This window comes from Quercus lobata, chromosome 2 (genome assembly GCF_001633185.2).
Source record: "Quercus lobata isolate SW786 chromosome 2, ValleyOak3.0 Primary Assembly, whole genome shotgun sequence".
Lineage (NCBI taxonomy): Eukaryota > Viridiplantae > Streptophyta > Magnoliopsida > Fagales > Fagaceae > Quercus > Quercus lobata.
Window position 1 is genome coordinate 74796588 of NC_044905.1, and position 71315 is coordinate 74867902.

The 71315-nt window shown below is 37.9% G+C and overlaps 6 protein-coding genes across 8 annotated transcripts in view; 4 read left to right on the plus strand and 2 right to left on the minus strand.

Annotated features, from left to right (window-relative positions):
- Positions 1 to 4074, minus strand: part of LOC115976598 (pescadillo homolog) — a 6702-nt gene extending 2628 nt beyond the window's left edge. Inside the window, exons 1-8 of the mRNA XM_031097989.1 lie at positions 3917 to 4074; positions 3712 to 3797; positions 2993 to 3241; positions 2767 to 2892; positions 2509 to 2593; positions 2301 to 2411; positions 746 to 839; positions 287 to 573 (exon numbers count right to left, since the gene is read on the minus strand). Of these exons, the coding sequence (XP_030953849.1) occupies positions 287 to 573; positions 746 to 839; positions 2301 to 2411; positions 2509 to 2593; positions 2767 to 2892; positions 2993 to 3241; positions 3712 to 3797; positions 3917 to 3985 (1107 nt within the window). The 5' untranslated portion in view covers positions 3986 to 4074. The remainder of the gene's footprint in view (positions 1 to 286; positions 574 to 745; positions 840 to 2300; positions 2412 to 2508; positions 2594 to 2766; positions 2893 to 2992; positions 3242 to 3711; positions 3798 to 3916) is intronic.
- A 10990-nt stretch (positions 4075 to 15064) lies between these two features.
- LOC115978261 (denticleless protein homolog) lies at positions 15065 to 20210 on the plus strand. The gene is made up of 17 exons (XM_031100285.1): positions 15065 to 15244; positions 15336 to 15448; positions 15524 to 15632; positions 15821 to 15885; positions 16280 to 16318; positions 16910 to 17006; positions 17121 to 17217; positions 17372 to 17435; positions 17515 to 17591; positions 17725 to 17803; positions 18220 to 18299; positions 18542 to 18626; positions 18722 to 18790; positions 18870 to 18937; positions 19013 to 19061; positions 19248 to 19746; positions 19853 to 20210. The coding sequence occupies exons 1-16, from the start codon at positions 15178 to 15180 to the stop codon at positions 19620 to 19622; spliced, it is 1533 nt and encodes a 510-aa protein (XP_030956145.1). The 5' UTR covers positions 15065 to 15177; the 3' UTR covers positions 19623 to 19746; positions 19853 to 20210.
- A 13182-nt stretch (positions 20211 to 33392) lies between these two features.
- On the minus strand, positions 33393 to 39273 carry LOC115976599 (mitogen-activated protein kinase kinase 3). Of its 2 annotated transcripts, none has more exons than XM_031097991.1 (11): positions 39129 to 39273; positions 38715 to 38826; positions 38252 to 38506; positions 37295 to 37513; positions 37052 to 37189; positions 36711 to 36878; positions 36175 to 36288; positions 35624 to 35731; positions 34914 to 35005; positions 34252 to 34647; positions 33393 to 33720 (listed from the first exon to the last, which is right to left on the minus strand). In XM_031097991.1, the coding sequence occupies exons 2-10, from the start codon at positions 38814 to 38816 to the stop codon at positions 34287 to 34289; spliced, it is 1557 nt and encodes a 518-aa protein (XP_030953851.1). In that variant the 5' UTR covers positions 38817 to 38826; positions 39129 to 39273; the 3' UTR covers positions 33393 to 33720; positions 34252 to 34286. The 2 variants fall into 2 exon arrangements, with proteins under 2 accessions (XP_030953851.1, XP_030953850.1); XM_031097990.1 differs by having other exon boundaries at positions 38715 to 38829.
- A 10719-nt stretch (positions 39274 to 49992) lies between these two features.
- Positions 49993 to 52155, plus strand: LOC115978263 (LOB domain-containing protein 25). Of its 2 annotated transcripts, none has more exons than XM_031100286.1 (2): positions 49993 to 50321; positions 51288 to 52155. In XM_031100286.1, exon 2 carries the CDS (start codon positions 51301 to 51303, stop codon positions 51808 to 51810), a length of 510 nt encoding a protein of 169 aa, XP_030956146.1. In that variant the 5' UTR covers positions 49993 to 50321; positions 51288 to 51300; the 3' UTR covers positions 51811 to 52155. The 2 variants fall into 2 exon arrangements, with proteins under 2 accessions (XP_030956146.1, XP_030956147.1); XM_031100287.1 differs by having other exon boundaries at positions 49993 to 50280.
- A 7891-nt stretch (positions 52156 to 60046) lies between these two features.
- Positions 60047 to 60625, plus strand: LOC115970578. Its single transcript, XM_031090188.1, has one exon. It carries the CDS (start codon positions 60047 to 60049, stop codon positions 60623 to 60625), a length of 579 nt encoding a protein of 192 aa, XP_030946048.1.
- Positions 60626 to 70948: 10323 nt separating this feature from the next.
- LOC115978368 (oleosin S1-2-like) overlaps positions 70949 to 71315 on the plus strand; it is a 743-nt gene continuing 376 nt past the window's right edge. Inside the window, exon 1 of the mRNA XM_031100389.1 lies at positions 70949 to 71315. This exon is cut by the window's right edge and continues 376 nt beyond it. Within this exon, the coding sequence (XP_030956249.1) occupies positions 71013 to 71315 (303 nt within the window). The 5' untranslated portion in view covers positions 70949 to 71012.

A 71315-nucleotide genomic window follows, 5' to 3' on the forward strand; every position in this document is an offset into this window, starting at 1 on the left:
TGCCTAATTCCATGCAAAAGCAGTAAAATGATTCAAAAACAGATACACAATCGTTCTTGAATGTTAAGTGAACTTCCAGGCACTAATTGAACACGCTGATGCCAAATTTTAACAAAAAGAAAATAGTGGACAACTTTTTGTTTCACTCTTTTATGCATGCACATGCATAGTGGGCCCAGACTCCTCACTCCCATCTTTTATGTAAAAGCCCAAAAAAAAAAAAAAAAAAAAACACAGAAAATAGCTAATTATCTCTTTAAGGTCAATAATGAATAGCTAATCTGACCTCGCGGCTCAAGAAAAATTTCAGATTCCTAAAGAGTTTTTTACACTCCCTTGTATCATCATCCTCTTCAGTATCACCAGCATCATCTTCAACAAGGCGCATCAACGCACCAGGTTCATTGGAAGGAAGTTGATGTTGAAGTTGAGCTAGTCTTAATTCGGATTCATCAGATGCTGTCCCAACCTTTTGGGTCTCAACTTGCTCGGATCCAGATGTACTAGAAACTTGAGGATCCACCACAGAAGTTCTAGAGTTCACATCAAAGTATCTAGACAATGCATAAAGATCTGCATGATAGATTAAATACAAAAGTGAATTAATAATCTAAAAAAGAAATAGACTAGAGCATGAACTACCTACAAAATTATTAAATTATAAGCTCAATGCACAGCTTCATGCTGCTAAAATCTCTGAATGAGAACATGGAAATTTCTGTGGACTGAACAGTGAAAAGCATACCTGACGCTAAAGCTTCCAACCGAGGATCAAGAATGGGTGGATACTTTACATTTATCGAATGATAAAGGCGATAATTAATAAAGGCAAGGAGAGTCTGCACCCAAAACGAACAAGCACAATAGAAAAATGAGAAGAGGGACGTATTAGACATAAATCTGGTGAACAAGAGATCATTTTGTCTTGGAAGATTAAAAAGGAAAAAAAGGATTGGAAATGTAAAATATCAGCATCCAACATTAATCAAACTTTCTGCTTGAAAAAGCTGTGTCTCTAACAATTTTTTTCTGCTTTAGTAATAATAAGACATTGGTGGGTGCATGACTTCAACCTCTCTTGTGTTTGTTTCTCTTGGTTTAGGGGACTCCTTCCCCTCTTTTTATAAATAAATTAAAACATAAACATTTTCCCATAAGTAACAAAATTTTTATTAGAATAAAGGAGATACCTCATACACAAAGCTCTCCTCAAAAATTAAAAAGAAAGGAAATGAATAAAATTTACAATAGAATGCTTGTCATTTGTGTCAAGGCAAGGGCACAAATAATCTCAAAAACGCTGATTTCAACTAAATAACAAATAGCTCCACACCATTAAATGTATGATTATTTCTCTCCCTCTCGATTGTCCACATTAAACAACAGGGTAGTATTCCAAAAAATATAACTTCTGTGCCCACCAAACTAGTTTATCCATCCTCAAAGTACTCCAAACAAAGAAAATAAAAGACCCCAATTTATGGACAACTCAATGGTGCATAAACAATTGATCCACAGTTCCACTACAACACCAACCCACCAAGTTCATACCTCTTTGAATAAGATTATCACCTGTCAAAACCTTATTGCTCTAAATGCTTTTCCAGGGAAATTGCATACCATTGGAACATCCTAAGACCTCATGAAAGGAGTGTGAACATCAAAGTTACCATTGTTGTTAGGCCTCCACCACAACCAGTCAAGGCCCTCACCACTATGGATGTTTAAGACATCATCACGCACAGAATCAATTGAATCCAACTTCCAATCATAGAAAGCTAGTAAAAACTTGAAATTGCATTGACGAGTACCCTGGCTAAATAATAGTGAACAGAAGCATCTTTATCCACTCAAAGTATAAATACAACTCTTTCAATGCTAGTTACCCCATCATGTTTCATGCCAAAACCTCACTCTTATACCATCCCTGAATGCATGATACTTCTTAGCCTACAAACCCATCCCAACCTCCCTAGATACTTCTCCAAAGGCTACAAAATAGCTCAATTGTCCAAAAAGCATTCGAGTATTTCATTACCTCAAAAAAGCATTATGTCATTACCATGACCAGCGGTGTTATGAAATGACAAGCAATATCCATTAAATCAATAAATCAATCCAGTCCATCTTTTCTTTTCTTTTTCTTTTTTTTGGTGTTTGTGTGTGTATGTGTGTGTGGGTGGGGTGTTAATTATCCATCACAAGCGATATCATGAAACCTTTTTTCCCTTGTAAGTGCAAATTTATGACATGAACAACAAATACAAGAAAACAAAACATAGGAACCATAAAAACCGAACCTCATAAACTTCCAGGAAATTTAGCATGACGTTGAAGTCAACATCATCTGGCATAACTTGCTGCAGTGCATGAGGGGTCAACCACGTGATCTTTTGACCTTCAACCTCAGCCTTCAAGGACAAACAGCACAGAGATTCAGCTATAAACAAAAATAATTTTCATGTGACTAACGGGACTACAGCAATACTAGACAATGAGCAACAGTACCTGATAATATATGCCTTTCACAGATACAAAGGTTTTTCGTAATTTATGAGTACGAGAGATGTATGCTTGCCATTCATGACTCAATCTGGAAAATAAAAATGATTCAAAAAGTAGATAAGTACCAGTGAGATTGTAAGCCTATATTGTAAAATTATTAAACCACTTTTTTTGGGCGGGGGGAGGGGATAGGATAGCTAGTATATATCCAAATGCCATTTCCACCTCACCCACCCCTCTTTTTTAATATACATATACTACCTTCGACATTTATGAATGCGCTGCACTTCAATTTTTTCCCTCTCCAATGCTGGTAGTGCTGCAAAAAGGTGCACCATTGTGAGACAATCATCCAAATCTCTAAGCGCATCAATGTACGTCGGATACCTACAATTCAAGCAAAGATTATGACAACAAATGTCAGTGATTTTTATCAGAAGCAACCTTTAATCATATCTTTCAAAGCAAATGGATAGAATAAACAAACCTCTCCCGTATAACTTTATCTAGCTTATAAGTAGGTGCGCGGGTTCGCAAACGTTTAGCAAGATCAGGGTTCTTCTTCGCCTCAGCTTTCTTTACCTTCTTCTCATGTGCCCTCTTGTCTCTAAATATCTCAAGTAAAGGCTCACGCTCCAAAAATGAAATATCCTTCACGTGATAATAAGTGTGGTGATTTCCTTTCACCTTCTTCTTTGGCTCCCGGGGGAATATACCCTTGAGAATGCATAGTCTCCTACAAATTTTCAAGCAATTAAAATAGTGAGTTCATAGTCATAGACAACTGCACTTTTCCAACAAAGTAAACAAAAGCTACATCACTGCCCATGACAATAGCACTTTTTTTAATTTGTTACACATTCAATACCCGCCATCTCGTTACACTGCCAGAAATAATTGCTTTCATTTTCCATAATAATGAATAATACAGAACTAGCGGAAAAAATTACAGAGCCTTGTAGCTCAACTGGCACCTCCTCATATTTCAGAGACATCCAAGGTTCAAATCCCCATCCCCATTGTAACTATCTTATTATCGAAAAAATGTGTGCAAATTTTATATTATTACCTAAAATCATGGACTTACAAACCTAAATACATAAAATGCAAAACACACAAATAAACATAAACTAACATATATACATTTGCACATACACATAAACACAAATATACAAAACTTTGAATGTGTGTGAGAGATTGAGGGACCTGAAAAGTGGAAGATTGACTTGGAGATGCTTGACAGCTTGAGACCTAGTGACATATTTAGCGGCGTTTCCTTCCTTCTTCTTTCCCTGGAAAAGCAAAAAATTTTGACGGAAAAAAGTGTGAGAAAAATGTATAGATTTTTATCGTATATATAAGAAACTTTTTTATTTTATAATAAACTCTGCGGTGGAAATAGGAAACTTACGGCAGGCCTGTAGTGTTTCTTTGCCTTTGGCCTTGAATTTTGCTTCGGCTTTGAGTCGGGTTTCGCCATTGTTTTTACAGTGAAAGCTCGCTGAGAAACAGGGAACGAGAAAGAAAGAGGGCGCAATGGAGGCTGTTATGAGAGCTATGTATTTTAGTTTAGGGTTTTAGGGGCGGGGCGGTTTATATTGGATCGGGTTGTACCGGTTTCATTGTGACCCGCTTTTGAGGTAGTCAAAGTTCAATTCACGTTCCTTCGCTGCTTTATATAAGAGCAACGTACACTAAAAAATTTGACATCGCTTATATGGCAAACTTGTAGTAGGACTTATTATTGACATTATTTATTTGCTTAAGAAATGTTTTATCCATTATATTTTCATAATAAATTTTAAGTAGCACATTGTTAGGAGTTATTATTTTTAGGGTAAAAAAGTAATTTCAGTGGTAGGTTCAAATTTAAACCAATAATAACTAACTACCTATGATTTGTTGTGAAAATATTGTAGACATAACCAGAGGCGGAGCTAGAAATTTTGGTTTAGGGGAGCCAAGTTGTGATGCTAATATATTAGTTAAGACAAACCTCTACACACACATGTATATAAATTAATTTACTAAGAGAATTTATCATTTTCTAAATTTTAATGAGTATATAAAAGTCATGTATTTCTTCTATTAGACATGTACAAAAATTTATCATTTTCTACATAGTTTAATTTGTTAAACCTCTTAAATTATATGATTTTAATATTTTTTTTTTTCTTTTAAGAGCACCATTGAAATAACTCAAAATTTGGGGGGGGTAACTTCAATTTTTACATGCTACATTTTTTAAAATGTAAATAATATACATACTATAAATTAATTTTTTAAAATTTTGGGGGGGCCTTGGCCCCCCCACCTTTGTGTGTGGCTCCGCCACTGGACATAACACTTTTATACTTACTTACCATTAAAAATTTGTCATATCAATAAATATCAATTATTTTTGTGTCTATAAACTTTCAATAAAACAAAAAATAACAAAAATTCAAATAAATTGTGATAAAAACCTATCTATAGATTTTTAAAAATAAAATATATTATTGAATTATAAGGTATTTATTTTTAAAAATTCAGGAAAATTATAAGATCCTTGCTATATTATATGAGAATTTGAAATTATATAATAATCATAAATTGCAAACCACAAATATATAATAATAACAATAAATCATTTAGTTATTGTGATCAAAATATTAAGAATCATAATAATAGCAACATTTATGTTTTAATCCTACTTACTATAAAGCATTTAAATTCTAAAGCGTGTCACCAAATTTCTTACTTGACATTAATTACATGTTTTAATTTCATGTACCAAAACTACTACCATCTACAAAAGGCATACATTAACATTGTTCCATCATACTGAGCTCATCCATTATTGCCTTATTGGTGCCCACGGGCATATATTTTCTCTTGAGCTCATCCATAATTATTTTCTCTTTAATCAATTAAGTGAATTCATCCATCATTAGTGCACATAGGCATTGAATCAACGTTGTTATTTCATGCAAACCTATAGTGAAAATAAATTCACTAGTGCTGCCTCGGTTTGTTCTTGCATTAGTTATAACTACTATATCATACATATCCTTAATCTATATATATTATATATATATAACCAAAACCTCTGAAACTCCCACAATTTTCCACGTTAGCACAATATTAAAAAAAAAAAAAAACCAAACAAACAAACAAGCAAACAAACAAAATATAATTGCACTTTTCTAAATCCCAATACTTTTTCTTACTCTCTTCCTCACCTCTTTAGACTCTCAAATCTCTGTCTTTGTTCATAGCCGGAAGCACTCCCGCTCTGTCACTTTTTGTCCCAACTTCTCCTGGGTGCAAATACAATCTCTTCTGTTTATCTCAAACCTGATATATTGGAAGAAGTATGGGCTATCTCTCCTATCTCAGTCTCTTCTCTTTTTATTATGTGTTTTCTTTACTACCGTTAGTTTCTTTTTCTTCGTTTACTATATGTGTTCCTCCATCTTCTATTTCTTCATTTCTTCTCTGCCTCAAATATGTTTCTCTTTGTGACCGCTTCTCTCTATTTCTTTTTCTTTTTCAAATTTGGTTGCACTGGCCCTACAACTTTAGACATTCTGATACAGAGACCCAGAGATTTGAGGGATATGGTGATTGGGGAAATTCTTCAAGGTGTTGGGGCTTTAAGTGTAAAAGATATAATGTACATCCAATTGTACATGAATTAATGGGCTCAAACAAAACTTCCTTGGATAACTAAATCTCTAACCTCGACACTAACCATGTTAGAGGGTTCAGAGAGGCCAATAATTAAGCATCAACATGCATTGATGGTGTTGGCATCTTTTATTACAACTATGGCCTTCCAAGCTGGAATAACCCCAATCGGAATATGTGGAGGATTTAAAAAAAAAAAATTTGACTGAAGACGATAGCATGTGGAGGAGTTTAAAAAAAAGGAAAAAAATAAAAAGAAAAAAACATTAAAAGGTTGAGAGAATAAGTGGATGAGAATAAAAGAAAGGTTAAAAAAATATTAGTAGGATAGTTAGGGTAAAAAATATATAAATGATGCTAAAGATATAACAAATTTCATCACTTAATCTCTAGAAACTAATGTCACCAGTTATAAAAAATAAAATAAATTTATTATGATAATGCCATTTACCAATCATAATTATTGTCACATCAATTCACAAAATGTTTTGTTATTAATTTGTTGTATCTTTAGCAATTTGTAAAATAATTAGTTTAGTGTGTGTATGTGTTATATATATATATATATATATATATATATATATATATATAGCGATGATATATATCATTCCCTTAGGTAAACCGAAATCGTCTCTAATACAAAATTGACTCTTGCGATGTACACCTTGTGTTTGACAACATGTCTCACTTATGCATTAGTTTAAGTCAACTTCATGGTTTGTACGTCTTGGTTTAGTTTCCATTGGTCTTTTTTCTTTTTTATTTTTTTCTTTTTCATGTGCATTTAGGCATACTAGGCCATCAACATAATTTGTATTTTTAGTACATTAGAACTTTAATCATAAAAACCAAAAATGCAACATTATAATAGTAGTCTTCTTACAATGAAATTTTTATGAATTTGTTTTTTTATTAATATACATTTGCAAGGACAAAAAAAATATTGGAGGAAATTATAAACTTGATAACATTCAAACATTAAGGGGTAAGATTATTACTAAGTGAGAGATTGAGAGAAAAAATTCTTTGAAAAATATTAGTTTAATTTTTAAAAAATCTCTTTAAGTAATTTTCCCGTGCATAACACGGGTTAGCAACTAGTCTATTTAATATACCTTAGAACAACTCTTTTATTTTCCAAAACTCATTACATGACGTCTACATGTGTAGTATATCCCATTTTGCAACCCTTTATTTTTCATATTTGTTCACTTTTCTTAGCAGTCGGGGTGAAATTAAATTTTATGTAAGTACACATTCTAAATGACATAAAAATAAAGTTGTAAATTTGGTTCATGTAATGTTGAGTTATGATATAAACACAAACACATATAGTTATCAGTATCGTACGCTATGCGATATGTATCGTATTGTGTGTAAAAAAAAGTTTCGTATCATAATGCTATATCGTAAGTGTTCATTAGTCGTACGATACAATGTGTCATATCGTATCATATGATATATAGAACAATGCTTTAAAATTGGTTTTGTTGTTAAAATTTGTAATTTTATTTGAATCTAACAAGTTGTTAGACTTGTTTTTAATACAAAATTATTAGTTTGCTTAATTTAGCTTAATAAAATAACATGTTTCGAATATTTATTTTCCCCTCTATTTCTCCTACAAAATTTGGACCACATACTTACATTTCACTTTTATATTTACAAATTTTATTATCTATACTATGATTAACTGAAAATATAAATATTTTTTATTTTTGTCATTATTGTTATAAGTCTAATAAACTAGAATGCCAAGAAGGAATTTTTTATTATTTATTATTAAAATAAAATAACAAAAGAGACAATAAATGTTGATTATAATGTAGAAAATTTAAATGTGTAAGGACACGATTTGTAACGAACCGTAACAGTGTTGGGTCCGCATGTAAAAAGGCCCAAACAATATCATTTGTAGAGCGTGGGTTTGAAAGGCTAGGCCTTGGTCACCAGGCAGTGGGTTTTTCGTGGTGTTCATATATGGTTAAGTCATTCTCGCCCTAAGAGTCTTTCTCTTGGAGGCGGACTGGGAGGCTTAGGTTTTTGGTCATTTTTCCCAGCCTCTCTCCCCGAATTGCTTACTTTTCCTTTTATACTAGTCTGTCTTCCTTATCCAACGTCCACGTGTGGGGTTCGATTTTTCAAGACTGATACTTGTCCCATCAGCCCATACCCAGAGTGGTTGGAGGTGGTTGTAAAAACTGGAGAATATGGCTCTGTCAGGTGCAGAGTATTGAATGGCAGTAAAGGCAGCTTTCCCTGGTCGTTATATTTCCCAGCGTACCCTTTTCGAAATGACGTAGATATTTTAGATCTTTTCCCAAGCTGTGTCTAGATCGTTTTTTTGTCTTTCCTTCCTGTGAGATCTCGGACCTGCCGAGGACCGAATTGTCCTCGGCTGCGCCACAATACTATTTTGTACTTGTATTACCGATCCTGGGCTATAACCCTTCTCGGCTCGGGTTTCAGGCCCCAATGAGTAAATGGGTCAGGGTCACAAATTATTGGGCCCCACAATAACCTCTCAAAATCCTGCTGCCCGACCTTATGGTCGGAGAGGAGGATTTTGATAATGTCAAGCCTTTTATTATGGCTCGTTTAACTCTGTCTTTCATTAACACTGGCGTCTTTTCATCTACCCAGGAAACATACGGGACTACGAGACATTACTATGAATTCATTCACAATGCGTCTCCGTCGTTTGATTATCCGAAACGCGTCTTTAATGACTTCCATTCACGAGACTATTTAATTTCAACGGTTCGTTGACGATGTGGGGAAGTGGAACGGGTGCATTTTCGTTTACAGATCTGCTTGGAAATCTGGACAGATTAAATACCCTCCGTTTTGTTCTTCATATAAGAAGAAAAGTAGGAGGCTATTTCTCTCATACAGTGACCCTTTTCACCCTTCTGAAATCTGACACCCTTATCCTCCTTCAGAGTTTACTTTACTCGTTAGTTACACCTTAAATCGTGATACGTTCGAGATAGGAATAAGTAATGGAGGAATCGTACATCTCCCAGAAACACCATATTCTTATGAGACTCAAAATGGCTCGGTCAGGGCAGGGATGGTGGAGACTCAAGATCCTTCTTTCCTTCATTTCAGCCAAAATCCGAAGTAGGGGCTTGTTACGTCAAACTTTCGGCGTGACTGAGCTGGGGTCACCCATTATCAGTACCAGCCGCTCTCCTATGAGCATAACTAACATGGCACCAGCGTGTTAGGAGTCAGGACTGACGCAGGGACCAAGCGTCCCTGCTTCTTCCTCTCTTCCTTCACTGGTGCCTCTTTTTGCCTCTCTTTCTTATTCTTTCCACCGCCAGATCCATCCTAGCGCTTTTCCTTCTTCCTCTTCTTCTCCTCTCTCTTCTTCTCCTCCTTCTTTCTCTTCGTCTCCTCCCTCTTCTTCTGAAGAAGGTCCTTCTCTCAATATGGGCGTTACTAGGGCAGAGTTTGGAAAGACTTCGAAGACGAGAGAAAAAGACATCGGACTGTTTATTTGTTATATTGTTGTTATTTTTCTTTTATTATTTTTGTAATCCACATTCTGTATAGGCTTATTTAAGTCCTTATTTGTACGTTGTAATATCTCTTTATATTAATAAAAATTGTTATTGCTTTATTTCATATGTTCTATCTCTTTATTTCCGAAATGATTACGCCGTGAATAGATATACAATCTCGTAAATTCTTTTTATTTTTACACTTTGACCGACGTCTAGGACCGAAATCCTAGTTAATAAAAAAATCTTGTTTTGTGTTCATAGAAACTATCCGACTTAATAATACTGAATCGAACAAGTGATATTTAGGGCTGAAACCCCTATTAGGAAGAAAAATAAAGGACATTATGATGAGCTTATTGAGTCGGCCTGGCACAATACCGCCGACCTTAGAGCACAAGACTTAGGGTTGAAATCCCTTTATCAAGGAAAAAGGCGCTGTTATGGACTTACGAGTGCTGTTCGATACTAAAATGCAGACTTGAACTAATGACACTTAGGGTCAAAAACTTTTGCTAAGGAAAAGTTATTATCATAAATTTAATCAAAGTGGCTTGGCACAACACTGCCGACCTGTGAAAACAACACTTACCCCAAAAATAGCCGAGATGACAACTGAATGCTAAGTGTAGTGCAGGAGGTAATCATCCGAAAACATATAACCCGGAAATGAACAGCCCCTCCAGGTTGCTGAGTAATAGGGTGTTTTACCATCTTCCTAACAACTATAATAGCTTTAACCTTTTATGGTATTTGAGCCGAGGTTGAGCAACTTAGAATCTTTATTAAGTAGCTGGCCTTACCATAGGTTTTCTCTTCTAAGTAGTTGGTTTCCCCATAGGTTTGAGTCTGAGGACCATACAATACCTTGGTTCTGTCCAAAACTCAGTTTTCTCTTCTAAGTAGTTGGTTTCCCCATAGGTTTGAGTTCGAGGACCATACAATACCTTGGTTTTGTCCAAAACTCAGTTTTCTCTTCTAAATAGTTGGTTTCCCCATAGGTTTGAGTCCGAGGACCATACAATACCTTGGTTCTGTCCAAAACTCAGTTTTCTCTTCTAAGTAGTTGGTTTCCCCATAGGTTTGAATCCGAGGACCATACAATACCTTGATTCTGTCAAAAACTCATTTTTCTCATCTAAGTAATTGGTTTCCCCATAGGTTTGAGTCCGAGAACCATACAATACCTTGGTTCTGTCCAAAACTCAGTTTTCTCATCTAAGTAGTTGGTTTCCCCATAGGTTTGAGTCCGAGGATCATACAATATCTTGGTTCTGTCCAAAACTCATTTTTCTCATCTAAGTAGTTGGTTTCCTCATAGGTTCGAGTCCGAGGACCATACAATACCTTGGTTCTGTCCAAAACTCAGTTTTCTCTTCTAAGTAGTTGGTTTCCCCATAGGTTTGAGTCCGAGGACCATACAATACCTTGGTTCTGTCCAAAACTCAGTTTTCTCTTCTAAGTAGTTGGTTTCCCCATAGGTTTGAGTCCGAGGACCATACAATACCTTGGTTCTGTCCAAAACTCAGTTTTCTCATCTAAGTAGTTGGTTTCCCCACAGGTTTGAGTCCGAGGACCATACAATACCTTGGTTCTGTTCAAAACTTAGTTAATACAGATAAGTAGTTGGGGGAAAATAACCCCTCGGTTATGGCATAAGATCTTGGTTTTGAGGGAATTATCTCCTCGGCCGAGCCCCTATAACCATCTATGCGGCTGACGCTACAAAGCGCAGCCCCTAGTAAAGAAACATAGCCCCTAGTGGAACTTTACGCTGGAACACAACAACCGGCCACTAGAAATGACAAGGGAACTGTCCCGACTTACCGTCTATGCCAACACACAAGCCTTTCCCACAGACGGTGCCAATTGTAAGGACACGATTTGTAACGAACCGTAACAGTGTTGGGTCCGCACGTAAAAAGGCCCAAACAATATCATTTGTAGAGCATGGGTTTGAAAGGCTAGGCCTTGGTCACCAGGCAATGGGTTTTTCGTGGTGTTCATACATGGTTAAGTCATTCTCGCCCTAGGAGTCTTTCTCCTGGAGGCGGGCTGGGAGGCTCAGGTTTTTGGCCATTTTTCCCAGCCCCTTTCCCCGAATTGCTTACTTTTCCTTTTATACTAGCCTGTCTTCCTTATCCAACGTCCACGTGTGGGGTTTGATTTTTCAAGATTGATACTTGTCCCATCAGCCCATACCTAGAGTGATTGGGGGTGGTTGTAAAAGCTGGAGAGTATGGCTCTGTCAGGTGCAGAGTATTGAATGGCAGTAAGGGCAGCTTTCCCTGGTCGTTATATTTCCCAGCGTACCCTTTTCGAAATGACGTAGATATTTTAGATCTTTTCCCAAGCTGTGTCTAGATCGTTTTTTTGTCCTTCCTTCCTGTGAGATCTCGGACCTGCCGATGACTGAATTGTCCTCGGCTGCGCCACAAGGCTATTTTGTACCTGTATTACCGATCCTGGGCTATAACCCTTCTCGGCTCGGGCTTCAGGCCCCAATGAGTAAATGGGCCAGGGCCACAAATTATTGGGCCCCACAAAATGAATAAATAAATTTGCATAACGATGAACATGATGATAACATCGACTTAGATGGAGTTGATTAGGCAATATGATGAAAATAAATTATTATTTCGGGTCATTTGTAATGTATTATTAATTTGAATGTGTATATTATAAACAAATTCTAATTTGATTTATTTAGTTAGCTTGTTAAATATTATTACATAAGTGATGAATAAATTAGTTATTAGATGAATACTATATTCAAAATCTATAATATATATACCCTTTATATATGTATTAATTGTTTGTGTATCTTATGATACACGATACAATTTACATATACAAGATACATATATAATATACCCTATATATATAACCAAAGCTAAGAAAAAAATTTATAATTTCAATTAGATTTCAATATGAGTTTAATTTTGTGTCATGTGTTTTATCTCGAATTTTTAATTTTTGTATCAAGTGAGTTAATTTAGTGCAAAATACAATGAGTTCTATGTAAATGAATTATAAAAAACCAATCATATATCTAATTATATATCTAAAATTAGAAGAAGAAAGAGTTTACAAATTAAAAGATTATGTTTTCCAATGTCATTTGTCTGTCTAGCCAAAAATAATTCAAATTTATCAAATTTGTATATAATATTATGAGCAAACATTATATATTAAGTAGAAACTTATCTGTATAATGTGTGTGTGTGTGTGTGTGTGTGTGTGTTTTATTATTTATTTACTGTATTTGTGCATGTGCATGAGGTTCTAATCTAGCTCATTAATATTTGTATGGTTCTTACTTATGGGTTCCTTATGTTTATGTATAGTTCGATTATATCAGCTATCATTGTTTTCCATAATCTCTTTAGTTACTGTGGGTGCTCGAGGACCAAGGAGGAAGCTGAAGGGTCGCAGCATTGTCCCGAGAATCGAGGATGAAGTCAAAAGGTCACAGCATTGACGTGGACCCCTGGTGATACTGCAAGCCACGGGCCTAAGGGAGGAAGCCACCTGAGGAGGAGAAGAAATGAGTCATTATACTCTATGGTATTCTAAGTGGAAGCTATAATCTGAAGAGAGTGGAAGTCAGTAGGCAGTATGGAATCTTTTGACTTGATGTAGCCTGTTGCATTCGCATTAAATGATAGACAACAGTTTTATCAGCCACATTGATGAGGAAGTGACCTGAACAATGTAAGTCACAGCTAAGTAGGTTCCTTCCACCACCTGCTTTAGATGTGAAAGGTAACAAGTGTCAAAAAAGGAGGGAGGTGAAGTATAAATGGATAGTGAAGATCTGATGAAGGTAGAGGTATATAAGGAAAGGAGAAAACATTGGAAAGGGGATCAAAAAAGAAGAGAGAGGAAAGAAATAGAAGAAAAGGCACTGGAAGAAGAAAGTGAACATGACCAATTTTATACAAATCCAGTCTCCTTATGAGCACCTGTATAGAGCCCTATACTTATGTGTTTCTTAATTAAAACGAGATTCTTCCTTGTACATGTCCTCAGGTAGAGCCCATTGTTGTTTTTATTTCCCACCTCTTATAAATTTTATTGATTTAGGTCAGGTTTGAAAGGCACAACCTATTGTTCTAAGTGGGCGTGGGTTACAGATTTTTGGGTCCTTACAATTACATATCTTGTTCATGTCTAGCCTACTTTGTGTTTTGCTTGAATGCAAATATTTCATCATTTGGAGTCATTCTCTTTCAAAAATTATGCTTTGATATTTTAGGGTATGATGGTACATTAAATTGACCATTGTATAATAGAATACCATAGGCCGAGTGGATGCCTGACACATATTCTCTTAATAGCGTAGGCCCTAAACCTAGTATTTGGGTTGTTATTTTTTACTTAATTATCATTTTACTTTTATTTTAGTAGAATGCATGAAATTACTATTTGCATTAATTTATAAATATTTAGTAACAAATATTTTTTTAATTATTACTATTTTGAGAGGAGGGGTGAGCTTGTTGGACTAGGAGCTTGGTTTTAATGTGGGTCTATTACTGAGTGAGAAAAACGAAAAGAGGAAATAACTAATAAGAGTCCATTTGGTTGGGGTGAAAAATGGGAAGGGTGAGATGGATTATAGGCGTATTTGGTTGAGAAGAGAAAATGGTGGAGTTTCATAGTTTTTTCCTTGGGTCCATAAAAATTAAATCTTGCCAAAATGAAGAGAAAATAGGGAAAACAAAGGGGACTAATTGAAATTAACAATCTACCCCCACTTCCCTTAACATTGTTTTTCCCCCTTTTTTTTAAAGCCCAACTCAATTTTTTTTTCCCCTTAAAAAATTTCTTAAAACAAAATTTTAACAGGAACAAGAGAGTAAATCTATACAAACAACATTTTATATAATCTAATTTTATTTTCAACTAAATAAAAGAATTTATTACCCCTTTACTTTTCCCATCTCCTAGCCAAAATACTAGGAAAGAAAACTAAAATCTCTAATTTCTTCTCACTTTTCCATACCCTCTCTATTTTTTATCCCTTACTTTTTTATCTCCAATACTTTAATGGGAAGAAAAAAAAAAGTGATTTCTATAATAAAATTTATCAAAATTGAATTATTTATAATATACGGGTGAGAAGAAGAATTATTTATAATATACAATCGCGCCTAATTGATGGAATGATCAAATATATCATTTATGATAACTCAAGGGTCAATAACACAAAACCGAGAATATATTATAAACCCTTAAAACTAAAAGGGTGTTTTTTTGCAATTAAACAAAAAATTAACAAGAGAAAGAAAAGAAAAGAAACCCGCGCAGTGAAAGCTTGAAATTTAAGTTCCCGCTCTGACGTTCCTCCCGCCAATACTCCGCCCCAGAAAATAAAAACTAAAAACCATCTCACTAATGCTTCCTCCTTCACCTCCTCTCTCTCTCTCTCTCTCTATCACTCTCTCTGCACAGACTCAATCAGCTACAACAACAACAAAGACTATTGCAAATGCAGACCTCAAACTCACACTCCATCTTTCACAACCTCAGATCCAGAGAGCTCAACGGTTTCAGAGGTCCCCTATCTCTCTCTCTACATGCATGTAATGACCCTCTCACATTTTGCATATCCATAATATATATATATATTTTTTTGGTTTGGTTCAGTTCGAAAACGAGCTCACATAAGCGACGTCGCAATGGGCATCAATGAGATCGGAGCGGTGGCGGTGGAGCACCGCGGCGAGGAGACACCGCCATTGGCTATCTCATTCTGCAAGGTAAAAAAATTTGGGTTAAATAGCTTAATTATATTTTCTATACGTAGATCCAGACTAATTGTATGCAAATGGCAGACCAGTAAGAACTCGCATATCCTTGCGGTTTCCGATGAGGACGGGTACGTGAGCTTGTTCGATACTCACCGCAAGTTATCATCTTCTTCATCCCATCAAGAAAATGCAGGTCTGGTTTTCATCTTAGGTTTTTTCATTGTTGACACAATTAAAACTTTAGGGATGAAAATTTAACATTTTAACACTTGACAAATGTACATAAGCCCAAATTGTAGTTGGAATTAATTTTTAATTATTGTTAATTTATAGAAAATATTGATTTTTTTCTTTTTCTTTTCTTGCATAACTGTTTTCCAGACAAAGCTAGGGTTTGTGATTGGGTTGCGCATCATAATGCGGTGTTCGATTTATGTTGGATTAAGGTACTTCCAAAACTACTTTGTGATTTTGTCTCTCTTGCTTAAGGAACAATTATCTTTGTTAACTTACAATTAAGCCCTTTTAGAGCAGATTTTTGATTGAACATTTCACTTCTTCTTGATATGCTAAAATTGAGCATTGGTTATTATCACCATTCATTCTTCTAAATATATCCAGATTGTTAAAAATCCACACATTTTCAATTATGTGTAAGAAATGGGAAATGGGAATTCTGGGTTCTTTAGTAAATTTCAATGAAGGTTAAGCAAAAATGAGTTTGGAGTAAACTAGAATGGCACTTGTCGATTTTACAGTTTAGCATGATTGGTTAAAGAAAAAATTATTTGTTTGTTGTTTTACAATACTAATTTCTTTATAATTTGACTGATTTTGCAGGAAGACACTCAAATTCTGACGGCTTCTGGTGATCAAACTGTAAGTATTGAACTTTATTTAGATTTGTTGCTTTCATTAGCATGTTCAAATCGTTGAATGGACATTTGAATTTGTTTGAACTTTAGCACAGGCTTGCTTATTTGCAATTCATGCCTTCGAGCATGTTTTGCTTGACTTTGTCCGTGGTCATATTTTTTACTCAAAATTTTATTGTCATGCTAGTTATGGGCTCACAGAACCTTAGGCTATAGTTAGCCTAAATTCACTCTGTGATGGTTATTTAATGGGCACTCATTTTGTGATCCGCAATTCATGTTCTATGCTTTAAACTATAGGCTGGATGTCAAGATTTTAGTTGGAAGTTAGGTTTGAAAGTCTAAAACCAAAAACTTTTCAGAATCACTTTGTGATATGGTTCAGTTTAACTCATCATGAGAAAATGTGATACATAACACTTATCAATATAAACAAGTTGAAGCTTAAATATTGTAAATGACAAAAAATAGAATATGGAGCTGGGTTCCCTGGGGAAAATAGTGGTATACTTAATTTCAAACCAATTTAAGTTTTCACTTGTAGTATAACTATTTTCAGTTTCTTAGCCAATTATGTTCTTTGGAATTTCTGTAGATGAAGGTATGGGATATCCAGGAAAGGAAATGTATTGGAGTGTTGACGGGGCACACCGGAAGTGTGAAGTCTATGTGTTCTCATCCAAGTAATCCAGGTAGGCTTCTAAGTTCATTTGTATATCAATATCTTATATTCACTTCAACTGGCTGCTACATATTTTGAAATGATGAACCCTTCTAACTTTAATAATTTTTTTTTTTTTGGATAGATATTATTGTCTCTGGTTCAAGGGATGGGTCCTTCGCTCTTTGGGATCTGAGATGCAATTTTAGTTCCAAAAGTTGGAATAGGGAGCTTTGTATAGGGTAAGTTATGGCTTCACACTTCCTTTGATCCAATCAAGTATTTTACGTTTGTGATCCAAACATTAGCAGTTTTTTATTTTTAATTTACTCTTCATTCAGCACAATGCTATTTTGCCTCTTATTTATTTTTTCTTATTTTTCAATTATTTCACAGTTCAACTGCCATGGTAAAAAGAGCACATCTTTCCCCTCAAGCAAAACGCATCAGGCGGAGCAAGGTTTATTGCTGATTTTGTTTCTCCTTGGTCACTTCACTCACTTCTTCCATACTCTTTATTGATTCTTTAATTCCTTCAGGCAGCTTCTATGAGCATTACATCTGTCCTTTATCTCAAAGACGAGGTTTCCATTGCTTCTGCGGGAGCAGTGGACAGGTATGTATATAGCACTTGCATTCATACATGATATTAAAAGTTAGTTCCCTGATCAGAAATTATATCTATATCATACTAATGCTTTGAGATTTTTTGTTGTTGTTGGTTTCTTTCTGCGGTTGGTTCATTTCAGCATTTTGAAGTTCTGGGATACCAGAAATCTGAAAAGTGTGGTCACACAGACAAGTCCTCATCCCCAGTCAACTGCAAAGGTTATTTTTAAATGTACTGCAAATTTATCCTGTAATGCCTATTTCCATGGAGCAAGCAACAAATCAATTGTCATATATATTCAACCCTGCTCTCCACCTTAGTAACTTAGGACTGATTTCCAGTGTTTGTGATTTAAACAGTTAACTTTTGGTCAAGGAATTGTTAAAATAGTTGGAAATCTAGATATAGCAGAATAAGTAACATTTCTTCTGCAATTATTCCATTTTTTTTTTCCAGCTGGGCAAAGGGTTTTGGGGAATTTGAACCCTGAACATACCCCACCCAAGGGGGTGGATGTGTCAGTGCACAGGCCAACTGGCTCCAATAATTCCATAATTTGAAATTTTGTTACAGATATTGGATAATTTGACATATTGTTATCTTGATGTTTTCTGATTCTTTGTTCTCATTTCAGGAAAGAAGATTACATGGTATATCAAGCTTGTCCCAAGATTTAAATGGAGTGTTTCTTTCAGCTTCATGCATGGACAATAGGTATTCCTTCTGTTTTGACTAGCCTCTATTTTTGTCATTAACTGATTTAGCTACTGTTTCACAGAACATAAACATAAAGTTATAAGCATGAGCAGAATGTTCTATGTGCAAGCATGAGATAAAAGGCAGCAATTCCGATCTAAAAAATTTACCCTTGCTGTAAACAGGAGGATCTAAGTAAATATAAGAGCCTTATTGGGGAATACTGAACGTCTTACATTTTATATTCTTGTTTCTTTCAGAATATACTTGTACAACGTACTTCAGCTTGAAAAGGGGCCTTTGAGATCATTCTCTGGATGCAGGATAGAATCTTTTTTTGTAAAGGTGAGAACTGCTTTTTTTAAGCCCAAGAACCCTGTTCATTTGAAATTGATGGCCTACAAATTTACATATCTTCCATATGATTTTTGCAATTGCAGTCAGCAATCAGCCCTGATGCAGCTCACATAATCAGTGGTTCTAGTGATGGCTGTGCCTATCTTTGGCAGGTTAGATTTCTTACCTATGAAGGGCTCCTTGTTTGATTTTGATTCAAATTAAGTTAATTGGCAAACTCATTCAAACCAGGTGAACAAGCCTCAAGAAGATCCCCTAAAATTGGAAAGCCATGATGGAGAAGTTACAGCAGTAGATTGGTAACTTTTAAAACTTAATGCTGCTGAATTGAGTTTTCACTGACAAAAAAGTAAGTTCTAAAATTTCTTTTGCAGGTGTCCTTTTGAGGTTGGGAAGATGGCAACTTCTTCAGATGATTTCACGGTGAGCAAGATGAATATTTAAATTAAATACAAGAGAATGATGCAATTGTTAATCTATTGCAATTTTTTTTTTTTCTAGTTTTTACTATTTAGTGATATATTATTTCCTTATCATGCTTGCTGGAATGTGTCTCCAGCATTTTACCTACACTCCCTATGCCTCACTGTGCACATGTTTATTTGTTAGGTTCGAATTTGGAACACACAGAGCAGTTATTGCTCAAGCACAAGATCCCCATCTTCCATTCGAAGGAGAGTAATGGCAATCCCTAGTGCAGAATGTAACAAGCTTATGAATAACGAACCAAGTTGTCTTAAAAAGGATCCTGACAGTTTATTTCCTTCCAATGAAGTATTAGTCCAAAGTAGCTCATCCAACAGAATCACGATGCCCACAATCAGTACTCCTGAGAGCCAGAAGAAGAAGTTATTCCCAGGTTCTGATTTAAATGAAGCCTTTGAGAAAACCCCAGAAGCTGCATTGAAGAGCCCATCTTCTGTTTTGAACCCTCCTTCCTCCATAAAAAGAACAATCCGAGACTACTTTTTAGCGGCTTCATAATTTATTGGTTTATACCTCTGGTTTAATTTTTATATACAATATGATACTGAAGCCCACATTTTACTGCTGGATCAAGGGCTTGAGAATAGAGAAGCAGGCGCATCACTCTTTTCCAGATTGTAGAGTAAGTCCAGTTTTCATCTTTTTTAACACATGCACACGTATTTATACATATATGGAATTGTAAACTTGGAGGGGAAATTTCATCAGGTTCGCTTTTGTTTTTGCAGGGCTGTATTGGAAATATTGTAAAGCAGGATACAGGAGGGTTGTTAGACCATTACATCTCATCAATATTTACCTCGGAGTTCATGCCAATTTGGCGTTGGACAAATATTTGCCAAACTGGAAACGTGTTCACTGTGCTTATAAAAAATAGAGCATTTTTGGAGCAGTTGTTTAAAATCTTTGTTGCTCATTCATTGGCATGAATTTATCATGTAAAATTTTTTGTTTTTTTTTTTTTTATTTAAGGCTGTAAAATAGTGAGTTGAAAAGTGATGCCTGCATAGACTGGTTGCCAGTTTGAAATTCTGAAATTGTGAATGAACTGCCGGCAGCATCCAGCTTCAAGGCTTCATTTTGCCACTCAGAATAACTTGTGACCCCCACCTCCTCCCCCCCACCCTCTTCCCTTCTTTTTGTTGAGAATTTGAACTTTAGGAACCTGAAAGAAAAATTTAGGATTTTCTCCATAGTTTTTTAGCTGCTTGAATAAGCTATGGATAGTGTATAAGGCATGGCTTGAACTTGTTCTGGTTTAACATACCTTTGCAGAGATGACATTCACCAGATCTTTTCTTTTTTGCTGCCTACCAGATGGTCCAGTCCAGATCCTTATATGTTAGTGTATATGTTCTAAAGCTATAATGAGAGGTTGAAGGTATGTCACCGTTTATTCAATGGGCTTGTAACCATTTGTCTCAATATAAAGTAACTCAATGTGGTAATTAATTAAGGGAGTAATGTAAAAAATTGAATTTTGGGTCAAAATCAAATCATTTATTGTTCTAAATTGAAACAATTAGTTCTTGAATTTTAAGAAATATCTTTATCATTTTATTATTATTGTTTTGTTAATAGGATTGGATGAACAATACATCATGTGTTTTATGTGTGATTCTTTAAATATAATATTCATTTAATAGTAAAGTTTATTAAAAAAAGATATATTTTTCTTTACCCTTCCCTCTCTGTTGCCCACAATTCCACCAAAACTACCTAGTTCGGCAGCTAACCATCACACAAATTTGGCCCTCCAAACGATACTGCCACCAAGAAACCCCTTACCTCATAATTTTCTATCACTTTCTTGAGAAAAATTCAAATGCATTTCTATTGTAACCAAAAACTTAGTTACTAACATAAACCTATCGAAATTAAACTCATAACAAGAAGTTAATTGGACATCAATTTTGTGAAGCCTAGTTTGAGATTGTTGATTACAATTTTGGCTTTCCTTTGATGCAAGTTGTATCCACTTCAATGACTTGTGGGAGTGGGACTAGGGTTGTAAACAAGCTGAGCTTTGTTGAGTAGTGCATATTTAAGTTTGGCTCGTCAAAAAAAGTCAAAAAGTCAGCTTGGCTTGAGCTTGTGATAAGTCTAAAAATAGTGTTTGAGTTTGAGCTCGTTGAAAAGCTAAAAAGTTTGAGCTTGGCTTGATTAATTAGTCAAGCCAAGTTCAAGCTTAATATCAAGTTTAAACTTGAGCTCAGGTCAAGCTTTTGAGTTTGAGATCTTAAAAAATTATATTATCAAAGATTTAAATCTCTAAAATTAAGAAAAAAGAAAAAAGAAATACTCATTTTATCATGCATCTTGTTCTACTTATGATTAGCCATTATTCAAATGAAAAATTTACATAATTAAATTTGTGGTTGCACGATTTTCCCGGCCCAAATTCTACTGATCAGGCCTTGGCCCAAAGCGCAACCCACAATAAATATTTGTAGAGGATGGGTCAAAGAACTTAGCCTCAGTGAGCCTATTCGGTCTGATATATGGACAGTATTGTTGCAGAAAATAAAAACACAAGAATGGATTTCTCACGTATGATTCTATTTCTTCAGTTCCTAATACAGTTTTTTCCTCCTTTTCTTTGAGGGACTCCACTACATTATATAGTTCTCCTCCTCTCATCTTAACCTTACACTTGTTGATCATCTAAGCATCTACTTGAGCACCTGTCCCATCAGACGCCCTCATCACTCCTTTTGTGAGTTGCAGAGGCCAATGTGGTACTGTTCAGGGGTCTTTTCCTCATTAATGCGGCCAAGAGGGTGGTTGGGGCGCAATTAATGTGGTGGTGGCAGCTTTCCATGAGATATTTTGGATTTTATTCATTTTATATGTTGGGAGGATGAACTGAAATGGTTGGGGAGAGTTCCTCGTCTGGGCTTCGTGATGTCCGAGGAGGAGTTACTCCTCGGACAGGTTTCCTTGGCGTTATTGGGATTGAGTAATACTTCATATGTGGTTTCTCTTCAGACAGGACGCTCCTCGGACGGGCCTGAATTTGGAATAACCCATTATTTTTGGGCCGGGCCCCACAATAGCCCCTCAAAACTCTGGTTTTTATCTCCTTCCGAGGAGAAAAGCGGGGTTTTGATGTTAGTGAGAGGATGGAAATAAGGAGAGCTTGGGGCGCACGTGCGGATCGTTACTTTTGACGCGTTACAATTTACGAGGCGCGGCCATTAACTTCTGGAGGCGTTATATTCCCTTCATCCAACGGTGTGGCGTGGATCGAACGGCCATCGTTTTTTCTCGTATTTTTAGGCAGTAGTGATCTTTTCTCTCTCCTCCCGGCTATATAACACGTCAGAGGGGTTCAGTTCCTTCTTTTTATCTGCGTTTCATAAACCTCAAAGGACTCCAGAGAACTCCATCGAATCCCAGAGATATACGAACACTTGCGTCCGTTACGCCACCGTAGCCGTTTTTTGTGAAGCGTTTCGTCCAAGAGAGATTTCCAGGCGTTCCATTGAGCGTTTTGTGAAGGTACCAGTACATTTCGTTCATCTCGCCGTTTCAATTCCCTCATCGGACTCTATTTTTCTTCTCAGTCTTTACTTTCGTTTCCCCAGTTCAGTTCAGATGGGTAGATTTGAGAAATTAGTGAAAACTCCAGCCGCTATGGAGGCCTTTAGGGCTAAATACCACATTCCCCCGGGGGTTGGGCTGCAGTACTGTCCTCTTGAAGGAGTATTGACAGATAGAGGTGAGGGAGAAGTCGTTATCCCCATGATTGCTTTCATAGAGGGAGGGATGACACTTCCTATGCGTAGGATTACAAGGGAATACCTGTTCAACCATAGGTTGACGCCGTATCAGTGTGCCCCGAATATGTTCAAGATACTAGACTGTGTAGATGTCTTAGACGAGCGGATGAATCTAGGCCTTACTTGGCACGATGTGGCTTATCTGTACGAATGTCACCGCCTCGGGGATGATGGGTATTATCTTAAATCTCGGAACGAGGACGGTAGGTTGATCTCTTGTCTCCCAATATCCAATAAGACCGTGAAGAATGACTTCCTTATTGCTTCTGGGGAGTGGTTCGGCGGTATTCATTGTCCAACTCGGGCAGGAAACCTAGGTGCGGCATTTTTAGGATCGGTCCTTTTTGGGAAAAGATTTAGTATTGAGGGGTTATTTTTCTTGCTTTCTTTGTAATTGGAAAATTTCGTGAACTAACCCCACTTTTCTTGGTTGTTTGCAGATAAAATTCACGTCGCTCCTCGGCTAAACTTTGTGAACGTGTCAGCGTTGAACTACCTTCTTAGGTCGGAGATTTACGTTTCCGAGGACGGACAGTTGCGTGCGGCCCATCTGGTTCTGGGCTATCAATCTCTGAGCAGCTCTTTCTAGGCTATCGGTCACGCTATAAGGGCTGGCAGTCCGAGGTTGGCTAGGATTGACGTGTCCAAGGACGGGTTCCTAGCTGAACACGATCTGCCACCAGTTGTGTTGCCCGGTGTTAGAAATCCCTACTTAGCAGAGCAGCTACCTCCGCCAAACGAGCCTGGTGTTGCCGTTCAGGTTGAAGAGGAAGCTGAATCATCTCGTCTTTCCCTTGAGGAAGAGATAGACGAGTTTTACTTTGAGGAGGAAGTTCAGCAAACCCCCTTGGTGGAGCTTTCCGATCCTGAAGGAGAGCGGGACCGACATTTTGCAGTTGGCGTTCCTTCAATCGTCATCTGCTCGGACGATACTTCGGATGAAGAAACAGAGCCCATGGCAGGAAAGGGAAAATCCCTAAAGGAGCTGATGGCCTCCCGAGGGAAAGGTCAGTCATCGAAAGGTCAGTCACAAAAGGGACCAACTTCGTCACAAGTCAAGGCCCTCCCTCCTGTGGCCCCTCAGGACACCTCGGACCTTGGCCTTAAGGTTAACCCGGACCTAAAGAAGAAAAGGCCGGCTGACACTCCTGAGGAGGGCGAGGTGGTTGCCCAGCCGACCAAGCAGCAAAAAACCACTTGCGCGCCAAGGAGTAGAAGGGGCAACTCCTCGGAGAGTCGGGACGAGGAGAACCTTGCGGAGGTACGCGCTACCCCGCGTGTATGGAGCCCCAAGTTGGAGCTGGATGGGGTTGCCATCCCCTACAATGCTTCGGTTCGAGAGTACAACCGAGGCCGGGCAAGGTACGTGGCCGATGCCTTAGAGCAGCCCTTACTCCTTCCTCGAGACATGGAGGCTTATAGGCGGTTCTCTCAACCCGAGATCTTCCTATCCCTTAAAAGGGATCTCGCGATGGTGAGTAACCCTTCTACTGTTTCATTAATTCATCTGGCCTTGCTAGATTTTTTTTTTTTTTTTTTTTTTACAGCAATCTTGTTTCGTTCGTAGATCACTCAGCAGGTATTTGTGGCTGAGGAATTCTGCCGAGGTAACCGTAATCGGGCTGAGGCTGAGACCCAGGCTCGGACGGAGATGGAGAAAACCTTGGGGTCCCTCAAGCACGATCACCTTAAACTCACGGACGAGTTCAAGGAGTCGGAGAACCGGCGCAAAAGTGCAGAGGCTGGTTTGAAGAGTGCCGAGACCCAGGCGGAGGACCAGCGCAAAGAGCTGTACTCGACACAGATTAACCTCGCCACCGAGAGGCAGGCAGTGCAGGATCTCAAGACTGCTCTGCAAAAAGTCGAGGATGAGCTGAGGCGGGTCAAAGAGGAGGCCCAGCTGATCCGAGAGTCTACAGAGGCTGAGAAGAATGCTGCTCGCCAGCTTGGGGCCGAAGAGACGGAGGCCAGGCTATCCGAGGAGATCCCCGAGGTGTGCAGGGATTACTGCAGTATTTCATGGGCTCATGCTCTCGATGCTGCAGGAGTTCCTGCGGATTCGGCACTAAGACTGCCCGAGAACATCTTCTATTCTCAGGAGATCCGAGAGAATCCTGAGGACGCCCAAGTGGCCTCAGAGCAGGACCTGGCGGTGCCTGATGCCGTCCTTGTGCCCGATATGGCGAAGGATCCCGCCGCAGACTCTACCATCGAGGTTCCTCCCCCTCAGCCCGAGCAGAAAGAAGATCCTCCTGCTAAGGCTTAGCCTTTCAGGCTTTTGATCTTTGTACTCTTTCCCTTTTTTTTTTTTTTGAATGAGAGTCGTCCTATTTTTCCATTCTTTTGTAGGGACCTCTCTTTCTAATGTACTAAGAATATTAATATAAAAATGTTCGTTTTGCTTACTATGGATGTATGTCAGTAGCGCTCTTTTTTAAACATTTGCAACGATGTAGATACAGGTAAACGATCAAAATAAAATGGGTTTTTGGGCTGCGCATTTGAGGGTTGCGATGGTGCCAGACTGCGCGCACGCATTAAAATGATTTCCTTTAAGTAATAATCTCCCAATCTATCGTAAGTAATAATTTCCCCTAAATCTGTTGTCCGAGGAGCCATGCAGGACTTAAGTTCTGTTTAAAACTTATGAATAGTTGCCTTAAGTATTAATTTCCCCTAAGTCTGTTGTCTGAGGAGCCATGCAGGACTTAGGTTCTATTTAAAACTATGAATAGTTGCCTTAAGTATTAATTTCCCTTTAGTTTGTGGTCCGAGGAGCCATGCAGGACTTAGATTCTATTTAAAACTTATAAAAATTGTCATGAGTGTTAATTTCCCCTAAGTCTGTGGTCCGAGGAGCCATGCAGGACTTAGGTTCTGTTTAAAACTATGAATAGTTGCCTTAAGTATTAATTTCCCCTAAGTCTGTGGTTCGAGGAGCCATGCAGGACTTAGGTTCTGTTTAAAACTTATAAAAATTGTCATGAGTGTTAATTTCCCCTAAGTCTGTGGTCCGAGGAGCCATGCAGGACTTAGGTTCTGTTTAAAACTATGAATAGTTGCCTTAAGTATTAATTTCCCCTAAGTCTGTGGTCCGAGGAGCCATGCAGGACTTAGGTTCTGTTTAAAACTTATAAAAATTGTCATGTAGACCAGCAAGCAGTGGATAGTCACGAGACAAAATGTGGGCGAAGCCATTTTCATTAATAACAATATCTTCTGAGGTTATTTACATTCCATGGTCGAGGTACAGTTTTTTCATCCAAATCTTCTAGGTAGTAGGCGCCTATTCCGGCCACGGATGTGACTCGGTATGGTCCCTCCCAATTGGGCCCCAGCTTGCCCCAAGAGGGGTTTTTTGCGCTGCCAAGAATCTTCCTCATCACGAGATCACCTGGACCCAGAGGCCGCAGTTTGACGTTAGCATCATACCCTTGTCTCAGCTTCTGGTGATAATAGGCCATATGAATCATCGCTTTTTCCCTTCTTTCTTCGGCTAGGTCCAGACTCCGTTCCAATAACTCGCCGTTATCGTTTGGGGTAAACGATCTAGACCTTAGTGTGGGAAAGTTGTTCTCGATTGGGAGCACGGCCTCAGCCCCATAAGTCATCGAGAAGGGGGTCTCACCGGTCGATCGTCGCGGCGTCGTTCGATAAGTCCATAAGACGTGGGGGAGTTCTTCTACCCATCTCCCCTTTGCCTCGTCCAATCTCTTCTTCAGTCCGTTCACTATGACCTTGTTCACGGCTTCGAACTGCCCATTTCCTTGAGGGTAGGCGGGGGTGGAGTATCGGTTAATGATTCCAAACTCGCGGCAATACTCCCTAAAGTTCTTACTGTCGAATTGCAGACCATTGTCGGAAATGAGTGTACGCGGAGTCCCGAAGCGGGTGATGATGTTCTTCCAAATGAATTTTTGGGCGTCCACGTCCCTAATGTTGGCCAAGGGTTCAGCTTCCACCCATTTAGTGAAGTAATCAGTTCCGACTATTATGTATCGCTTGTTCCCCGCAATTTTGGGGAAGGGTCCAACTATATCAAGGCCCCATTGTGCGAACGGCCATGGGCTAGAGAGGGGGTTGAGAACCCCTCCAGGTTGGTGGATATTCGGGGCGAATCTTTGGCACTGGTCGCACTTCTTAGCGTATTCTTGGGCCTCTCTTTGCATGTTCGGCCACCAATACCCTTGGGTAAGTGCCCTGTGTGCCAGCGACCTTCCTCCGGTGTGACTTCCACAAATCCCCTCGTGTAACTCCTCAAGTAGAGATTCAGATTCTTCTGGATGTACGCAGAGTAGGTACGGTCCAGAGTAAGAGCGTCGATATAATTTGTGGTCCTCTAATAGCCAGAAACGAGGAGCATTCCTTCATATCTTCTCGGCTTCCAATTTTTCCTCCGGCAAGACGTCGTTTTGAAGGAAGTTCTTTATGGGGTCCATCCAGCTGTGACTCTTTCTGATTTGATGGACTCTGGCCGGGCTTCTGCTGATGGGGCTTGCCTGGGCTAGATCTTCAACCAGGATCATTCGCGGCAGATTATGCGCCGAGGACGTGGCGAGAGTGGCCAGCGAGTCTGCATGGGTGTTTACACTCCTGGAGATGTGCGTCAGATTGAAGGATTCAAAATTCGTCTGTAGCCGCTTGACTTGTCCCAGATACTCTTGCATCCTAGTATCTCGAGCTTCCAGCTTACCCATCACTTGTCCGACCACCAGTCTGGAGTCCGAGAATGCTTCTATTATTCTACCGCCCAATCTTTGAACCATCGTCATCCCTTGAAGTAAGGCTTCGTATTCAGCTTCATTGTTCGTGGCCGAGAACCCGAGCCTCAATGATTTTTCAATGGCAGCACCGTCCGGGGATATTAAAACTATCCCAACTCCTGACCCTCTCTGGTTAGCTGCGCCATCCACGTAGACCTTCCATTGCATGGTCCCAACTGCTGAAATCGTACCAACCGATTTTCCATCCATGTCTTTCTTCTCGGTTATTGTTTCTATAGAGGGCTCAGCAAACTCCGCTACCAAGTCTACGAGGACCTGTCCTTTGATGGAGGATCTGGGCATATATTTAATATTAAAGGCTCCCAAGAGCGCACTCCACATGGCGATCCTACCTGTATAGTCAGCGCTTCGAAGCACTGCTCGAAGGGGAAGCTGAGTTAGAACGATGACCGTATGCGCCTGAAAGTAATGAGGAAGCTTCCGGGTTGCATGCACTATCGCCAGAATTGCCTTTTCTAAAGGAAGGTACCGTACCTCGGCCTCATGTAATGATTTGCTCACATAGTAAACTGGTCGCTGCACCCCATTATCATCCCGTATCAGTACCAAGCTTACAGCATGGGGAGCTACAGCGACATATGCAAACAGCACCTCATCTGCCTCAGGGCTGGACATGATGGGTGGTCGAGACAGGTAGTCCTTAAACTGCTGGAAAGCCTGAGCGCAATCCTCCGACCATTCAAACCCTTTCCATTTGTTTATCAGGAGGTAAAAAGGCCGACATCGATCCACCGATCGCGATATGAACCGGTTTAATGCCGCAATCATGCCAGTGAGCTTCTGCACTTCCTTCGGATTCCGAGGAACCTGTAGGTTGTTAATGGCTTTGATTTGGTCGGGACTTACTTCTATTCCCACGTGGGTGACCATGTACCCTAGGAATTTCCCAGACCCGACCCCGAATGAACATTTGGAAGCATTCAGTCGCAACCGGTGCTCTCTTAAGATAGCGAAGATTACTCCGAGGTCATTCACGTGCTCGGAAACCCTTTTGCTCTTCACAACCATATCGTCTATATAAACCTCAATGATCTTGCCCAGCTGTGGCTCGAACATCCGAGTCATCATCCTTTGGTAAGTTGAGCCCGCGTTCTTCAGCCCAAACGACATCACCTTATAATGATAGTTTCCGATGGGCGTCATGAAAGCCGTTTTCTCTTGGTCATCCAGCGCAAGGGGTATCTGATGATAGCCCTGGAAGGCGTCCAGGAAGCTCATTCGAGGGTGGCCCACGGTTGCATTCACCAATCGGTCGATTCGGGGTAGGGGGAATGGGTCCTTCGGGCACGCCTTGTTCAGGTCCGTGAAGTCCACGCAGACCCTCCACTTCCCTGTCTTCTTTCTTACCACCACCGTGTTCGCCAGCCATTCGGGATAAAAGACCTCTTTGATAGCCCCTGCCCTTTTCAATTTCGCCACTTCGTCTCTTACGGCACTAGCGTGTTCCTTCGAAGGACGTCGGGGTGGCTGTTTCTTCGGAGCTAAAGAGGGGTTGACGTTCAAGTGGCGACAAATGAGGCTGGGATCAACTCCCGGGGCGTCGTAGGCGTCCTATGCGAACACGTCGACATTTTCTCTGAGAAATCCGACCAGCTCCTCTTTTTCCTGAGAAGGTAATTCAGAGCCGACCTGAAAGAACTTCTCTGGGTCATCGTTGATAGCGATCCTATCTAAACTTTCACACCTTATCTCCTCGGCCAGCCCATCGCCTTGCCTTGCCGAGGGGGTTGGTTGCTATAAGCTCTCTGGGGCCGAGGACTCGATTGGGGGCCGATGTAAAATGGCGGCCACCATACACTTCCTGGCCACGGCCTGATCTCCTCGGAGCTCTTCTACTTGTCCTTTGGATGGGTATTTCACTTTTTGATGAAGTGTGGAGGTCACGGCCTCTAGGGCGTGGATCCATGGCCTTGCAACTATTGCGGTGTAGGGTGAATAAGTATCGACCACGATAAAATTCACCTCCACCACTTCCGCCCCAGTCTGTACGGGTAGTCGGATTTGCCCCTTTGGCGTAACAATCCTTCCCTCGAAGCTGAGAAGGGGGGAGTCATAAGCTGCCAAATCTTCTGGCTTCAGGTTCAGCCCCTTGTATAGATCAGGGTACATTATCTCTACTGCACTTCCCGAATCCACCAACACCCTTTTCATGTCGAAGCCCCCAATCCTCAGCGTGACCACCAAGGCATCATCGTGAGGTTGAATAGTTCCTCTCTTATCCTCATCCGAGAATCCCAGTACCAAAGAGCTTCCCTTTTTCGACCTTTTGGGTTCCCTTTGCCTGCCCTCGGAGGGGAGCCGATCAACAGCTAACACCCTGGGGATGGGTGGCCCCGTTCTTCCTGGTGCAGCGAGGATGACATGTATCGTCCCGGTGGGGGGTCTTAATGACACGTCCTTTCGAGGCTCTTGTGTTGCTTGGCCGGGATGGCCACTTGATGGGTGCAGTAGGTGACGTAACTTTCCTTCTCGAACCAACTGATCTAGGTGATTCCATAGATTCCTGCAGTTCTCAGTAGTATGCCCATGGTCTTGATGATAGTGGCAGTACAGGTTCTGGTTACGTTTGGAAGGGTCTCCAGCCATCTTTTCCGGCCACCTGAAATAGGGCTCATCCCTTACTTTCTCCAGCACCTGTTGTACTGGCTCTCTGAATACGGCATTCACTGTTTGTGGGTTGCTCTGCCCAGCCTGTCGCGAAAAATCTCTCCTCGGCTGACCAGGGTTGTGCCGTTTCGACCTGAAATCATTTGCTTTGGGTGGGATAACCTTCTCATTTCCCCTCCCTTGCAGCTGATCTTCCTCCATTCTTTTGTACTTGTCGATCCTATCCCTCAACTGATCAACGTTGGCAACCGGTTTACCAGTGAGGGATTTCCTTAAGCCATGGTCGGTGGGGAGCCCGCTTTTGAATGTGCTGAGAGCGACAGCATCATGGTTGTCATCCAGGTCGTTATACACTTCCCAGTATCTATCCGAGTATGCTTTCAGAGTCTCTCCCTCGTGCATGGATAAGGACAATAGCGAACCGAGGGGCCTGGGGACTCTGGTGTTGGTGATAAAGCGGGAGCAGAAATCCAGAGTGAACTGCTTGTATGAGCTTACAGAATTTGTCTTCAGGCCGTTGAACCACCTCATCGCCATTGATCCCAAGCTGGACGGGAAGATTTTACACATAAGGGCTTCATTTTGCGAGTAGATCGCCATCTTTTGGTTAAATTGACTCACATGCTCTACCGGGTCTGCTCGACCGTTATAGATGGCGAATGCCGGTTGGTTGAACCGTCGAGGCAGCTTAGCCCCTTCAATTCTATACGTGAAGGGGGACCTTGAAACCTGGTCCAATGCCTTTTTCATGGCATCGTTTCCCGAACCCTTGCTGGATGTGCTCTCATATTTCCGCACAGGGCGTGGTTCCTTTTCGTAGGAAAAGGTTTCACTTGGGGGGGGTCCTTGACCTCCGTCGGTAACTCGCATCCTCCGCATTAGAGGACTCGTCTGAGTCTGAAGGAGATCGTTTTCGCTGTACCCGTCGTAGCTTCCTCTTCAGATCATCTATCTCTCGCTGCATGGCCTGGTGACTATTTCGCCTCTGGGACACGTGACTACCTATCTGAGTGTGACTCTGGCTTGTCCGGATAGTATGCACACTTCCCTCACGATTTCCCCTGTGGCCTGGGTTAACGGGGTTATTTTGCCTCTGGGACTCGGCGGGTTGTGTCTGTTGGGAGTTAGCCTGGTGAGGATTCTCCTGGTGCGGACCTAGTTCTGCCATGCTTGACCGTTGTGCTAGCTGATGCCTTAGTTCTTCCCACAGACGGCGCCAATTGTGGTTGCACGATTTTCCCGGCCCAAATTCTATTGATCAGGCCTTGGCCCAAAGCGCAACCCACAATAAATATTTGTAGAGGATGGGTCAAAGAACTTAGCCTCAGTGAGCCTATTCGGTCTGATATATGGACAGTATTGTTGCAGAAAATAAAAACACAAGAATGGATTTCTCACGTATGATTTTATTTCTTCAGTTCCTAATACAGTTTTTTCCTCCTTTTCTTTGAGGGACTCCACTACATTATATAGTTCTCCTCCTCTCATCTTAACCTTACACTTGTTGATCATCTAAGCATCTACTTGAGCACCTTTCCCATCAGACGCCCTCATCACTCCCTTTGTGAGTTGCAGAGGCCAATGTGGTACTGTTCAGGGGTCTTTTCCTCATTAATGCGGCCAAGAGGGTGGTTGGGGCGCAATTAATGTGGTGGTGGCAGCTTTCCATGAGATATTTTGGATTTTATTCATTTTATATGTTGGGAGGATGAACTGAAATGGCTGGGGAGAGTTCCTCGTCTGGGCTTCGTGATGTCCGAGGAGGAGTTACTCCTCGGACAGGTTTCCTTGGCGTTATTGGGATTGAGTAATACTTCATATGTGGTTTCTCTTCGGACAGGACGCTCCTCGGACGGGCTTGAATTTGGAATAGCCCATTATTTTTGGGCCGGGCCCCACAAAATTTATTAATTCATTATTCATTGTTTATAACTTCAGCAATTGTTTAAAATATAATTTTTACATTTACGTTAGATGATGAAGAATTAGAAAAATACTTATCTGTAACTATTATGAATGAGAAAATACTAATATGTTTCATAACTTTACTTTAGTTGACTGATAGGGAAAGATCATATGTGATCCACTTAATTAATTAATTAATTTTTAAATGTAACTATAGTCTAAAATGGTTCTTAGTCAGTTTAGAGGGAATAAAAAATTAAAGTAATGGGTAGTGGTCTCATGTTGGCCATGTCATTATTAAGATATGTGTAATGAGTATATTTAACTAACACATATAAACTTATAAATGAGTCTATGCTTGAATTGTTTTGTATCAAGCCTACTAATTCACGAGTTTGTTCGTGAACAAATTTTTTTGTTTGGGCTCAGTTTGTTTATTAAACGAGACTAAAATTAAAGCTCAAGCTTGGCTTATTTATAAATAAACAAACATGAACTAACTTTTTATCAAGCCAAGCTCAAGTTGTTCATGATTGGCTTGGTTCATTTACAACCCTATGTGGGATATTTATTTGAACTCAGTGAGGTGACAGGGGAATCTAAACTAGTTTAGCTTATTAAGGGGAAAAAGGAAGAAGATAGGATCAATAAATTTTACTTTTTAATGAATGTTTTTATTAAAATAAAGTATTTTCCATCCAATATTTGCAATAGATATTTCTAAAAGTTTAGGAAGTTACTATTTCAAATTGAAAAAAATAAGGGGTTTGATTTTAATCTAAAGTCCTGAGTCCATTCTGCATTTTCCCCTTTGATTAAAGTACGATTTGAATTTTGAAGGATATGGGGTTGACTACTGCTATGTATATAGAGATGTTATCAGCTACGGAGAGTATGCATACTCTATAATCTAAAAAATGCATGGAAAGTGAAGCATTTGTGTTTTTGCCGGCTAAATATGTTACTGTGACAACATCCAATCCAGTGAAAATCTTAGCTGTAAGTGAGCTTGGTTATAAGCTAGACCAATTTATTCATACCCTTTTAGCTTAATCAAGAAAACGTGAAGCTAAAGAGCTTGCATTGAGAAACTATTGTAATAAAGATCAAATTGCTACAAAAGCTTTGGAAACATATCATTACAAATAAATAGTGTTAATGACACATTAAAAATTAGCTTAGATGAAAAGAAAACTAAAAAACTTTGGATATATTACATTACAGTGTTACTGATGCATTAAAGATTTGTTAAGATACATATTTGCAAGGAACACAAGTAAACAAACTTACAAGGAGCAAAACAGGTCGGATTGACACTAATAAATGTTTTGGCAGTATACATGGTTTCACTTTGACACTATGCCAACCCAAATAAACGTAAGTTTTTTACAACCATATAATACATTTTCACTACATGAATTAATATGTAATGACAATAATTTGTGTCTATGAAGTGGGACTATACACTCTGGAGAAGAGTTTGTTAGCTTCATCTTGTAAGTGTCACGGTTGTAATATCTGTCCACAAATATAAATTCCAAGTAAGTTTAGAGAAAGGACTACAAAAATGCAAAAAAAGAGAATGCAAGGCAAATATAAAGCATTTGAGTTTGCAAAGGGACTTAGCTAGAATTGAACCCCTAATCATCTGCTTTAGAACAACCCTAGTGACTAGAAAGTTTTACTTGATGCATCTAATAGACTAACACCATTTGAGGGGCCATGATGATAGCAGCAAGCAGTAATAAAAAATAAGTATAGCTAAATAAGTTTTACCATAACTATATACCGTACACACACATAAGTTTCATGGTGGGGTCATGGAGAAGGCATTTCTCACTGGTAGCTACTAGCTAGCAATATAAAGAGGGAGCTGACAACATGCTGAAACTGTTTGTAATAATTGTATAGTACTTAACAAGGAGAATTTTCACAAAAGAGGAATACATTCACGCTCAAAATAAATTTAAAATCTGCAATGGCTACAAAATTGTAGAAGAACATTCAGAAAGTCATATAAGCTTGTGCACAACTGATGAATCCACTAACCTGGGAGGACAGGATCCTTGATGTTAGTTTGTTCTCTACTGGGTAATATACAGCTCCTGTTTAGCAATGAAGTAACGCCCAATGTGACTGCTTGGTTCCATTATGAACTGTTCACGGAACGTTCCCATTCTCTTACTAGATAGATCAATGGAGAGATCTTTGAAATTTGGTAAACCCTCTACTTGTACACCATCTCCACAAATAAGGAATTGATTCCCAACAATGAAGGATCCTGATACCCTAATGGCAACTCCATCTTGACCATGAGCACGACACTGAAGTTTTTCCACAACATGCACAAGTTTTTCAGGAGGCCAGTCACCTGCTAATGTACTCCGGATGCTTGACAGAGCTGTAAAAATATCATTTGGACCAACAGAGTGTTTGCCAGAGAAACTAGAAGAATAAAAAGCTCATATTAGTGGACATGAAAAAGCCAAAACATACTACACAGCCAGTTTCTCATTTTAAGTTTAAAACTGACTTTCAACAATACTACATTTGCTGAGTTGGAGCACCTCATCCCAGACCTCTTTGAGAAAAAAGTTTGTATGGACTGACAATGTTTGAACTATTTACACCTTCCCTTTTCAGAACCAGCAACTTTTGCTTAAACAAAAGAAAAGGAAAAAAAAAAAAAAAAATCTCGCATAGTTCAGTACCTGAAAGTTGAACCTTCTTTGTATAAGGTCTTTATGTGCTGCAAGTGTTCATCAGGTCCATCAAAGAGTAAGTAATAATGTATCGTCAGCATCTGATCAGAAAACATGAAATGGAATCAATATCCATGGAGCATAAGCATGAGTAATTAGCTCTGTTTATTATTCAAGCTTCCATCTAAGTGCTTCAAATACAATAGGTCCATGTTCAATTAGAGCCATTTCTTTTATAATGTAAACCAAAATTCAGGCCATTCAACATAATCAGATTTTGAACATGCCATTTCTTCTTATCAAGGTCTGCAACCAGATGAAAACATTCTATAGATTCAAACCTTAGTTATCTACACAAATAGAATTTAGGTCGATTAGATAATAATGGAACACTTGATATTTCTGTCATTGTAAATGATGAAGAATAATTTGAAAATGAGGTAGAGGAAAACTTTAATCAAATTGTCAGCTATCATGAAAACAAAAACTTAATTAATGTTTTGGGTGCAAGATTAAGGTTGGAAGATGATGCCATCTTCAGCTTTGCACTCAAAGCAGCTGCATACAGAAGTTCTAGCGTCTGAAAGTTCTCAAGCATAATAGCCCACCATTACACATACCACACTCAAATCCATCAGTTACTAATTTTCTCATCTGGATAAATTATTGTTAGAACATTTAGATAGAAAGTATAGAGATTAAAAATTTTCTATACTCACATCTGCCAAGTCCTTCATTCTTTGTGTTGGATCAAAAACGCTTTGGACAAATGCTGCTAAATCTACTCTGGAGTGCTCATACTTCATAATAAAGGGGTGTGAAAGTAACTGCAGTTGGAGAGTACTCATAAATCAGTGTTGAATTGAGCATGTCTTTACTTAACAAGTACCTCAAGATGTTAAAAAAACATTAAAAAAGAATGAAAAGTGGCACAATGATTTTCAGAATCATGTCTTCAAATACATTAGGCAAGGATAAGAAGTGGCATTCTAATTGAACAAGGAGGAGTCCAAGTCAATAATAAGAACTAAGAACTTTATATCTACAATGGCAGATACATGTTCTAAGTGAAGGGAGAATCAAAACCATCCCTTGATAATAATCAACAAAGGTTAATTTTTTTTATAAAGTTAATAATTAAACTAAAATTTACCAAAACTTAGATTTTTTCTTTCTTTTGAAATTACAAAATAGTAACAATTAAAATCACCAATTTATGATTCACTAGCATTGGCATGTACCATGTCACAAATTTCTGCCATTTACTCACCTGCTCTGCTGTTGGCCTTGCATCTGCATCCTTCTGCAAGCAAGCATCGATAAATGAGCAGAACTCTGTTGAAAAATTGAGTTTTGATGGTGATGGAGATGGGTCATCCAAGATCTGCCAGACAAAGAAATTTCAGTTGCTAAACAAAGAAACGACACATAGGCAATAAAATGCATAAGAATGCAAAATGTGTCTGTAATATAGATGGAAGCACATTGTCTTCATTATCAAAAAAAAAAAAAAAAATGAAGACATTGTGCTCCCCTTTTATGATACATTCAATGTCTTCATTCTTTGATCAATGAAAGTATTACAACTGCTGAAATAGTATGTTTGTTATATTGGATAAAACTCTTGTGAAGCAGACACAATTTTTTTTTTTCCTTTTTTCTAATTTTCACACCTGCTAAGGATTTAAAACTATAACTATATTGAACCCTTTTAAAATAATGAGCATGGAAATTTTACGAAAAACAGTCTATTCGGAAACAATTTCTAAGCACTTTCATTTATCTTTCAATCATGATTATCCTCACCTGTAACATAAGATTGACAGGTCCTTCATTAGCTGAATATGGGAATTCTCCTGTACCACATTCAAAGAGAGCAAGACCAAGGCTCCAAATATCAGCCGGATAAGAATAGCTCTCATTTCGAATTCTCTCAGGTGACATGTACGTAACAGTTCCAACAAAAGTAGCACACTGACATATTACATTGAGAGATAAGTAATAAATCTACAATTTGAAAATCATGTAAAAAAAGTAACTAGCAAGTAGAAAACACGTATCAAATTGACATGTATTAAAAGCAAGAAGCATAGAACAATAAAACCAGCACTTATATTTCTTGAATTGATGTAGAAAGTATCACTAACCATTGCCATCGAATTCTCTAAGCCAGCACTTATACCAAAATCTGTTATTTTTGGCTCCCCCTTCAGATTCACAAGCAAATTTGCTGGCTTTATGTCTCTGTGCACTAAATGTCTAACTCCATGCAAGTAGCTTAACCCCTTCCAGGATGAAAAAGAAAATGTTAATAACAAGAATGCTTATCTTCTGATTAGATGGGAAGTTTATAATGAGAAAAATCTAGCTGGAATTAAAGATATTCTTACATGAAGGAGCTTTTGAAACATAGACGAGAGGACAGGTTCAGGTATTCTTTTCTGCAATCTTAAGATATCTGCCAATGACCCTCCATCCATGTACTCCAAAGCTATGCTTATTTGCCCAGAATCTGGAACATAAAATGCCCCATGGAATTCTACGAGACCCTGATAACAAGGAGCTTCACACAATGTCCGTATCTCAGTAAGAAGCTGTTGCCTTTTCTCCTAGTAAGCACAAGGGAGTACTTATGTAAGACCATGTGATAAGAGAATAGTACAATTTACCCCATACTACTTTTTTACGCCGAACTTTTCTTTTAACCCTACATTGCTTGTGTTATGCACCATTTTAGTCATGGGTATCTGGATCAAGATTTTTAAAGTTTGTTATTTTAGAAAAGATTATCTCAATTTAAGATCATTAGAAGAGGAATAATATCTATACACTAAAGTAGAGGCAAGTAGACAAGTTTAATGATAATCAACCTAAAGTTGGTGTGCCTTCTTGTGCAAGGCAGGACATGTAGATCATGAGAACTCAGAGATGCGACTAGTGCAAAGCAACTTTAGGTACTTCAGAAGAGAGTAGACCAAATTAAGAATATCCCTTATAGTTCCATAAGAAAAAGAAAAAAGAAGAAGAAGAAAAATATGCTCTCTTTCTTCATGGAAATATTCAAATAACAGACTAATGAGCCAAATATGATCAAATTTAGCCCACAATTCCCTATAATTTCCTTTTGCAATGAAGAAACCAACACATCAGATGGCCAAATTGTTTAATAAACACACCTCTAGACTGCCCCGGATTGTGATTCAATAGGTAAATCAAATGACCAATTTCTTTATCTTAATTCATGACAAACAAACTCTCACATCATTATATCAGTACAAAGCAACAAGACATAGTTAGCAAGCAATACTTTCTTAATTCATCCCCAAAAGAAAAATTTTAAAAAATACCTTCTCAAAGATATTTATCTTCTTCAGGGCCAAAATTCTATGATTAGGAATATGTATAGCTCTCTGAACTACACTGCTTGCTCCACTACCGATTGCACCAAATATCCTCATCTCATGTGAAGCACATTTGTATGTCTTTTCACTACCATCCGTCTCATCCACCGGCGAAGACGTACACTTTTGCAACCCAAGCTCATTAATATTGTACACTCCATACGATCTACTCAACAAATTAACAGTCCCACCATCGGATAGCTTCACAGAAACCACAAATTCATTAAAAAAAAAAAAAAAAAACTCTGGCTCAAATGGAACTTCCCGTGTTCTTGGGTTCAAAACCCATTATCTAGTGTAACTTAACAATCAAATTAAAAAAAGAAAAAGAAAGAAGACCCTTTTGTATTCTTTTGAAATTTGATTTTAAAAATTATCTCAAATTTTCTCTTCCAATGCAAAAACTTACAGTGTAAGAATCACAAGGGTCCAAAGTTGACCCGGCTGAGAAGCCCTTTTCAGCATCAAACAATGGCGCAAGCTTTTTTCTTAGTTCCTCCAATCCAGACATGATGATTTTGCTACTGCATTCATAAAATAATAAATAAATAATTCAACATGATCTTATTTGGCTTAAATTATATAATTTTACGCTAGGAAATAAAATTAACCTTGATTATTAATCATCTAAAAGATTGAACAAAGGATGTGTACTAAGCAAGTGAATCTTGGAAATTAAAGACCTTGGGTTGTATTTATAGAATAAAAGATTCAAATTTCAAACTCAACAAAACCAGAGCTATATTTATTCCCATTTAAAAGAAAAAATAATAATTAAAAAGAAATTAAATTACAAAAAAGAGAGAGTTAGTGTAAAACTTACAGTGACAACTGAAAGTTGCTACAATTCCAACGGTTTTTTGAATGAATCTTTGACCCTTTTTGCTATCATTTGTTTTCGTTAATCGTTAAAAACTTAAAAGTTTTTTTTTTTTTTTTGACAAAGAAAAACTTAAAGTTGTAAAGTGTTCGACCTTCGAATCCAAGTTAAGTTCGGAGTTGGAGATGGATTCTATACAGTTAGGTTGTCGGTAGTGTTTACAGTTGCCAAATCATATACCGCCACGTATTTGGAATTTCAGGAAACAATCCCTATACGACGTCGTAGGTTGAGTTTTTAGATTTTGAATGCGGTGGTACGCTATTGTTTGGGCCGAAATATGATGTAGCTGCTCGGTTGCTTCATTTATTTTTTTATTCCTAGGCCCAAATAGCCAATAGGCTATCAGTACTCATAAATATATATATATATATATATATATATATATAAAAATGAAAAGGGAAAAAAGTTTAGCCCATCTTTGTCCGATTCAATTCATCCTCATACGTATTATTTGAGTATTATAATACTGCATAAAAAGTTATAATTTTTGCTACAATTATTTTATATGACATATTATAATTAGTTTTTTTTTTGCTATTTTTTTTAATTCCTAAGCCCAAGTAGGACATTGGTACTCGTAAAAAAAAAAAAAAAAGAAGAAGAGAAAAAGCATAGCTCATCTTTGTACAATTCAATTGATCGTATGTATTTTTTGAGTAATTATAATACTACATAAAAAGTTATAATTTTTGTCACAACTATTCTACACGACAAATTATAATTAGCTGCTTGTCACTTTTACATGGACTCATTATTTTTTTCCATTGCTCACAGTTTGCCTTGTGAATAGTTGTCAAAAGTTGTAGTTTTTTATTTTTTATATATTTTTTAATGAGGTCTTATAATTTTTAATGTATTTTTAGTCCTATAGTTTTTTAATGAATTATGTGATTTGTTTATTTAAGACTCTCTTTTGAGATATTCAGATGAAGAGTTCATTAGACTTAAAGAAAATGTTGTAAATTCGGGAGCTCAAAATTCCTTCCTCCACACTATTGGTTTATGAAAATGTTTGGATATTGCTTATTGTTGAAAACTGAAAATACTGTAACAAAATAATTTTTAAATGTGTGAATAGTACTGTGAGACCCAATTTTAATTTTTTTTTTAATTAAATAAAGTATTTGTGGGTCCCGTAAATAGTGCACATGACACTGAAAAACACACAACACAGCTGAAAACACTTTTCAGCCCTATCCAAACGTTCACCAAATATCTTTATATATACTACTAAATTATTACTCTATTCCCCAAAAGAAAATGACTTGAGAACGAGAGATGGATAAATACTTGCGGACTACATCGTTGAAGATAGCATCATCAGTTAAGGTGATGGCACATTATCTTCAATGCTCATATTCGTACTGTTTAGTTCCCCATCTAGACAAAGAATATAGGTTTAAATTATTTTGGTGATCATTTATTGAAGGGAATGGCATCCATGAATCTAATCTTATATTCGATTGCATCCAGTTTCCTATATCTATAATAAGCAATATTGATACCAAGACTTATCTCATTTTCAAGACTTTTTTAGATAATTCACCTCAATTTCAAGACTTCGAGTTAAGGTCTCTGAGTTCCAAACTATTATTTATGGACTATCTCACGTAATCCAAAATGAAAATTTATACCCAAATCAACTAGGGTCTCTATTTCTTCCTCAAAAAAAAAAAAAAAAAACTAGGGTCTCTATTTAATTTGAGAAGATGAGAGAATGATATTAGGGTGAGAAGAACACCACAAAATATATCGTTTTTCATTCTTGGGCTAATCCTTTCTCTCCATTTTACAGGTATTTGGATTGGATTGACCGTACAAAATTCATGCTTCAACAATTTTGTAGAAAAATGTTTTTTAACAATTAAAGTATAGCACAAAATGCCCACTACGACTGATTTTTGTTTGGCTTGACTTGTCAACCTGTAAAGCTATAATTATACCACATAAATATTAAGAACTATAAGAAGCATGACAGCTGAACTTTCTTTGGAGGAAGTTGGATGTTGAGTTCATAAGTGCCCAAGCTATCTTGAAATTAAAGTTAGACTACTCCCTTTTAGATTTGGGATAGACTTGGATTTACACCTGTGGGGACACAGTTTGGAGCCCAAGCCCGCACTTCATGAAATCTTGGTCCAAAAAAACCCAACACAATGAATTTTGTAGAGTATGGGTCAAAGAACTAGGTTTAAATAAGTTAAGCAGAGGCTTGCATGGGATTAAAGAACACACAGACAAGAACAAAAGCTATTATGATGAAATAACCTCCGGTCTGAGGAGACTTGGAATTTAATTTATGAATACAGATCACTACATTAGGGTTCTTTTGCATGCTACAGTATTCTCCCCTCTTTTTTCTTGTCCCTCCCTCGTCTGTATTCATAAATTAAATTCCAAGTCTCCTCGGACCGGAGGTTATTTCATCATAATAGCTTTTGTTCTTGTCTGTGTGTTCCTTAATCCCATGCAAGCCTCTGCTTAACTTATCTAAACCTAGTTCTTTGACCCATATTCTACAAAATTCATTGTGTTGGGTTTTTTTGGACCAAGACTTCATGAAGTGCGGGCTTGGGCTCCAAACTGTGTCCCCACAATTGGTGCCGTCTGTGGGGAGAACTTGGGTGTTAGTGAATGCGACGGTTGAGCATGACAGGATCAGGTCCACACCAGGATCAGGTCCACACCAAGAAAATCCACTCCCAAGTAGGCAGTCGCATATCTCAAAGGCGAAACAACTATCAGGTCATGCAGCGAGAGATAGCCGACCTGAAAAAGAAGTTGCGCCGTGCACAGTAAAAGTTGCCCCCACCACATTAAATATACTGCAGCTACTTTTCTGACCGCATTAATGTGGAGAAGACTCCTGAACAGTGTTATCCTGGCTACCGCAGCTCATAAAGGACTGAAAGGGGTGTCTGATGGGATGAGTGCCCAAGTGGGGGTTCAGATGATTAACAAGTGTAAAGCTCAGATGATGAGGAAGAGTCTATATAATGTAGAGAAGCCCACCATGAGGGAGGGACGAGAAAAAAGAGGGGAGAATACTGTAGCATGCAAAGAACCCTAATGTAGTGATCTGTATTCATAAATTAAATTCCAAGTCTCCTCAGATCGGAGGTTATTTCATCATAATAGCTTTTGTTCTTGTCTGTGTATTTCTTAATCCCATGCAAGCCTCTACTTAACTTATCTAAACCTAGTTCTTTGATCCATACTCTACAAAATTCATTGTGTTGGGTTTTTTTGGACCAAGACTTCATGAAGTGCGGGCTTGGGCTCCAAACTGTGTCCCCACAACACCTATAATAATTTTATTTACTCTTCTCCTTTTTCTTAATTACTTAAATTAAAAAAAATTAAAATTATAGAACCGATTGCTGATATAAATACAATTATACAAATAATCTAATTACATCCATGAAGTTAAGAGCCTTGTAGTTTTATTGGTTGACACATTTTGGTATGTCTGTGACATTCAGAGTTTAAATCTCCATTTTCATATTAATTATCGAATTATTAAAAAAAATTACATTTATGAAATTAATAATTTCATGTTTATAAAAAAAGGGTTAGACATGAGTCATGAGCGATGACCAGAACAAAACCTTGTAGGGCACCGCAGGCGATGAAATTAATGGATGGTCATGACAAAGTGATACCCTTTTGGACACAACACACTAACATAGGTCAAGCATGGAATCCCATTTTGAAAGACGTACACTCTGTAAGATGTGGTGCTTGAAGAATTCTTCTTCTTTCAGCTTGGTTGTAAGCCACCACCATCAACTTTGTAACAGTTTCAAATCCTCCATTATAAATTTTGTAAGATAATTCGTCTATATGCATAGAGCCACCACCTACCACTTTCTAAATTAAGCATTTTCACTCTTCCATAGTAGCCTTTTTTGTACCTTAACTCATAGAGCGCACCATTCACTTTGTATTAATTTTCCTATCTTCTTCCATTAGATTTTACACTAAATTATATTTTATCTAGAAATATTCGTCACTATCTTTTCGTTTCTCTCCATCAAAATATTTACTAAGATATGGGTAATTTGTTCTCAATCTCAATCGACCTGGGCAGTTGCTGCTTCAACTGCATGGCTTGGCATGCAAGCTATGCTAATCTGGAAAAAAATCTTAAGGAGCTGAGTAGTCAGTTGGAGAAATTGCTAGAGTTGAGGAATGATGTAAAACAACAAGTAGAAGTAGCTGAGGGACAACAAATGAAGCCAATGGAGCAAGTACAAGGGTGGCTTAAAAGAGTGGAAGAGTGTGAAAAAGAAGTTAATAAACTGATCAATATTGATGGGAATCAGGAGGTCCGTAAAGTACATGATGAAGGTCGCAATTGTAGGAATTGCAAGTCCAGCTACAAACTTGGGAAGATAGTCATTGGAAAGCTTCACAAAGTGAAGGACTTAATGAAAGAGGGAAACTTTGATGGTAAGGTAGCTCACAAAGTGCCATTACCTACTGAGAAAACTACAGCTTTGGAACCATCTTTGAATTCCGGACCAGCCTTAGGGAAGAACATAGGAGGCTAGCTTATTGCCTAATATGGATAGAAGGCTTGGGCAACACAATCAACATGATGTTGCTCAACAAACCAAGTGGGGTCCAAACTTATTGATAAGGTTTAAATAGGGAAGAAATAGTTTTCTAGTGATATATATACTGGTTATCAAGACAAGAAGAGCAAGTGGTGAGAAAGCTGAAGGCATATTTTATAGGGTCTAAAATAAAATAAGTTTGTTTATTGTGTGTTTGTTTCTCAAGAAAAAAAAAGAAAGTAATTGTTCTATATTATTTAAGAGTTTGTTGTGTGTACGTATAACTTACTTCACTATCCTTTAGAAGTTCATAGTTTTTTAGTAGAATTTGTGGTGTGCCGTTGAATTAAAATCCCATCCACCCTTTTGTGTGGGTGTGCGTATGTTTGTTTCTAAAAAAATAAAAATAAAAATAAAAGAAGCTTGAATTGTTGCTAAATAATAATGGAAGAGTAAATTACAAGGAAAAAAAAAAAAAACGAAGAAGAAAAATAAGAAAAAAAGTATTTTGGTGAATATATGAATAATGGAAATCTAATTTTCTTTAAAGGAGGAGATTGAAACCCTCTGCAGACAAGAGCCCCAAGAATTTCCTCCTTTTCACCTTCTCATGCATGTGTGCTAGATGCCTAGATCCATTTTGCTTTAACCTATATATGGAGGCAGGTCTCTAAGCCGAATCATGTAAAAATCTTGCTTCCAATATTTGCTTTCCTTTCTCTCTCTTTCAATTACTCAACAACTTAATTATTTAACAATACGAATTCTTTGTTAACAATGTGAGATTCATTTTTTTACTAAGACATTAACTCTACACTTAAGATTCATTAACCAAGTGAAACTCCCACTTTTTCCATTTAATTTTCCATCTTATTATATAATTAATTTATCAAAATTAAATTTTAATATTATAATATTCCAGTAGAGTAAATTTGTGGTTGCATGTGCTAGTCATGCTGTGTGTAAAAATTTTTCATAAATTTTGGCGTTAAAGTACAATATAGAAAGAAAAAGATGAGGAAAATCGGACCTATATAAATTGGAGCAATTATATATGGGAATGATTGGTAGGGTAAGAGATACTAAAATTTTTTAAGTCAATTATATTCTAAATCTATCTTATAATTTTAAAAGTTTGAAATTGTTACAAATTAATCTTTTATAATTATTAATTTCTCTAGTTTCACTTTCAACTTGAACCCTGAATTATGAAATCATCTCAATTTAAATATTTTGAATTTGATCTGAGGATTTGATTGAAGGTCTAAATCATTTCGTTTTCAAAATTTTAAGGTTCAGTATGAAACTAAAGAAATTCATAGTTTAATTTCAAACTTTTAATTCTCTAAAAAAAAAAAAAAAAAATCAAACTTTTTAAAACTATATGGATTAATTATTTGGAACCATCCCTAAAGTATATGATTTAAGTGTGTAATTTGCATCAAGATTATTTTCCTCTACTCTTTTCCCTACATACCACTTTCACATTGTGATGAGACAAACTAATTGGCTGGATGAGACAAAGCATGTAATTTTGTAGAGGCGACGCTCTGAATGTTATTCATCATCCCCAACAGAATTCGACTTCTTCTTTTCGTTGGTTTGTCGATGAGACCAAAATGATTTTGAATCCCTTTTTTGAATGGTTTGTAATTCATATATACGTGGCTAATTTGTTGCCCATAACTTAGCTAAATAGGCCCTTTTGAGTTGTCGGGTGGGAAACATACTCATCTCTTTTGTGCTTGATTTTGCCGTATGGAATAGGGACACTTGGTCTAATAAGTATAAAATATTGAAATGTCCCAAGGCCCCGAGTCATGCAATCAAGTTAGTGTCATATTCTTCTCAAAAAAAGAAAAGTAGTTAGTGTCATATTAGTTTTTCATGTTAAGGGATATTGTAATTCTATAGCTCATAAATTTGCTAAATATGCTGTTCATATCACAGATTTGTTGGTATGAATAGAAAATGTTCTTTTACACCTTAATGCTTCAATTCTAGCTGATGTTGGCTAAGTTTTATCATTAAAGTTTACAAAATTCTTCTAAGAAAAAAAAAAGCTAATATCACTTAATTAAATTTGGTTAGAATAGTAGGTGGTCCCCAAGATTGGTTTTCTTTTGAGGTGTGTGTCTGTGGATAGATAAAGATTAGTTTGATAAATCATGGAATAGGAAGATTGCTTAAATTGAGAGGACAATATAATAATATAGAAGATAGGTTTGCGTATATAGGAAAAAAACCGCAGTGTCCCAATTAAACTATAATCAAAGCAACAGGCACTTTGGAACCATATTTCATTATCAATGACAAGAGAGTGGCAAGACTCAGTGGTAGCACTCAACAAGGCTTGGCTTTAGAGTTATTGAAGGAAGAACCTAAAACTTCATGCAATGGTCATTGTATCGTCGACAGGTGTTGGGGAATAGAGGCAGGCTATAGGAGGTAAATTTATTTTGAGCCCAGAGCAAGCACATTGTATCATCGACAAGATCAATTCTAGGCATGGAATGTGAGAAAGCCTATCCAAATAGCCATTTGAACAATTCACAAACCTATGAAGCCACAGTTCCTGGTCGAAGTGATAGCCAATTGGGTGGCCTTTTTATGTCCCCTTTTAAACATGAGGGCTAAATTATTAAATGGGACACTTTACCTGGAATCTCTCTCTTTTTTCTTTTTCATTTTTTTTTCTCTCTCAAATTTGTCAATCAACCTATTCCTTTCAATGTTGTCCATTGTATCTAACTAATTGTGGTCAGCATTATTTTGGTTAGTACCCAGAACCCTGTGAAAGGGGATAATGTTTGCATTTTTCATTTTTGTAAACCACCCCCCCCCCCCCCCCATTTTTTTTTTTTTTTTAACCCTACATTTCGGCTCTAAATAATCAATGATGAAGTCAGAAATATGGCTTTTGAGGGGATCGAGTAAAAAATGAGATGATTAATAGTATTCTTTTTTCTTTGTATATATTTATTTATTTTATATGAATAGTACTATAAACATAACAAAATGTATAAATTAACTATTTATAATCTAATGTAATGTGTACTAAAAAAATATACATATTAAATTTCAACAAATAACTTGAACCAAGTTGACAAAATTTTTTGTTTCACAAAAAAAAAAAAAAGTTGACAAATTTTTTTTGATGTACTTATTAATTAGCTTATTTTTAGGTAACTATTTTTTATGAGAAAGGAGGAAAAAAATAATTTTCCCATTATTTTTTGAGATAATTTTCTAGATAACTATATATTTATTATAATTTTATAAATTTCAAATTAATTTAAGTAATTGGATATCACAACAAAGTATTATATCTCTATTAAAGACTATAAAGAAACTTAGGCTTTTTTATAAAAAAATTATATATTTTTATAACTTATATTATTTGTAGATATATAAAGATTTTAATTGGGATTTGGGGCCATAAATCTATATACTTAATAGTTTTTAAAATTTTTGGGACCACTCATATAAAATCATTATATTTTTTAGAATTTTTAAAAAATTTGGTGGAGGTGAATTTTTAACTTTTTAAAAGGAGGTGAAATCCAATTTGGATACAAGATCTAAAATTCGAATTGTCTACTTTGATACCATAACAAAGTTTTAGTTATTTCAAGAGTTTAAATTGTTAGAAAATGAAGAATTTAATCATTTAACAATTATTTTGATAGCAAACACCAATCCCGTGAATCATTAGCGATTACAGGTGGAATCCATATTATATATGATGAGTCAAATCTGAGTCTTTTTTACAAAAGTAAAAGAGTACTGAAGCTAGATTCTTTGTTTCACCATGTCCTACTAACTGATATTTCAAGAATTCAATACATAACATTGTATTGAGCATGATATATATTAATATATCTTCTACATATCCAATAATTGCCACTCATCATTAGGGCCATACTTACTTAACATAATTTATTCACAGAAAAAAAAAAGAATCTTTTTAAATTTCTATTGCAACTTTTTTCTCAATGCCCCCATTGCAATCTGACCCTCACAGTGTGTAAAGAATCCAAGTCGGCATGCAGCAAGGAGAACAGAACTTGTTTCTGAAAGTGCCCATATCATCTCTCCACTTGTATTTCTTGGTGCCCAAAGGCTATGATAACAACAAATATTAATAAATTTAAAGAAAAAGTGAAGCTTTGTACTAATTATTAATGATTTGATCGATTTTCCATATAATGTTTTGTATAAGACAATAGAAGTTTAAGCATGCATATATAAAAATACAAATAGAGATGCAGATAGCCGTCCACATATGATAATACTACAAAAAGTAGATTCATGTACCTTAATGAGGAGATCTAAAATAAATCTCATCATTATATGCTCATTGCTACTATTCTAAATTCTGAATATAACGACACATTGTCTTAACTAAATATGTATTTCATAAACTAGTATATATATATATATATATATATATATTGTTCATAACAAAAAGTTTACTTGAGGTTGTGATTTGAGAAATGGGGTTAAATTTTATAATATCAAAGGTGGAAAGCATTTTACCTAACTAGTTTTAGGAAACCCTCTTAGCAAATAAGTCCTAGGGAACCACCGACCTTTAATCCTCTAGTATTTAAGTATTTTTTTACGCCTTTTTGACCTTCTGAAAGATCAAATTAGATTAGGGCCGTGTTTTTTTAAAGCACATATACTTGCAAGATACTAAAAAGTTTTCTTTCTACACATTTGATTAGAATTAAACTTATGTTAAGTCACTTTATGATAATTGTCTTTTACTATCATGTTAAAATATCAAATGTTTATTTTTGGAAAAAGTTTAGCTTCAAATGGTTTTTATTTTTATTTTTTTATGTAAATAGGAATTTTTATCATTAGATTAGAATATTAATTGATTTTTTTTTTTTGTATAAAAAAGGTTCAAAGTTTAAAACCCTAGATTTTTTATTAGACAACAATTGATTTTTGTCCTTTATTTTTGATGTAAGCATGATTTTATGGTAAATTTCTTATTTGACAATAATAGACTTTATTAATTAAGTTAATAAAATTCACCTCAAAACTTAATCTTTGACTTAAGTGTGTTCACATGAGCATTCAAGAGTACACTATGATCTTACACTTCTATTAACACGACAGATTCCTCACTTTTTACATAAAATTTCCATACCCATTTACTTTGTTAGTGAGTGAGTTACAAATAAGTGCTGGTACATCTTTATTTTTTATTCAAATGTTGTTGGGATTTCTGCAATATTCTTTTGCAATCAAGAATTGTGATCTCATCAGCACTATACTCGTCAAATCACAGATCTTCAGGTTAAATCATGGAAATTATTGATGACATTTCAAGTTGTGGCTTTTGGGTCACAAGGGACAATCAAATATTTCAGAGTTCAGAGCTAGTTGAGAAGTGCAAATGTGAAAGACCCAACCTTATTCAATTGGTGTCCGTCCTTGTATTTCAGTCACGTTTGTCTGTAGCTACACTGAAATGATTCAATGTACTGTGTCCATGCTGATTACTGAATTCAATAATGGAAGCTAATAGTAAACCTTTCGGAGTTTCCTGCTGATACTGGCACTCAATAATTGAACTAAACAGTAAAATATTTCAGAGAGGGCTAGGTGTGTATCCTATTCCTACCACATCTTTAAACAAATGAACCCTAAAGTGTGCCCCAGAAAGAGATAAGAGAGACCATGAACTGAGTGCCACATATAGAAAAAGTTGAAGGATTTAAAGCGTGATTTGTTTCTTCTCTTTGGTTATGATCTTGACTGGGTTTACTTGATTTCTTATTCCAATGCAGCAAAGAACAACAAATTCATGTTGCATATTGATCTTGAAACAATACAATTACTTGCCAAATGATATACTTGGATATATGTATGCATCTTGGTGCAATAAATTAAACTAGTAGGAACAAAGTTTATAATCTTTTAGAGAGTACACCCTATATGCCATGAACACCTTAGTGTTACTAGGGTTTTGGTCACAATTTATTCTTTTATGTATCTCTTATGTATCCGAAAAGGAACATGTTTTTCTAGATGCTCTTTTAGAGTGATAGAGAATTTCAAAATTCAAATAAAAAACCACGATATACATGTCATATTTCGTATTTAAAGAGATATGTAACATATACATATGAGTATTAATGTATGAATGTGACTGGGACAGGTTTCAAGTTTCAACTTAAGCTGAACAGTGTCTGATAATTATTATAAAGGCAGTGTCATAGTCATCCTTCTTTTCTTGTAGCCCCATTTATTGCTATTGTCTTTTGCTTTCCGTTCCTCCTCACTGAAAAATGCTCTTTGCCTCCCTTTTTTTCTCTTATTATCACCTTTTGTCAATGTATTTGCAAGTCTCTCTTTCTATCTGAACTGCAACTAAACTAGGGTTTTCCTCCTTTGAACACAAACCCAACAAAGGAATTTTAATCTCTCCCAATGGCTGCAGCAACATCTTTTTCCTTGGGAATATCAAAGAATAGATCTTGAAAGAGTTTACACAGACAGCAGGAAAAAAAAAGGTAATAGTATTCTTTCTGACCACAGAAATCAACACAAAAAGGTAAGTACATAACTACATATAGGTGCAGCCTCTCTATTATTATTTTTCTTATAATTAATTTTCCTTTCTTTTAAAATAGAATGTTGCTTGAATTTTTGGGTTATAGAAGTTGATCCAGGGTTTTGGTTTATGGAATTTGATAGGTAGAGAGTTCTTACAAAAGGAAAAGGTTGAAATTACATGACTGAGTTCCTATGCTCTATTGGCTTATATTAAAAGATAGAAAATGAAACCCAAGAGAGAGAAGGGATATTCACATGTGGTAGCTAGGTGGTGTAAACTAATTGCCATGAAATCCAGGAATTTAAATCTGTGGTGGTGGTTAAAGTGAAGGAGGTACAAGCACATAGAGAGAGAAAGAGAGAGAGATTCAAAGGACAAGCATATTGTATGAATTTAGGAACTGTTGACCAAATTCAGGAGAATCCTAACACAGGAAACCATCCTTGTCTTCATGTGTCATATTAATTACTTTTTTTTTGTTTGTCAGAAAAATAAAAATAAAAAGCGAGAGAGAGAGAGAGAGAGAGAGGGGGGGGGGGGGGGGCTGTTTATCAACATTCAAGATGTAATGTTCATAAAGTAGTAGTAGTACTCATGTTCAAGAAAAACAGCTTAGCAGGCAAAAAGTAAAATAACTTTGAAAGTAAGATAGCAGTAGATTTTTAGGTACCTATATATATAGACAAGTGGTAGCGTGGTACTAACCCTAGTTCTGTTGTCCCAGAAAATCACCAAGTTAAATTCAGGAAAAAGGAAAAGGTATTGTCATGTTCAACCGTGTCAGAATATAAATTCTTAAGGAAAATTCTTAATTTACATGAAAAGTGAAAGTGTTATTCCTTAAAAGGAAATTACAAAAATAAAATAAAAAACAACAAGATGAAAACTTATATATGGCTTCCAATTTCAAGTGAATTTGCAATAAACTGCTTGATGGATCAGATGGGTGATTTTTTGCTGCAGGTGAAATATTTATATGGCCTCTTCTTCTAGCTACTCCAATTCTCCCTGTGCTGCCTGTAAGTTTTTAAGAAGAAAATGCATGCCAGATTGCATTTTTGCACCATATTTTCCACCTGAAGAGCCACAAAAATTTGCCAATGTTCACAAAATATTTGGTGCAAGCAATGTTAGTAAGCTTCTCAATGAAGTCGCTCCTCATCAGAGAGAGGATGCTGTAAACTCTCTGGCCTATGAAGCCGAGGCACGGATAAAAGATCCAGTATATGGTTGTGTTGGAGCCATCTCAGTCCTTCAAAGGCAAGTCATTAGGCTCCAGAAGGAATTGGATGCCACAAATGCAGACTTGATCCGTTATGCATGCAATGCCAATGAAATGCCTACATCATCCCAGTTTGGAAGAAGGAATATGAGCCATGGAGGAGGCTCTTTTGGTCAAAACTCTGGTATGTATTATCATTATTCTCCATGGAATAATGAGCCTAGTGAGGACAGCAATGAGAGAGGGGGAGAAGGTAACATGTAATGTAAGATGGATTGTGTCATTCTTATGTACCTATGACTATCTTAGGACATCTATTTAAGTTTTCCTATTGAAAAGGGAACATGGTATGCTAGGTTGTGAAACCCCTCTACACAGAATATGGGGTACGACTACTGAATGCTACTAAACTTTTCATAATTGAGAAATTAGCAACTTATCATAGTCAAGTTTTTGGTGTAGCATATGGGAAGATTTCTATGTAAAGCTCTTGGTGTAATCTATGCTTGGTTGATTTTGTACATTGCTTGAGTATTATTTGGAGCATGTACATTGGAATTTTCTGTTTCTTTTTTGCCTATCTTTCCAAGTGATATGTTATGACTCAAGTCCAGTAATCAGCTTGCCTATCAATCAACTCTCCCATACCCCATATAAGTAAAAATTTTGTGCATTGGGTACACCTTTTTTTTTTTTTTTTTTTTTTTTTTATAAATATTTTATATGTGTAGTTTCTCTCGAATATGTTCCAACCTTTTCTTTAGCTCAGTTATAGCTGTCCTTTGGATTCAGAAGATTATATTATCACTTCTTTTAATAAACAAAACAATTCTGAAGACCCAAGTTATATATCTATGGTATGCCCGTAGATTATGATAATGATTGAGTATCCCCTTTAGTTTTGAGGCCACCAACCTACATAGTTTATTTAACCACCAAACTTATAGCTCAATGGTCCATGGCACTTGGCACTGCATAATCGGACCAGTAATTCATCAGTAGGCCTCTAAAATCTTATTGGTTTATGAAATTATTATCTTAACTAAGAAACTAAAATCTTTCTTAATGTTCCAATGACATCATGTACAGGGTAGCACAAGTAGTTACATCATACACATCAGCTTGGTATACAGTTATAGTTAAGGAAGCTGATGCAAATTATGCACCTCAAACCTTACTTATGCAACAAATCATAAATGTACTTCTTATATTATCTTTAAGAGACATGCTCTATGGACTATAAATGGACATTTGTAATCTAGTTAAGTCTTAACCAGCTATAATGCAAATAATTTGTCAAGTGACAATAGAAAGGGAAAAAGGAAACACACATCTCATCCAACTAATAGGTTATCCTTTTTGTCCACGCTCATTCATAGGCCCTAAGTGTGAACCGGTGGAAACTGTAATGAGATTCTTAACTTTTGGCACATCAAATCTTCAGGCTCCTTACAACTTGCTTCAACTCAGTATATGATTTTCAATATTCAAGGACAGAGAAAAAGTGACACTGCAAATGTGTTGACTTTTCTAAAATTTTATTTTAAAACTATACATAATATGTGTAATCTTTGCTCGTAAAATTCAAGTTTTTCATTATAACATTGTCATTGTCTGAAGCAGTAAGTCACACAGATGCCTATCCATATAGGATCCATACAAGTATTGTTCTCCCATGTGATAAGGGCACAAAAATCCCTTGCTGCGAATCATAATTGGATATTGAACCTTTGACTTCCTCTACCCTTTATAATAGTATTATTTAGGATAAAGTATTCCAACCTCCTCTAAAATTTTACAAAATATCACTCCTCTCAAATGTAACATGAAATAAAACCCCTCTTCCTTTGAGTTTGTATAAAGGCAACCATTAGGCTTTTATTATTGGAATATCTCATTTTTTAAAAAGAGTTCTATTAATTTATACATACCTAAGTGGGGAGTATAGCTTCTCGATAAACCTCAAAAGAGGAGCTTGTCATTCATTTACATATAATTCAGGTAAAATTCTTCTGTAAAAATGAAACATTACGTTAGTGAATTAAATAACATTTTGAGAAGTTGTGAACTTTAATGTTGCATTTATACAAACCTTAAAAAGGAAGAAATGTCAATTATACAAACGTTAATAGGAGTGTATTTTGACAAATGTAGATGGAGGGTAGTATAATCTATCCCATTATTTATCATTTCTAACCTCTTGAAAAATGCAGTAACCCTTCTCCCCCAACTTCTGGAGTAGCACACATTAATATTAGTGTGATAGGTTCCTTAACAATAAGAACATGATTAAGCACGCATTTGAATTTAATTATTTTTTATTAATTTATTAGCTGATTTATTTAAATATAATTTAAATAAACTCTTTTTCTAACCTAGCTAATGGTAAGAAGACACCTTTTCTGTTTCATCAATTTAATCCAAAGTAATCACAAACTTGGACTGATTAGTTAAACAAATTTATATAATTCAGGATGAAAACAATGAGGTTGGGACAAAAGAGTCAGGACTGTGTATATGCTATCAAATTATTTCATCAGATAAATGAGAATATTAAGAGAGTGTTATTCTTTCTTTAAAAAAAAAAAAAAAAAATACTAAGCCTATATTTAGCATTAAAGATTGTTATCTTCCAGTTTGGAGATTATATAACATTAATCTTTCATCATTGGTCATTCACATTTGGTGTACCCAATAATTATTATGATAATAGTTGTGGGAGTAACAATTTTCAATTGATAAAGTAAGATATACATGGAGAGAGAGAGTAGATGAACATGTTGACAAGAAAGATACTTTATGTCTCTCTTTCTCATGCAAGAGCGAGCACGCGCACTGCATACGCTTAAAACACTAACAGAATTGTGCATTTGGAATGTCTTAATCTGAGACAATAAGTCCTAGGTCATGTCTATCGCTCTCCAATTTATGGGCCACCCCCACACAACCGCCCAAAGGGTAAAAATGACCCAAAAGTGTAGTCCAAGACCAAGACCAAGACGTGCTTTCTTTCTCTCTCTCAAAGTTGCAATCTAAGGTGATTGATTGATTAGACATTGCCCAAAGCCAGTTGAGCTTGTGCACATGCCCAAGTCTTAATCAGGGACGACATTCATTCAACACAACTTCAACTTCTTCAATAGACCTATATATATTTGAAGTGAACCACACATGACTGCTCAACTGCATGGCATAGGCCTCTATTGTGGTCGACAGCGGCCGGATTTGAAGGACTCTCACACGAGCTTTGGCTTTCACGGAATAAAGAGAGTTCAGAGGATGTGGCTAGGGATGGAGAGTGAGATTGGACGTGCCATTGAGGGATCATTTAGACATGTGATGATAAGATTTCGTGTTTATGTTGGACATTTTCAAACTTATTATTATGACTTCTGTAATTATTCTCCGACATTTGTTGATGTGATTTATATTTTATATATACGACGTATATAATTTTACGTATTGTGTTCATGTTTAAAATGTGAAATGAGTGATGTATATGGACAATGTAGAATAAGAAATATGAAAGAATCAATGCTCTAATGAATCAAAAATTTCTAATAGATAATCCTAAGAAAAAAGAAATAAGGGAGAAATTTATTTGTTTTTATTTTTATTTGTTGAAATTGAGGTACAATATCATCTTTTCCGTCTAATCCAAAAGTAAAATTATAACAATACTAAGTGATTGTTATAAATATGATGTGGACAAAAGACATATGTTTCGATTTGAAACTTGAAACAAGAATTACTCTATTTTTCGGTGGAGGAATATTGTGACATGAATGTATTCATTCATGTTCAAAGGTACAACTACAGTAATATTCAATGATAGCAAGAAGTATGGTGTGAACAAAAGATCATCCTAAAGGTTGAAAAAAGGAATTACCTTATGTTGCAATAGGGAAGAGAGAAGAGGAGAATGGTGACATGAATATTACATTTTCCTCTTTTCGAAATTCTTACCATATGCCCAAGGGTTGTTGGGGGAGTGGGCCATTCCTCCTTAGTTCTTACACATAATGTTCATAATTTCATGCACGATGTCCATATCTAAAACGTGAAATGAGTGATGTGTACAAATGATATACAATGAGCGTGAGAAAATCGGTGCCCTTATAAATCTAAAATTTTCAATGGATAATCTTTAAGGGAGAATGAAGATATTTCTTTGTTTTTCTTTTTTTTTTTTGGGTTAAAATTGAGGTACAATATCATCTTTTCCATCTAATTCAAAAGTAAAATGATAATAGTATTAAGTGATTGTTATAAATATTATATGGACAAAATACTTATGTTTCGGCGAGCTGAAACAAGAATTACCCTATCGTTCGGTGGAGGAAAAAAGAAAGGAAAATTGTGACATGAATATATACATTCATGTTCAAAGATAAAACAATAGTAATATTCAATGATGGCTAGAATTATGGTGTGATAAAAAGATAATCCTAGAAGGGTCGAAAAAAAGATTTCTCTTATGTTTCAATAGGGAAGAAAGGAGAGAGGAAAGCTGACATGAATATATACATTTTCCTCTTTTCTATGTTCTTACCATATACGCAAAGGTTGTCAGGGGAGTGGGCCATTCCCCCTTAGTTCTTACATATAACGTCCAAAATTTCATGCATGATGTTCACATTTGCTATTGGTATTCACATTTAAAACAAGGTGATGTGTATGGAAGATATACAAGGAATGTGAGAGAATCAACGCCCCTATAAATCTATGATGTGGAAAAAAGACCTATGTTTCGGTGGTTTGTAACAGGAACTATCCAATCTTTTTCGGTGGAGGAAAAAAGAGAGGAACATTGTGACATGAACATATGCATTCATGTTCAAAGGTAAAACTACAATAATATTCAATGAAGGTTAGAAATAAGACGTGAACAAAAGATCATCCTAGAGGGTTGAAAAAAGGAACTACCTTATGTTTCGATAGAGAAGAAAGGAGAGGAGAATGGTGATATGAATATATACACCATTCTCTTTTTTAAGTTCTTACCATATACCCAGAGGTGGTTCCAAGGGGTGGTTGGGGGGAGTGGGCCCTTGCCCCTAGCCAACCAAAATCTCACCCTTCCCCCTCTCCCCTCTCCCCCACCCCCCACCCCCCCACCCCCCAAAATAAATTTTTTTTTTTTTGCTCTTATTTATTTATTATATACTATTGTGTCTCTTTATATATATGTCAAACTTTATAAGAAAAATAGAAAGAAAATATTTCCTATTTTATCAATGCTTTTTAAGATTGACAAATTATAAAAGAAAAAAAAAGGAAAATAAAGAAGCAATAGTTTTAATTGAAGAGAAACAAATCAAAAAATAAAATTTAAAAGTATTGGGAGTTAAATTTTTTATGTAGCAATTTTTTTTTTAATTATAAAAAAAGAGTGTAAAAGTAAGAAAATTTGAAAATAATTATACAATAAACTCCATAATTTGTTATTATTTTCAAGTTAAACTTTAACATTATAAATATGTATATATGTTGTAATTTAATCATTTTATGAGTTGAAAAAAAATGACATAATTAAGTTGTACATGAAATTTATCTAATTATTAAAAATTATTGCACGAGCATTATAAATGAAATTTTGACTATAAAAAAATCTACAATATGGTTTGTTCATATATATTGTTAAAATAAAAGAAGAAAAATAAAAGATTTAGAAAAAGAAAATGGAATCAATAAAAAAGAAGAAGCATGGATCGGCCTAATGGCTTACATCCACAACGGAAAGACTTTGACAACTATATCTTACTATTTAAAATTGATTATTTTATTTTATTTTTACAATGAACTCTAAGTAGAGTATATATAAGAATTAAAGTTGATTCATGAGAGTCATCCTTTAAATGTCACTTATATAAATACTAAGCGGCATTTTAATGTAAAAATAAGAAAAAGAAAGAGAGAGAACATATACATATACATCTATATATATATATATATATCCACAAATGCATGGAGGTAAATGTATCGTTATAAAACTTTTTTCCCCTAAAGTCAAATCATTGTTCATTCATATTGACTTTAAATTAGGGATATTGACGTTGTCACTTATCCCCTTCAATAAAGTTTTGTCTATTGACAACAAAATCAAAAGCTATTCATCTGATGATGATGATCTACATAAAAGTCAAATAAAATTGATTCGGGGTTAAGACTTGTGGGGGCCTGTCAATTAACAGACCCATTAAGGTCAGGATCGTTGGGCCTGTGGCCCATCCGAGGATGCATATCCGTCCGAGGAGGCCATGTCAGGTCATAAGACAATTGCTGAAGGGGGGTGGTAATCAAAATCACGAGGGTAGAGTTCTGTATCCGTCCGAGGACGCCATACTCCTCGGCAGTATGCGTCCGAGGACGATCAGGACGCGGTCTTGTTGCAACCAGACCTCAGAACTAGGTCACCACTAAAGATAGAATAACCGACCAAGGGTGAAAGAGATAAGGCAAACAAATATCTATAGTTACAGCTGCCTCCGCATTAATGACCTCTCAACCAACTCTCTGACCGTATTAATGTGGAGGTGATACCTGAACAGTAAGGAAGCAGCCTTACAGCTGCCCATAGGAAGTTCCAGGAGGTGCTAGATGGGACAGAAATAAATCCTCCGAACCCAACTTACACGTGTGCGGTGAGAATGGAGCACAAAGGGTGGTATATAAACTAAAAGAAGAACATGCAGAAGGAGGATCGGAATAGAAAAGAAAAGAAAGAAAAACACAGACAAAAGAAGAAGAGCAAAAAGAGAGAAAAAGAACTGTATCGATTACCAAAGAAAACGATCGTTGTGCCAACTCTAGATTTTCAATATACGTGAGGGTGAATTTTTTTATTATACAAAAGTTAACCTAATTCTTTACCCCCACACTCTACAAATCATATTGTTTGGGCCTTTTTACGTGCGAATCCAACATTGTTACGGGTCGTTACAAATAGTGTCCTTACAATTGGCGCCGTTTGTGGGAAGAGTTTGTGTTAGCTTAGAGGACTTCCGGTACAACGTTACTGATGGAGGAAGTGGGTCCACATCACCCCGTGGCGGGACCGCATCAGGAGAATGTCAACCTGCACCAGGCAGAGTCAAGGGGCTCTCAGTATGGTGGTCCTCGAAGGAGTCCTGAACGGAGAGAAGGCCATGAAGGGAGTGTACGTACAACTCATACAACCAGGAGCCACTCTCGGGGGAAGAGTCACGTCTCCCACGCGAAGCATGATGGGAATCTGCAACGTGAGATTGCAGATTTGAAAAGAGAGTTGCGCCATGCATGGCGGGAGCGTTCCCCACCTTACTCCGAGCCATTGTCTGAGGAGTCGGATGGAACTAGTTTTAGGCGGAGATCGAGAACTCCGCCAAGCGAGACTCTCTCCTATGAAGAGGAGCACCGCCATCGACGTAAGCGTAGAAGTCCAACTAGCAGAGGCTTGAGAAACGATGCCATGAATAAAGCCTTGAGTCAAATTTCCAAGTCGCCCTTTACGAGAAACATAGACGATGCGATTCATCCTCGGCGATTCCATCAGCCTACGTTCTCTCTGTATGATGGCCGTTCAGATCCGGTGGAACATGTAAGCTATTACAGCCAGAAGATGGCTATTTACTCCAAGGATGAGGCTTTGATGTGCAAGATTTTTCCGTCAAGTTTGGGTCCGACGGTGATGAGGTGGTTCAATGGCTTAAGGGCCAATTCTGTTGGATCTTTCAAAACATTGACTCGGGCTTTTGGTGCTCGCTTTATTACATGCAGCAGGACTCCTCGGCCTTTGGGATCCTTGCTGATTTTGTCTATGCGAGAGGGCGAGACTCTCAAGAGTTACTCGGATAGGTACTGAGAAATGTTTAACGAAATAGAGGGAAAGAACGATCTTGTGGCTATAAACACTTTCAAAGCTGGTCTTCCAGCTGATCACGATTTGAGGAAGTCCCTGACGGATAAACCTGTCACCGGTGTGTGCCAACTGATGGACAGAATAGATAAGTACAGAAGGGTAGAGGAAGATCAACTTCAGGGGAAAGGAAAGGCCAAGGTGATCCCTCAGGAGAGGAGGGATTCCAGGTCGGACCGTTATAATAACAGCCGACCACGGAGGGATTTTGGTGGGCAGTCGGGTTCGGCGGACGCCCAGGTTGTTAATGCAGTATTCCAAGAGCCAGTGCAGCAGGTTTTGGAGAAGATAAAGAACGAGCCATTCTTCAAATGGCCGAACAAGATGGCGGGAGAGCCTAGGAAACGTAACCCGAGTTTGTACTGTCATTATCATCAGGATCATGGGCACACGACGGATAACTGCAGGAATTTGTGGGACCACTTGGAACAGTTGGTCCATGAAGGGAAATTAAAGCAACTCTTGCATCACTCCAGTGGAAGGGCGAGCCAAGCAGGTTCTGAGGTGCGTGGGGACGCTTCATCAAGGCTCCCCCTGGGTACGATTAATGTTATCTTTACGGCTCCGGGAAGGACTGGATCTTGCCCTTCCAGAATATTGTCAATGTCCCGATCCCCGGCCGAGGATCATTCCCAAGCTTTGAAGAGGGCCAAGGTGCGTGTCCCCCTGATTCTAGGCTTTTCAGATGAGGATATGGTTGGGACCATACAGCCTCATGAGGATGCTTTGGTGGTAACACTGAGAATTGGTGGGTATGACGTTAGAAGGGTGATGGTTGATCAGGGTAGCACTGTGGATGTAATGTATCCAGACTTGTACAAGGGGTTAGGTTTGAAGTCGGAGGACTTAACAACCTACAACTCTCCTCTGGTAAGTTTTGAGGGAAGGCTGGTCACTCCTAAAGGACTGATTAGGCTGCCTGTGCAAGCAGGTACGGATATTGTGGAGGTGGATTTTATCGTTGTAGATGTCTTTTCTCCGTACACGGCCATTATGGGCAGACCTTGGCTTCACACCCTTAAAGCGATCTCGTCTACTCTGCATCAGAAGGTGAAGTACCCATCCGGAGACCAAGTGTTGGAAATAGTAGGGAATCAGGCGGTTGCTCGGCAATACCAAGTCGCGGCTATACAACATCGGCCAGAAGCAGAAACCTCGGCTACGGCCGACAATGAGCCATAGCAATTAAAGTCCCCAGCACGAGGCTTGGACGTGCCAGCCAATGGGGTAGAATGTGAAGATCTGGAGAGGGTAGTTGTTGCTGATGATCCGGAAAAATTCTTCCAGGTTGGGGCTAAATTGCCTTTGCAGGAGAAAGCGAGTTTGCTGGAATTCCTCCGATCCAATGTGGACGTTTTTGCATGGGACCCGTATGAAGCCCCAGGGGTGGACCCGAGTTTCATTTATCATCGACTTAACGTGAACCCCGCTGTTGTGCCCAGGAGGCAACCTCTTCGGCGACCATCGAAGGAACATGCCGAAGCGGTTAGAAGCGAAGTTGCCAAGCTCAAACAGGCTGGGGCTATCAAGGAAGTTTTTTACCCTCAGTGGTTGGCCAATACGGTGGTAGTAAAAAAGAAGACTGGGAAATGGCGGGTGTGCGTGGACTTCACGGATCTTAATAAGGCCTGCCCCAAGGATCAATTTCTTATGCCGAAGATTGACCAGTTGGTGGATGCGACCGTGGGTCACCCCAGGATGAGTTTCTTGGATGCCTTCCAAGGATATCACCAAATACCGCTGGCCGCTAACGATCAAGAAAAGATTGCTTTTGTGACCCCGATTGGGAATTACCATTACAAAGTGATGCCCTTTGGCTTGAAAAACGTTGGATCTACCTACCAACGCATGATGACGAAAATGTTTGAACCGCAACTGGGTAGAAGTATTGAAGTTTATATCGATGATATGGTTGTGAAAAGTAAAGTGGTGTCTGAACACGTGGAGGATCTCACGAGTATCTTCGGGATACTGAGAAAACACAAGTTGCGCTTGAATGCTTCAAAGTGCTCCTTTGGTGTAGGTTCCGGGAAATTCTTGGGGTACATGGTGACCCACAGAGGAATTGATTTGAATCCAGACCAGATTAGGGCCATTAACGATTTGCAAGCACCTCGGAATCCAAAAGAAGTGCAGAAACTGACTGGGATGACTGCTGCGTTGAATCGGTTCATCTCCAGGTCGGCTGAGAGGTGTCGTCCTTTTTTCCGCTTATTACATAAGTGGCAAGGATTTGAATGGATCGCGGAGTGTGCTGAAGCGTTCCAGCAGTTGAAAGAGTACTTGTCCAGGCCGCCTATCATGTCTAGCCCTGAGGTGGATGAGGTGTTGTATGCTTATTTGGCGGTAGCCCTTCATGCAGTTAGTTTCATCTTGATACGAGAAGACAATGGCGTCCAAAGGCCAGTTTATTATGTAAGTAAATCCCTCCATGAAGCCGAGGTGAGATATCTGTCATTAGAAAAGGCCATACTGGCGGTGGTCCATGCAACACGCAAACTTCAAGCCTACACTGTGGTTATCTTGACCCAACTGCCTCTTAAGTCCATACTCAGAAGTGCTGACTACACCGAAAGAATTGCCAAGTGGGGCACGATTCTGGGTGCTTTTGATATCAAATACATGCCTCGCACCTCTGTGAAAGGTCAGGTTCTTGCCGATCTGGTGGCTGAGTTCGCCGAGTGCCCAGAAGAAGGTAATATGAATCAAGGTCACATGGATGAAAAATCGGTTGGCCTAATATCCACACAAGGTGAGTTCTTTTGGAGGGTGTACGTGGATGGGGCCGCAAACCAACGGGGAGCAGGATTGGGATTGGTGTTGATATCCCCCGAGGAGGTCATCATCGAGAAGTCGTTAAGATTAGGATTCTCGGTTACTAACAATGAATCAGAATACGAAGCCTTGATAATGGGAATGAGTATGGTCCATAAAATGGGTGGAAAGGCAGTGAAATTATTTTCAGACTCGAGGTTGGTAGTCGGCCAGGTGACAGAAGAGTTGGAGGCCCGAGATCCAAGGATGCAAGGGTATCTGGACCGGGTTAGGTGTATGCGAGCGAAGTTTGAGTCTTTCGACGTATTACATATTCCTCGAGGTGAAAATACCCACGCTGATTCCTTGGCGACCCTTGCCACCTCCTCAGTATGAAATTTTCCTCGGGTGATTATCATCGAAGACCTGTGTACCCCCACCTCATTGGAGAAGGAGGTTTGCCAAATCAATCAAACCAATCCGTCGGCAAGCTGGATGGATCCCATACTAAAATTCCTTGAAAGTGACATATTGCCCGAAGATAAGGTGGAAGTTGAGAAAATACGAAGGAAAGCTCCTCGGTACTGGTTATTCGAGGATAAAAAGTTATACAAACGGTCCTTCTCTGGGCCATACCTGCTTTGTGTGCCTCCTGAGACAGCAGAGTCGATATTGGAGGAATTGCATGAGGGCATTTGTGGGAGCCATACAGGAGGAAGGTCTCTAGCATGTCGAGCCCTCACACAAGGATATTGGTGGCCAAATATGCGAAATGAAGCGTAGGAGTACGTTAGGAAGTGTGATCAGTGTCAAAGATATGCTCCAAATATCCACCAACCGGGAGGAGCTCTTAACCCTCTTTCTAGCCCTTGGCCTTTTGCCCAGTGGGGGCTAGACATTGTCGGCCCTTTTCCTAAAACCATAGGAAACAAGAAGTACCTGCTGGTCGGCACAGACTACTTCACTAAATGGGTCGAGGCTGAGCCCCTGGCCAACATCAGAGACGTGGATGTGAAGAAATTTGTTTGGAGAAACATTGTTACACGATTTGGAATTCCCCGCGCTCTTGTCTTGGATAACGGGCTCCAATTTGATAGCAATGCCTTCAGGGAATATTGTTCAGAACTGGGTATAAGAAACAGATATTCCACTCCGGCTTATCCACAAGGCAATGGGCAGGCTGAGGCTGTTAACAAAGTGATAGTTAATGGGCTTATGAAAAGATTGGATGATGCTAAAGGAAAGTGGGTGGAAGAACTGCCACATGTGCTTTGGACGTATCGGACAACACCCCGACGTTCAATGGGGGAAACTCCCTTTTCCATGACTTATGGGGCCGAGGCCGTCATTCCCTTGGAAACTGGATTCCCAACGTTAAGGATCAGTACATTCTCTTCGGATAGTAATGACGCGATGTTGGGGAAAATTTTGGACCTCATTGAAGTGCGGAGGGAGAGCGCGATGGTTCAACTAGCTTACTACCAACATAAGCTCAAGCAGGGCTATGATAGTAATGTGAAGATGAGGCCACTAGCGGTAGGAGATTTGGTGCTGAGGAAAGTTCTGGGGGCCACCAAAAATCCAAATTGGGATAAATTGGGACCTAATTGGGAGGGGCCATATCGAATCACTTCTGTAGCGGGAATAGGGGCTTATTATCTGAAAGACCTAGATGAAAAAGCTGTGCTTCATCCTTGGAATGTAAATAATCTCAAGAGGTATTATTATTAATAAAAGTGTTTCAATTCAAATATTTCTTTTAATGTACGTCAACCATACGTCTTGTACTCCTATGTCCTATGATGTTTATTGAAATGTTAAACAGAAACTAAGTTATGCCAGGTCCTCGGATCGCAAACTTGGTGGAAATTAACGTCCTATGATGTTTATTGAAATGTTAAACAGAAACTAAGTTATGCCAGATCCTTGGATCGCAAACTTGGTGGAAATTAATGTCCTATGATGTTTATTGAAATGTTAAACAGAAACTAAGTTATGCCAGGTCCTCGGTTCGCAAACTTGGTGGAAATTAAAGTCCTATGATGTTTATTGAAATGTTAAACAGAAACTAAGTTATGCCAGGTCCTCGGATCGCAAACTTGGTGGAAATTAATGTCCCATACTCTGTATTGAGGTGATAAGCAGTAGCTGAGTTGTGATAGATCTTCTAAATCACAAACTTAACGAGAAATAACGCCCTATAACACTCATTGGGGAATCAAAGAGAGATCTTTGGACGTAAGTTGGCTTACAATCAAGGTACTGAGGGCATGATTTTATTTAATTTATGAACTTTCGTAAAGAATGGCAACTGATTGGAAAGGATACGTGCATATCTAAAACGTTTCCCTAAGACCCTGTTGTATTAACGCTAATTGCCTATTGCTAATTATAGATTGACGATATGTATAAGTAAAAATGCTGCACCCAAGCAAAAGATAGTTGAAATAAATCTCTCTAAATTACGATAACACAGTGAATGAGTACAAAAGTAACATAAAGTAGTAAAAGCGGTAAGAAAATGAGCAAGGAGGTCCCCTACTAGACATCTAGTTAAGTTGCAAAACAAGTTCTACTTTTTTAATTTCAACTGGATTTGTGGGTTCTGGATGGCGGGTAGGTCTGCCTCCGAAGTTGTGATTCCCTCTTTGGCTTGGGTAACGTCCCCAGTTGGTAGAACTGTGGAGTCCAAATCCCGTTGAAAACCTTGGGAGGCCGTCTCTGCCTCCGAAGCGGAGGTGGTCTTGTCTGGGGAAGCTCCTGGAGGGGCAAGTCCCTCTTTTACTGGTTCCGGTTGGCCACGGGGAGGAGAATTGCGAGGCAAAACCTCCTCGTTGAGGTTAATAACTGAAAAATGAGCATCAGTCTGGTGGGGTAGAAGAACTGAGGGGCGGATCGCCTCGGGATAGAATATGTTCTCTGGCTTACGTAACTCAGATGAGGCCTCAACCCCAGCACGGTTAAGAGCCTCACTCCAAGTTCTTGCGCAGTAGATACGGCATACCTCCAGAACCTCGGCTCTCAAAGCCTTCTCAGTTTCAGCTATACCAATGTCGTAGCCTCTCTGCTCAGCTTCGTTCATTGTCTGTTCGGCCTTGATTTTTGCTTTCTCGGCTTGCTCCTTGGACTTTTCAGCCCGCTCCCGTAGCTTTTGAGTTTCCTCCAGGTGCTTCCTGAGAACTAGAGCTTGCTCCTGAGTCTTCTTTAGCTCGGCATTCGCCTCACGCAGAAGTCTCCCTTGATCCTCGGCCTGCTTCTGGTAGCCTTCTAATGCCGACTCGGCGCTCTTGCGAGCTTGCTCTTCGACCTGTAGCTTTTTCTTCGCATCGGCCAAGTCCTGTTCAAATTTGGACAAGGTCTGTACAGCCATTGCCCGTCTTTTTCTTTCGTCATCTAGCTGATCGGAACAGGCGTTGAGCATCTCATCTAACTTGAAAGTATTTTGGATGATCTGTAGGAAAAAAGTTAACACTATAGTCAATGAAAAGTGCATATTGGTGAGTAACGGTTACGAAATGAAAAAGGATAAAAGATATCTTCTTACCATGCCCAAATATCGTTTGTTGTCGAGGACGAGTTCATTCTTCCTCATATTCTTTATTTCAGCCATGTCTTTTGGGAGCAATAAGGTTTCCTCTATGGCTGAAGCTACGTGACACCCTATGTCGCCGTTAAAATCCCTTATAGATGCATCATATCGCAGGGGCTCCCCATCGTGCATAGGTGCGGGCAACCATGCTCGTGGTTCAGGATATTGGGAATTAGATTTGTCTTGGTCCCGCGCGGCTTGGTGCTTGGTCTTTTGCTGCTTTGCAGCTCGTTGGGCCTCCTCCTCTCGATTTGGACGAGACTTGCTCGTGTCTACCACATCCTTACCCTTCTGTTCCTTGCGCCTTTTCTGCTCGGCAGCGTTAGGAAGCGATGGTTGTGGTGATGACCGAGGAGGTTGGCGAGGAGCAGGGGGAGGAGACCTAGCTGGAAGAGATGAAGCCTGGGATGGTATTGTTTTTGCAGGCATATTCTTTCTCGGCTGACCTTCCATCAGCTCCAGCAAGCTTTTCTGAGGTTTTCTTTGTATCTCCATTTCGTCAGGATCTTCCTCGGGGCTTGTGGGTTGATCAAAAATCGCGAAATCGTCCGAGGACTCAGATACTGTTACAACCGTTTTCTTGCTTTTCTCCTTTTTCCTTTTCCTTTTTATTTCATTTTCCCTGAGGGAAGGTAAGGACGAATAAGTTCCCGCCGAGACGCTGGCTACGAAAAGAGGCTCTGTGCGAGGTGTGTACTGAGGAAGCGGAATACCCTCTGGAACAATGAACCCTTCGTAGGTAACACTGATATAGTGAAGCCGAGGATCGCATGCTCTAATCACACACTTCGGCGCCTGAAAAGCAAAAGAAATGGGGGTATAGCCGAGAATTAAGTGTGCTGCCCGGAGCTGACCGTCAGCCTCATTCACGTATATTTCGGCCTTCAATAACTTATCCAGGCTCGCCTTATTGACTAACTTGAGATTGGGCTTCGTGTAGCGTCTATCTGCAAAACCATTGAGTCTAGAGTGAAAATTGTAGGAGACAAAAATGATGAAAAAGGAAAAAGTAAATGAAACGTGTTCACGAACTAAAAAGTATAGATCTATGACTACGCGCCCACCTGGTGTTCCCTCTACGGTCGGGCAAGGCAAACCATCGTGCCATTCTCTAAAGAGAATAAGGAAATTCTCCTTTAGGTTCTTGTTTGAAGTGGGAAGGCACTGTATTAGCCTTACCTCAGGATATCTCGACTTGAGATAGTATCCCTGGCCGGTTAAGTGATAGAGGTTGTACACCCAATTCACATCATGATGGGTTAGCTTTAAATCCATTCTCTTGTTCAGAGCGTCTATACTTCCCAGGACCCTAAACATGTTTGGAGCACACTGGGTGGGGGATAACCTAAAGAAATTGAGGTAACTCCTAGTGATACTACCCATGGGGATAGTCATTCCGCCTTCTATAAAGGCAATCATGGGAATAACTACTTCCCCAGTTTGTCTGGCATCAACCCATTCTCCTTGGGCTGCGTACCTCATCCCTACCATTGGGGGGATTTTATACTTAGAGCGAAAGTTTCTAATACCTTCCTCGGATTCGACGAGACATCGAAATGGATTCTTTTGTTTCCCCATTTTTCTAAAAGATTTAGCAGAAAAGACTGTTGGGTCTGAAATAAAAGTAGAAAAAACTTCGAGAGGACTTACAGATTCAAAGGAATGACCTCGGACAAAGTACGATTATTTGTAGTCACCAGGAAAGTAATGAGGATAGAGAAGGGCAGGTTCAATGTATGAACTTTGGAACTACGTAATCATCAAAGATAAAGTACAGGGTTAATTCGGGAACGCCTTTATAGTCATATGAGGATTGTGAGCGGTAAAATTCCCGCTCACAAAACAAGGGAGGCCTTCTGCCGTTAGATTTAAATCTCATCGTCGAACATGGGAGACAAGGGCGTTGCCAGAATTTAATGCTGCCAAAATCGGGATGCTGAAGCGTCAGGGGCATGCCCTAAAACACGCATAGGTACGGGCTTATGACGTCAAAATCCACCTTCTCTCCCGAGGAGTCGAAAAGTAGGATTTTGAGGGGCTATTGTGGGGGCCTGTCAATCAACAGACCCATTAAGGTTAGGATCGTTGGGCCTATGGCCCATCCGAGAATGCATATCCATCCGAGGAGGCTATGTCAGGTCACAAGACAATTGCCCAAGGGGGGTGGTAATCAAAATCACGAGGGTAGAGTTCTGTATCCGTCCGAGGACGCCATACTCCTTGGCAGTATGCGTCCGAGGATGATTAGGACGCGGTCTTGCTGCAACCAGACCTCAGAACTAGGTCATCACTAAAGATAGAATAACCGACCAAGGGTGAAAGAGATAAGGCAAACAAATATCTATAGTTACAACTGCCTCCGCATTAGTGACCTCTCAACCAACTCTCTGGCCGCATTAATGTGGAGGTGATACCTGAACAGTAAGGAAGCAGCCTTATAGCTGCCCATAGGAAGTTCCAGGAGGTGCTAGATGGGACAGAAATAAATCATCCGAACCCAACCTACACGTGTGCGGTGAGAATGGAACACAAATGGTGGTATATAAACTAAAAGAAGAACATGCAGAAGGGGGATCGGAACAGAAAAGAAAAGAAAGAAAAACACAGACAAAAGAAGAAGAGCAAAAAGAGAGAAAAAGAACTGTATCAATTACCAAAGAAAACGATCGTTGTGCCAACTCTAGATTTTCAATATACGTGATGGTGAATCTTTTTATTATACAAAAGTTAACCTAGTTCTTTACACCCACGCTTTACAAATCATATTGTTTGAGCCTTTTTACGTGCGAACCCAACACTGTTACGGGTCGTTACAAATAGTGTCCTCACAAGACTTAAGATTGAGATTAAGGGCTTCGGGTTTAAAAAATGGTGGTGAAAAAAAATAAAAAAACCATGTGGTTTTAACTTTTGAACCGTTTTAAGTTTTTAGCACTATTAAGTGTCTGTTTGATATTTCGTTTTGAAATCAAACTTTTTAAAGGTATAATTTTTTTAAATCTCACTTTTTTCTGTGTACTATAATTTTTTTCAAACAGCCAATTTTTTCTTTAAAAAACTAAAGATTATGAACTATTTCTCTCTCTCTCTCTCTCTCTAAAAAAAAAAATATTATACTAAATGGGCACCTAATCTATTGCGTTTTAGGCCTTTGTCCAATCTATCCTGAAGCTGAAGTCATAAGCCCAAAAAAAAAACCCAAAACAACACCCTCATAAGCCCACAAAAGTAAAGCACTTTCCTTTGACCCAAAATGGATCTACCATTTTGGATTTGGACCGCTATATAATATACCCACTTGCCTAGTCTTTTTTAAATAAAAATAAATTGGTATTGGTTATTGTGGTGAGGTGAAAATAAATTGGGATTCTTTTTTTTTTTGAAATTATGAAGAAAAAAATTGAAGATTTAAAAAACTGTATTTAAGAGAATGATTTAAAAGACTGTATTAAAGAGAATGATTTGACTTCGTTTCATTTTTAAGCCGTATGAAAAGAGTAAAATATGCAAAGATATGTTCATCATTTTAATTTTAATTTCTATTTGAAAAAAATTTCACCAATTTTAATTAAATCCACTGTTAAAGGTCCTTTCTCTGTTTGTGAAACTGATAAAAGTACTTTATTAAGTTTTAATTTTTACAAATCTAACATATTGATGATATCGCGTCATGTAATATAAATTAATACCATCGTATGTTAGTTATTTAAGGCCAAAGGGGAATAGGTTCTACTAGACTACACTCCTGTACTGATGTAAATAACTATGATTGAAGTTACTGTTTTTATTTAAAATTAGTCTGAAATCCATGCATATTCATAAATACATTTTCAAAAACCTAGCTCTTAAAACATTTCTTCTAACACACCTTTTTATCGTTCATATAAGAGAATCCATTACTATTTAGTCTATTTACCGGTCTTAATTGCCTATGGTTTAGCCAGAATTCTAACTCATGAAGACATCATTTAGCGTTCCAAACACTCAAAGCTAGAAGGCAATAAGAGAAACTCCTATTAAGATTTAAAATATATATATATATATATATATATATGAAGACATCATTTAGCGTTCCAAACACTCAAAGCTAGATTAGGCAATAAGAGAAACTCCTATTAAGATTTATATATATATATATATGGAGCTAAATTTTGGTGTATATTAAATTGTTTGTCAAAAACCTTGAATCCAAATAATCTGATCTTGTCTTTAATAGACAATAACTTATTGCGACCTACTTAGGTGGTAACATAAATAATAAATTCTCATGTTACCGTACGGTAGTTGTAGGAAGTCAAATTTTGGTCCCCCAATAATCCCTCTCTTACAATGACACTTCCGTGACTCAAACTCATAACCTTGGCTCTGATACCATTTTTCGGACCGTGAATTATGCCATTTCACCTCAAAACTAATTGGAGATGAGGAAGACACATTTAAATTTTTTATGGCTTTTGACATCACACCATGTGGGCCTATTTTTAAAGTAGTTGTAGGGAGTCAAATTGTGGTCCCCAACACATGCAATGATCTTGATCAAAGATTTTTTTTTTAATTTTTTTAATTTTTAAATTTACCTAAAAGATATTTAAAAATTAAAACTACCATATCCCAAAGCAGTGATTGAGAATACTATTATTGTAGTACCTTGGCTTTCGTGTTTGATACCAAAGATAATTTTAAAACATCATAAAATTATTTATTATTAATTTTTTTATGAATAAAAAAAAAATCTTTGGTATGGACTCATTAACTTCATACTACGTGACAACAATGAATAATATAACGTGTATCACCAGAGTGTTGACGGTTTATCATTGTTGGCATCTAACCATGAAATACTCTCCATGCCTATGCTTCTAGTAATGGGGACCAAACCCACTTGTTTGCATGCATTAGAATTTAGACATAACACACCAATCTTACATAACAAAAAAACACAAATGTGGCAACATGATACATACCAAAATGCCACCTAAGTTAAACCCTTTTTTCAATATTTTGGTTAATGTTCCTCATCAAAAGCCACCTTGAAACTTGTTCCTCATGCAAAGCCCTTACTCAACATGTCACAAATACGTGTCCAAAACTCACACCCTCCACCTCTCTATATATATTAAACCACAATCCCACATCTTTTGCACCATCTCTATCATCTATCTTATATTTTGAGAAAACGCATTGATCATCTTTTCTCTCACTCAAATCAAAAGAACTCACTCAACCATGGCTGAGCGTGATCGTCCAGTACACCGGCTCCAAGCCCACCCACAACACCAACATGGGGGTGGCATGAAGTCCCATTATCAACAAAGGGGTCCATCAACAACCAAAGTTCTAGCAGTCCTTGCTCTCCTCCCTGTGGGTGGGACACTGCTTGCACTTTCTGGCTTGACACTCCTTTGTAGTGTCATTGGGATAGCTGTGTCCACACCACTCTTAATCATCTTCAGCCCAGTTCTTGTCCCAGCTGCCATTGTTATAGGCCTAGCTGTTACTGGGATTTTGTGTGCTGAAGCTTTTGGGTTG

Bases quoted from the DNA above. Each gene is read 5' to 3' on its own strand.
- LOC115976599 (XM_031097991.1), bottom strand. From the start codon at position 38,816: ATGTCTGGATTGGAGGAACTAAGAAAAAAGCTTGCGCCATTGTTTGAT. The intron at 36,289-36,710 runs GTGAGGATAATC...TTTGTCTGGCAG, and splicing joins CTGTCAATCTTATGTTACAG to ATCTTGGATGACCCATCTCC. The intron at 35,732-36,174 runs GTGAGTAAATGG...CTCCAACTGCAG, and splicing joins CAAGGCCAACAGCAGAGCAG to TTACTTTCACACCCCTTTAT.
- LOC115970578 (XM_031090188.1), top strand. From the start codon at position 60,047: ATGTCCCGATCCCCGGCCGAGGATCATTCCCAAGCTTTGAAGAGGGCC.
- LOC115978261 (XM_031100285.1), top strand. From the start codon at position 15,178: ATGCAGACCTCAAACTCACACTCCATCTTTCACAACCTCAGATCCAGA. The intron at 15,449-15,523 runs GTAAAAAAATTT...TGCAAATGGCAG, and splicing joins TGGCTATCTCATTCTGCAAG to ACCAGTAAGAACTCGCATAT. The intron at 19,062-19,247 runs GTGAGCAAGATG...TTTATTTGTTAG, and splicing joins CTTCTTCAGATGATTTCACG to GTTCGAATTTGGAACACACA.
- LOC115978263 (XM_031100286.1), top strand. From the start codon at position 51,301: ATGGCCTCTTCTTCTAGCTACTCCAATTCTCCCTGTGCTGCCTGTAAG.